Below are 72089 nucleotides of genomic sequence, written 5' to 3'. Positions count from 1 at the left end.
GTCCTCCGTTGAATCCCTGCGGGCCAAGGTCCTGCGGAGATTCTCCGAGAGTTCATCGGAGGGCGAGGCTCTGGTGGCAAACGGCGGCGAAGGGGGCGCAACGGGCAGAAGGTATGAACTGCTCTGGAACTCGGAGAATGCGAAGAAGAAAAGGAGGAGGAACCACCGCACCCTTAAATAAAGGAGAGGTTCGTGGGTCGGCAACCGCTGGGCCGCGACGCTTCGCCTTGTGGGCCGCCACGTGGCGCAAAGATACACGCGTGAGAAATAAGATGCCATAGGGAGGCCACACGGATCCGGAACGGCAGCGAGGATCCGGTGTGGCACATTAAATGCAAACGCAGAAGCCGAAGGGAAGTGACCCCTGGCACTGGCGCGTCAGAAACAGTGCGCATGTCTCTGACAGGCACTGTACCCAAGAAATTCTCGACTTCGCCGAGGAGACTTAATGACGAAGCTACCGGAAAAGACCGGTACGGTGAGATGAGTTCAGCAGAGACGCCGGAAGGTTTGAGTGGGTTTCCGGAAAGTTTAAACCGGTACGCAAAAGAATGAAACCTGGCATGGTCCGTCGGATATGATCCACCGGACTATACCAGCTTCGGGGACTAATGTTGGGGGGATGACCCCCGGTATGCCAAAGGCATACCGAACTTGCCTAGTTTAGGTTGGTAAGGTACCAGTTTAATGTTTATTCTGGAACAATGAAGTTAAGCTTAAGGCTAAGTAAACCTGTGCCGGTATCCCAGGATGGGTATACCGGAATTGGCTAAGAAGGTACCGGAATTACCGGTACAAGCTACACTGTAGCACGTCGGCAAGCTGGTCAAAAATTCTCTCAAGAGCTAGAGGACAAAGATGAGCGAAGCACTTCAGCTTTAATCGAAGCTCTGAGGCCAAAGCAGAAGATGACGTAAAAGGTACCGAAGGACGTCAGCGTCCCTGATTAAAGACGTACCGGCGTCACCGGTAGCCAAAGAGGCTTTGTAAAGTAGTTTGTCTAGTCAAAGATGCCATTAGGGTTTCCTAGGGTTTCTTCCCCTGTAAGCCACCCTCTCCCCTATATAAGGAGAGGGAGCACACCCCATCGCGGGCATGGACGAAAACCTGTAACCTTGCTCGATTATGGAATAGAGAGATTCAGAGGTCAGTTAGATCTCGTGTTCTTGTTCTTCTTCTACCTTTGGCCAAGGCCAAGTTCATCAAGAGAGCATCCGGAAATCCATCCGGAGGTCATCCCCATATAACCCAAACCCTCCCCCGAATCCTCTAGCGCACATTCGGCCCCAACTTAAGCCATCATATGGCATTTGTCCGTTCACCACGACGACGGGATGGGAAAGGTGCTGAAAATCCTGTTGTTTATAACTTGTCTAGATTAGAAAACATTTCTTATGATCCTATTCCTAGTAATGATAGTTTTCCAAATGAACAATTAGCTGCAATAAAAGTAACTTCGCAAGAGAGTCCTTGGTATGCTGACTATACCAACTTTATTGTTTCCAAGTATTTGCCTCCAACATTTACATTGCAACAAAGACGGAAATTCTTTTATGATTTGCAGCTTTATCTTTTAGAATGACCCACACTTATTTAAAGAAGGTGTGGATGGTATTATGAAAAGATGTGTTCCAGAATACGAACAACAAGAGATATTGAGGAAATGTCATGGGAGTGCTTATGGAGGACATCATGCTGGAGATAGAACTGCACAAAAGTTTCTACAATCAGGTTTTTATTGGCCTACTCTTTTTAAAGATGCAAGAAAGTTTATTTTATCTTATGATGAATGCCAAAGAGTTGGTAATATTTCTATACGTAATGTGAAAGGACGAGATGTCACCTAGAGGGGGGGTGAATAGGCGTTTAAAAACTCTTACGGATTTGTCTTGTAAGAATGCGGAATTAAACTAACGTTTATTTTACTAGCACAAATCCTAAATATGCTAGGCTCAACTAAGTGCAACAATAATAACTAGAGCTAAGAAAGATAGGCACAATATATATGAACAACAAGTGATAACAAGATATAATAGATACTTCAAGCACGATAGCTATCACAAGGAAAGAAAGCTCGAGTATAGAAATAACCGAGGCACGCGGAGACGAGGTTGTATTCCCGTGTTCCCTTCCTTTGCAAGAAGGTACATCACGTTTGGAGGAGTGGAGGTCCCATGAAGGATTTCGCAACACCACAAAGGCTCACCCTATTCTCTGAGAAAAACCCACGAAGGATAATGGCCCTTTCTTATGGTTAGATTTTCCTCCACTCCGGAGATGGCAAGCTCCAAAACCACTTCACAAGCTCCACGAAGGAGAAGCCCGGGCCTCTTCACAATCTTCCTTGAAGAGGTCACCGGAGCACCAACCGCCAATCCAACTAGGAGGTCTCCCTCCAAGAGTAACAAGCTCATGGTCTCTCACTCGAACTAATCGTGGTGGAGAGCTTAACACTATGCAATGATGCAAAGCAAGAACACTAGAGGTGTTCAAATCCTTCACACTCGAATCTCACCAAAGCAACAAATGTTAGGATGAGATTAGAGAGGATGAACAATGGAGGAAATCAACAAATGACTCCAAGATCTAGATCCCATGAGTTCCCCTCACTTAGAGGAGAAATGGATTGGATGAGGTTGTAGATCTAGATCTCCTCTTTCAAATCCCCCAAGAATATGCAAGAATCATAGGAGGGATTGGAGAGGAAGCAAGCTCAAGAAGGTCAAAAATGGTGGTCAAGAACGTGCCTAAGAACCCTAAGAATAATGGGAAAGAAGGCCCATTTTATAGCCCATCAAAATATGACCGTTTGGGTGGCAGAATCGAGCCACTCGGTACTGGACCCGATACCTACCGAGCTGACTACCGACCTACCCGGTAGCAGCACTCGGTGGACCGGGCTGTGTACCAAAACTGTGATAACTTTTGCATCCGGACTCCGATTTCGATGATCTTGGACTCGTTGAAATCATGACAACGAGCTCTACAAAATTATGCTTAGAAACATCATAATCCAACTATTGAGTAAGAAACATAATATAAAAGGTTTTGCCTATCTATAAAAGCATCATACCGGTAAAACCTCCAACCATGAAAACGCAATAGAAGATGCATACGAATTCCGTTTTCAATGAACTTGGGCTTGTTGTAAAGCTAGCAACAAGCTCAAGAACCTCACACAGAGAAACACCAAGAAGCACCAAGATTTATGGAATGCAAAGCATGCAAAGGGTTGAACTCCCTAAGACGATGTGATCAAGTTACCCAACCAAAAGCCCCTCTTGATAGTGCGGCTATGTATCCTATAATCCGGTCTCCCAAGAACCACCTTGAGAACGGTAAAAGGAAAACCTAGCAAGGCCATACCTTTGCCTTGCGCATCCCGCTTGATCTTGATGATAACTCTTCAAGCTCCACTCAAACCGGAATGCCTCACTTGATCATTGTTTCTTCGTGAAGACTCACAAATACTTCCCCATACACCATGATGGGAAAGCTCCATTGATGCACATCTTCACATGTCCATTATCACCAAATGGACGGCAAGCTTCAAGCATGTGATCCACTTAAGATGCTCATCTTGAACTTGTCCAACTCGACCTTGATGACGATCACCACTTGATGTCATCCTCTCATGGGCTATATGAGATCTCACTTTTGATGCATACCCATGGAAAGATACCTAACCCACATAGACAACACAAGGGCACATATATGATGGGTTAGTTCATAAAGCATAATTGACAAGGCTTACCATACCACATGACTTCACGTGGCACATTCTTCATGCTTCATGTGGTGACCAAACTTGAATCTATTCTTCACTCTTTGTATTGGTCAACCTTGTTTCTTCTCATGCTCTATCATACTATCTTGAGGTGTATAAAGAATTATTTATTTGTTTGCATGCTCTAAATCTTAGTCAATCATAGCTCAACTTATGAGACTATCATGAAACCGACTTAGAGCCATAACTTGAATTCTTCACTTGGAATCAAGCACTCAAGATCTTGATCATCCATTGCTTATCACATTAGCTAGAGCATGGCTAATATTGAGTTCCACATAGGAACTCCATCTTCATTCTTCTTCTTGATCATATCACATATATGTCTTCAAATCGATGATCTTGATGCCAATACTCAAGGTATATCTTTATCTTCATGGCATCCATACTTGAATCCAACACATGGACTACAAGTAGTACCTATGGAATATTCCTTCATATAAAATCAATGAAAACATTAGTCCATAGGTGTTGTCACTAATTACCAAAACCACACATAGGGGCAATATACCCTTACATAATGAAATGCCTATGAGTTATTCTCTTGTTATTGAACCATTTGACTGTTGGGGGTTTGACTTTATGGGTCCTTTTCCGCCTTCAAAGGGTTATACTCATATACTTGTTGTTGTTGATTATGTTAACAAATGGGTAGAAGCTATACCTACAAAGAGTGCTTCTCGTGAGACCTCATTAAAAATGCTTAAGATGTTATTTTCCTAGGTTTGGTGTGCCTAGATATCTTATGACTGATGGAGGTTCTCACTTTATTCATGGTGGTTTTAGAAAGACCCTTGCTAAATATGATGCTAATCATAGAATTGCTTCAGCCTATCATCCTCAAACTAGTGGGCAAGTAAAACTATCAAATAGAGATATTAAATCTATCTTGCAAAAGACTGTTAATAAATCTAGGAAGAATTGGGCTAAAAAGCTAAATGATGTTTTATGGGCCTATAGAACTGCTTATAAAAATCATATGGGTATGTCTCCTTACAAAATGGTTTATGGAAAAGCTTGTCACTTGCATTTAGAGTTAGAACACAAAGCTTATTGGGCAGTGAAAGAACTTAATAGAGATTTTAAACTGGCTGGCAAGAAAAGGTTGCTTAACTTAAGTTATCTAGATGAATGGAGGAATGAAGCCTATGAAAATGCTAGACTCTTTAAAGAAAAAGTTAAGAAGTGGCATGAGAGGAGAATTATTAAGAGGGAGTTTCATATTGGTGAGAAAGTTCTATTGTATAGGTCTCATCTCAGATTTTTTTGCAGGAAAACTACTCTCGAAATGGGAAGGACCTTTTATTATTTAAGAGGTGTATCGTTTCGGTGCAATAAAGATTGCTTCGTTGAAGGATAACACTACACAAGTGGTGAATGGGCAAAGACTCAAGCATTATATTGTTGTAGATTCTTATAATGAAGACACTGATAATATTCAAGTGGTGACTCCGGAAGAATTCATTAAGGAGCAAATCCCGGAATCTGCAAAGCCCATTTTTGAATAGGTAACAGTTTTAGTAAGAAAAAGTTTGCGTTAAGCTTTCCAGGATATGTTTTTGTTGTTTTTGCTAAATATGAAAAATTACGAGATGGAAATGGGTAGGAGAAGGTGCCGAGGGGCACCAGACCACCCCTAGGCGCGGGCCACACCCTATCCATGCATAGGCATGGTCTGGGTGCCTGGAGCCCCTTTCCGACCCGGTTTCGTCTTGTTCTCTTCCTTTTGTTACGAAACTTTTTGCTATATAATCCCCCGGATCCGCCGAGGTCTCGTGTTTTCGTTCTGGGTGGTTTCTGCTAGGATTCGTTCGTAGTTTTAGAGGAACCATGGTCTCCATCAACAATGACAAGGGCAAGGAGCTGCCGGAAGACGATATCCAAGATCGCGTAATTGGTATTGGCACCCCCTTGGCTTGTTCCAAGCTTGGGGGAGTGTCGCGGTATCACACTATCATATTTTACTTATTTACTTTTCAGTAGAGTCATATCATGAGTAGCAAAGTTATCATATAGGATAGTTTGCAGTGTGGAAGTATCTCTCCTTTAGTCGATTATCTGTGTATCCCTTGGTGTGAGTTGCCTTTATGGAATATTAATGAGAAGTTTTTATCATTTACTTTATGCATACCTTATTTTAGCTTGTGATTTCTGTCATATGATTAATCTTGTTGGTTAGTATTGGTATCACTTTGGAAGCATCAAGTAATTCTAGTTGGTTTTGGCAAACTTAGCATTAGTCAGTAGCAACAATACTTTGAGGCTTAAATAGAAAAGAGAGAAATACATGTAGATACATTGTTCCATTATCTTCCTTTCTTGTTGGCTCATAAGCTTAATATTCATAAGATTGAATTTTTTGTACTTTCAAGTAAGATTGCATGATTTTTTTCTATAACATGTATATTTGTTTGTTTTGCTCAACTTTTATGCTTGCTACCCAACCTTGCTAGCCAAGTACATGTACTGAGAAGGAATGCTTCTCGTGCATCCAAACCATGAACCAAAAACTCATGCCATTTGTATCCACAATATCTACCTATACGTGGTATTTCACCGCCACTCCAAAGTGCATTGCTTGTGTGCTACCTTTAAACCTTCAAACATTACTACCTGTTTTGTGTTTTGTTATTAGCTCATGAGGAAGTATTGAATGGTTTATTGTCTTTTCATGACTTCATTTCATAACTAGCATGAATAATGTGCTAAAAGAGCAAGGCGCTGGGTGCCCATCCCAAACAAAATATGAAATAAACAAATAAACAAACAATGCTCCGCACATTATGTACCGGAGAGATCCTAAATAATGGTGTGCAACGGAGAACTACATGGGACCCGCTCTTGAGGTCACTATATGTAATATCCCGGGTTTAGAGCTACAAAATGAGAAAACACCAAAGTGTGCATTGCTTTCATGCATAAAAAATCCGGGGAATTTTTGCGCTTCTAAAATAAAACTTACCACAGTAACTGAAGTTTCACTTGACTTGCTGGAATTGAAGTAGATCATCAAGTCAAGCGCTATAAACTTCACTGTGATCTTTGATAAAACCTTGTTTTGGGTAGAGATGATTTGATCTATGGGTTAGATCAAATGGAATTAGCTTTGCAGTAACCACACCTTAAGTAAGGGTCCACTGCAAGATCTTATAAAAGATCTCAACATGGCATTCCTTATAACAACACTTGACGAATTATTCAACTATAAATCAAAGAACACAATTAATGAAGAAACTATTCTTTACTTATCTTTTCCATGTCTTTTAATAAATAAATATTCTTACCATGATCCACATGGTATATTCCCAACTACAATATTGAACTCATGTCAAGGACATTCACACCTTAACTATTCCAATCTCATTTCTCCAAAATCGTTCCTACTAAACCTTTGAGAAAGGAGAGAATCATTTCTATATTTACCTCATCCATTGAGTATACCCTTAGGTTAATATTCAAACCATATCTAAGTGAGGTAAGCCATTGATACTAACTAATGTTATAAGAGATTCAGGTTAAGTGCTAAACCCTACTTCATCAAGTCAACACTTGTTGGTAAGTAAGAACCTATTCCTCTAGTAATTCATTAGGAGGCCAATGTTATGATCATTACACCTTGGTAATGATCATAAACCCTAGAGGAACCCTACCTATTCAAGAGATCTCAAGCTAAATATGTATACCCAAGTATATGACCAATACATGATCTTGGGGAGGAGAAATTCACTCATGAACCCTTATAAATCCAATACCTTGATCATTACAAATTGGGTAATGATCATAAACCCTAAGAATTTAGCTGAGTGTGATAAGAAGAATGATAAGGAGAGATTAGTGAGGAATTAGTTGATCATGACTAATGTATAACTATGTTTTGTAGATTTACATGATAAGATAAACCTATGTGATAAGTAGATACCATCCATCACATAAAATGATAGGTAGATCGCTAGTAATTAATCCTAGACCATTATCCATACCTTGAGTGGAGGAGTAATGACATTGTACATAAACCTTGCTTATCCCAATACTTGAGACAACCTTAGTATTGTCTTGATGCATGAATCATAACAAAGTGAGGAAGAATAACCCTAGCCAATAAAACATCACCAAAACCCTAAACCATTTCATATGGTATCCCCTCCACATAAATAATATGTCCTAACTTGTGAATCATGGATCACAAGTATAAACTCAAACGAGATATACTTAAGATTAAATGCCATTTAGGGGATTTGAGTTAAACCTATACCCAATTATATTTTACCTTCCAAGTACCTTGCTTTAGTTGACAAATGGAATATTGTGTTATAACTTGGACCATCATTTTAGTAAGTGAATTAACCATAATGAGCTTAGGATCTATTTTAAATAATTCAAGCTAGAAATTTGCTAAGCAAGATTAGTAAGTGTAGAGTTTATCCAATCATCTACTTAAATCCTTAAAAATCATGATTTAAACACCATCCTCATTACCATTTTTTCTAAATCTCTAGAAAATATAAGCACATGAAATCATGACCATAACATCACTTCTCGATTAAGAAACCAATTTAGTATTAGCTTATAAATTGTTATTTGTAAGTAAATACAAAATGAAACTAACACTATCACTTGGTAATTAAAGTACTTTTTGAAAAGTAATTTGAACACTTCAAAATTTAAATATCAAATTATACCTATGGGGAATATTTTTTTCTCATACCCAATAATGTTAATAAGTATATATAAGTATTCAAACAAAGTATCTTAAATAAACCCTAAGTATTTATAAATACTTGAGATATTTAAGTAGGATTTAACTATTCTAAAAACCTGCAAAACTGAGAACAATTCAAAATATGAATTCAAATGGAATTCAAAACAGAAAAAATACAAAAAAGAAAAGACAAAAGGAAAGAAAAAGGCTTACCTTGCCAGACCGAACTAGGCCACCGCAGCCCAGCAGTCCAGCCCACGAGCCAGCTCAGGAATCGGCCCAGCAAGTGTACCGTTTCAGAAATAAAATTGGAAGACGATCGTCTTCTTCCTCCTCCGTGAGATCGACACGGCGACGCCGACCAGCTCCACGTCCGCGTTGCCGATAAGGACCGTCCCCGGACGCCAAAAACCTTGCCAAAGCTGAGACGAATACCCTCTTGCATCTGTGGCCAACTGGAACATCTGGATTCCGTCCAAAAATCACGACCGACACCACCGTTGTATCCCGGCCATCGGTGACAGATTGATGCCGACTCAGAGGCTGCCTTGAGCTATAAAGACTCCCCGAGACCTGCCAGAGTAATGCTTGACCTCTAACCCAATCGTCTTCTAACCCTCTGTATCTCTCGCAACCATCTGTCAGTTGTTGTCGGAGTCGAGCACTCAGGGTCCGTGGTGTAGTCGAGGAGAAGCTCCTCATCTTCTTCATCATCTGGGAGGAGGCACGCTTCAAGGGGAGATCTGGATGCGTAGATTTCGACCATTCCATTTCTCCGATCAACGATGGAATCGGCAAAACCAGGGTCGTCTGCGTCAACCATCATCCTCGCCGACCATGTAGGAAGCATCAAGGTGAGCGTACGCATCTTTAGAGCCCGATTCCATGCTTAATAATCAACTGTGGCGTTATTCCGAGTACCTCGACGGAGTATGCCTCTGCAGTTGGGTTCGTCGGGATAGCTCCGCTGACCAAAACTGAGTGGCGCCTTCACTACTTTACTCAGCATGTTATGGGGGTTCGAACGCGCCCTTTTGCACAGCCTCTGGTGCCTCAAATCGTCACCGCCGTCACCACCTGCCGCCGGCGACAAGCCGCCAGCGAGGCTGATGTGGCCGGCGGGGTCCCCACAAGGACTTTGACTTAGTCTTCACCCACCTGGTAGCCAACGTGTCCCTATGTCCCACCTGCCTGCGTCTGTGGATAAAATTCGAACCGGTACATTTAGTAATTTGCAGTTATTTCAATATTCCTGAAAATAGCATAAACTTTGCATAAATAAATAAAATTCATTTTAGCTCAGAAAAATATAAATAAAATATCAAAATTCTCAAAAAATAAACCCTATTCAATAAAAATATGATATCAAAATGTTTGTCCAAAATAAAATTCAATTATTTTAACATTTATTAATTATTCCTTTTCATTTATCCTAGGTTCAAATAAAATTCAATAATTAGTTAAGTTTCAAAATTAAATAATATCTATTCAGTAACTAATTAAAATATTAAGATTAATTTTATTTATCATATTTTCATTAACTTAAATATTAATGGTATTTCATAAACCATAAATTGCAAATTACCATTTACTTTTTCCTTTAAATAATAACAAAGTAAGAAAATATTAAAAGCTAATATTAATTTTGGTATTTCAAAAGTTGTTTATTTCCTTAAACCTTTTTAGTTAGCAATTTATTATTATTTAACAACAACTATAAAACCCTAATTTTTAAATTAAACACTAAATAGTATTTACCTTAATTATTAATTTTATTTCAAAGTACTTAATCACATTAAATCTGTTACCAATTGTTATATTAAGAATATTATCACAATTTAGAGACTTAGTTCTAAAATAAATAGCAACTTAACTTCAATATGTTACGTGATCATCCTAAGTTAAATTCAATCCTAAAGCCCTAGGGGTTTATCCCATGTGATCATATAAACTTCACCTTTACCTATAGAACCTTAATAAGCAACAAATGAATGCATGCTCATGATTTACTAAAATAAAAACAAGACCAACTCACAGGAAAACTTACTTGAGGATAAGAAGCCACCTAGTTTAGTAACCCATTATTGATTATTTAGTGAAGCAAATGATAAGTCATAGTAAACCCTAATAATTAACTCATGGCACCACCCTAATAACCATTCTTTGATATGATACCATGATCAACCATAGTAATAAATCTGCCAATACTTGCTGCATATAGACTCATTCTACTTAAGAACCCAACTAGTCCCTATTAGTGAACTAAATGAATCCAATAGTAAACCCTAGAAGCCCTTAGCTCCTATTTGTAGTAATTCTTGTTCTATTTTAAACATGTTCTTCAAAAGTTATTCTTTTGAAGTAAATAACAAGCAAACCATACAATCCAATAGTTCTTACTTTAAATACTTCTTATATCTTATGTAACATGTTCTTCAAGAGTTACTCTTTTAAAATACATAATAAGTAATCATCAACCAACTATAAAACTTAAAACTAACAAATGTACTTTACATATTGTTCAATTTCAATTCCTTTTTGTGTATGCTTGTTATGATGCATTACATCACTTTTTTTGATATCAATATAACCAACCCCTAATAAGAACCTTGTTTGAGAACCATTCTAAAAGTGCAACACACCCTAAAGAAGTCTTTAAAACTCACCCAATCCTAAATCATCGGGGTTAGGTTACGCTCGGGGCGATTGCATCTCATACTATGCATTATAGCATTTTTGCCAGTTCTTTAAACATTGTCCTTACCAGACGATGATGGTATTTCAGAATTTGGAGTTATCACGTATTGAAGCTTTTGCCTGCATAATCCTGCAGTCAAGAAAGGCAAGTTCATCGCTTGCTCATGTCATCTGATTATTTTTATCAAACTATATGCAAAGTACTATACTTATCTCTCCTGTATTGAAAAGCAAAATATTATTTTACAGTTATGAATATGACTATGTGGTGGGAAATGGAACCATGGTATGTGTTGATTGGTGGAGGTTTCATTGCAAGGGTACTACTCATCTAGGACTAATCACCAATGCCGTCTAGTGATTCTAGCGCCGTACATATCGCGTTAACCATAAGATCTATAATGGCTCTGGGGAAGTTAGTTGTATCTTTTCCCTCTTGCATATCAACAGACTTGATAGAGCCTGGCTGGGTGTTGGGATAACACCGCAGTAGGTTGGGAACCCTTTTAAATCCCCATCTGTGTGGATGAGAATGCTCTACCGTCTATGATGGATTGTCCATAGTACATCGGGGGTAAAGCCGTATGATCGGGAGAAGTCTACCGGGGATGTATGGATGGACAAAAGGGTGGGTATGCAGGGTCGTGGAGAAGGCAGTGATTGGCTTGGTTCTTATACTGGGCCTCACACCAAGGAAGTGAAGGAGATATGCCCTAGAGGCAATAATAAAAGTAGTTATTATTTATATCTCTATGTTTATGATAAATGTTTATATGTCATGCTATAATTGTATTAACCGAAACATTAGTACATGTGTGATATGTAGACAACAAGAAGTCCCTAGTATGCCTCTTAAACTAGCTTGTTGATTAATGGATGATTAGTTTCATAATCATGAACATTGGATGTTATTAATAACAAGGTTATATCATTATATGAATGATGTAATGGACACACCCAATTAAGCGTAGCATAAGATCTCGTCATTAAGTTATTTGCTATAAGCTTTCAATACATAGTTACCTAGTCCTTATGACCATGAGATCATGTAAATCACTTATACCGGAAAGGTACTTTGATTACACCAAACACCACTTGCGTAAATGGGTGGTTATAAAGGTGGGATTAAGTATCCGGAAAGTATGAGTTGAGGCATATGGATCAACGAGTGGGATTTGTCCATCCCGATGACGGATAGATATACTCGGGCCCTCTCGGTGGAATGTCGTCTAATGTCTTGCAAGCATATGAATGAGTTCATAAGAGACCACATACCACGGTACGAGTAAAGAGTACTTGTCGGGAGACGAGGTTGAACAAGGTATAGAGTGATACCGAAGATCAAACCTCGGACAAGTAAAATATCGCGAGACAAAGGGAATTGGTAATGTTTGTGAATGGTTCATTCGATCACTAAAGTCATCGTTGAATATGTGGGAGCCATTATGGATCTCCAGATCCCGCTATTGGTTATTGGTCGGAGTGAGTACTCAACCATGTCCGCATAGTTCTCGAACCGTAGGGTGACACACTTAAAGTTGGATGTTGAAATGGTAGTTCTTGAATATGGAATGAAGTTGGAATATTTGTTCGGAGTCCCGGATGTGATCCCGGACATCACGAGGAGTTCGGAATGGTCCGGAGAATAAGATTCATATATAGGATGTCATTTTATGTGAATAAAATGTCGCGGAAGGTTCTATGGAAGGTTCTAGAAGGTTCTAGAAAAGTCCGGAAGAAACCACCAAGGAAGGTGGAATCCACAAGGGACTCCACCTCCATGGCCGGCCAGTCCTAGTGGGGGTGGAGTCCCAAGTGGACTCCACCATAGGGGGCCGGCCACCCCCCACATGGGAGGTGGGAATCCCACCTTTGGGTGGGAGTCCTAGTTGGGCTAGGTTTGCCCCCTCCTATGGAAGGTTTTGGTTTCGGGTCTTATTCGAAGACTTGGACACCAACACTTGGGATCCACCTATATAATGAGGGGCCAAGGGAGGGGCCGGCCACCCCTAAGACTATAGCTTGGCCGCCCCCTTGAGTGGCCGGCCACCCCCTCCCAAACCCTAGCTTTGCTCCTCCACTTCATATTGCCCGGTTTGCTTAGCGAAGCTCCGCCGGACTTCTACACCGCCACCGACACCACGCCGTCGTGCTTGTCGGATTCAAGAGGAGCTACTACTTCCGCTGCCCGCTGGAACGGGGAGGTGGACGTCGTCTTCATCAACAACCGAACGTGTGACCGAGTACGGAGGTGCTGCCCGTTCGTGGCGCCGGAACCGATCGTGATCAAGATCTTCTACGCGCTTTTGCAAGCGGCAAGTGAACGTCTACCGCAGCAACAAGAGCCTCATCTTGTAGGCTTTGGAATCTCTTCAAGGGTGAGACTCGATACCCCCTCGTTGCTACCGTCTTCTAGATTGCATCTTGGCTTGGATTGCGTGTTCGCGGTAGGAAAATTTTTGTTTTCTATGCAACGTTATCCTACGGTGGTATCGGAGCCGTGTCTATGCATAGATGGTTGCACGAGTAGAACACAATGGTTTGTGGGCGTTGATGCTCTTGTTATCTTTAGTTGAGTACTTTGCATCTTTATGGCATAGTGGGATGAAGCGGCTCGGACTAACTTTACATGACCGCGTTCATGAGACTTGTTCCTCGTTCGACATGCAACTTGTATTGCATAAGAGGCTTTGCGAGTGTCTGTCTCTCCTACTATAGTAAAGATTCAATTTACTCTTCTATTGACAACATTAGTATCAACGTTGTGGTTCATGTTCGTAGGTAGATTAGATCTATATCGAAAACCCTAAACCACGTAAAATATGCAAACCAAATTAGAGAGCGTCTAACTTGTTTTTGCAGGGTTTGGTGATGTGATATGGCCATAATGTGATGATGAATATGTATGAGATGATCATTATTGTATTGTGGCAACCGGCAGGAGCCTTATGGTTGTCTTTAAATTTCATGTTGAGTAGTATTTCAAAGTAGTTGTAATAGTTGCTACATGGAGGACAATCATGAAGACGGCGCCATTGACCTTGGTGCTTCGCCGACGATGATGGAGATCATGCCCGAAGATGATGGAGATCATGTCCGTGCTTTGGAGATGAAGATCAAAGGCGCAAAGACAAAAGGGCCATATCATATCACATATGAACTGCATGTGATGTTAATCCTTTTATGCATCTTATTTTGCTTAGATCGCGACGGTAGCATTATAAGATGATCCCTCACTAAAATCTCAAGATAATAAAGTGTTCATCCTTAGTAGCACCGTTGCCAAGACTTGTCGTTTCGAAGCATCTCGTGATGATCGGGTGTGATAGAATCAACAAGTGCATACAACGGGTGCAAGCCGGTTTGCACATGCGGATACTAAGGTGGCCTTGACGAGCCTAGCATGTACGGACATGGTCTCGGAACACGTGATACCGAAAGGTAGAGCATGAATCATATGATTGATATGATGAACACTTTGAGTGTTCGCCATTGAAATTACACCTTGTCTCGTGATGATCGGACTATGGTGTGGTGGATTTGGTTCGTGTGATCACTAAGACAATGCGAGGGATATTGTTTTGAGTGGGAGTTCACCTAGATTTTTAATTATATTGAATTAAAATTTGAACTCAATTTGTCATAAACTTAGTCTAAACTATTGCAAATATATGTTGTAGAGATGGCGTCCCCAATCAATTTTAACCAGTTCCTAGAGAAAGAAAAGCTTAAGAGCAACGGTAGCAACTTCACCGATCGGTTCCGTCATGTGAGGATCTTCCTCTGCGGCGGAAATCCGCAATATGTGCTTGATGCACCGCTAGGTGACCCTCCTGCGAAACCGAAACCGATGAAGTAAAAGCTGTTTACGAGACTCGGAAAACTCGGTACTCTCAAGTTCGGTGTGCCATCCTGTGCGATCTGGAATCCGATCTTCAAAAACGTTTTGAGCACCACGATCCTCATGAGTTGATGAAAGAGTTAAAGACTATTTTCGAGACTCATGCGGCCGTGGAATGCTATGAAGCATCGAAACATTTCTTCAGCTGTATGATGGAAGAAGGCAGCTCCATTAGTGAGCACATGCTCGCCATGACCGGGCATGCGAAGAAACTCAGTGACTTGGGAATAGTGATTCCTAACAGACTGGGGATTAATCGTGTCCTTCAATCACCGCCACCAAGTTACAAGAACTTTGTGATGAACTACAATATGCAGAACATGAACAAGGAGTTACCTGAACTCTTTGGCATGCTAAAAGCTGCTGAGATTGAGATCAAGAAAGAGCACCAAGTGTTGATGGTCAACAAGACCACTAGTTTCAAGAAACAGGGCAAGTCTAAGGAAAATTCAAGAAGGGTGGCAAGAAAGCTGCCACGCCTCCTATGAAACCTAAGAACGGCCCTAAGCCCGATGCTTGAGTGCTATTACCGCAAGGAGAAGGGACACTGAAGCGTAATTGCTCCAAGTATCCGGCTGATCCGAAGAGCGGCCTTGTCAAGAAGAAGAAAGAAGGTATATCCGATATACATGTTATAGATGTTTATCTCACTGGTTCTCGTTCTAGTACCGGGTATTTGATACTTGGTTCGGTTGCTCATATTTGTAACTCGAAACAGGAACTAAAGAATAAACGAAGACTACTTGAAAGATGAAGTGACAATGCGCGTTGGAAATGGATCCAAAGTCGATGTGATCGCTGTCGGCACACTTCCTCTACATCTACCTTCGGGATTAGTTTTAAGCCTAAATAATTGTTATTTTGTACCCGCGTTGAGCATGAACATTATATCTGGATCTTGTTTAATGCAAGACGGTTATTCATTCAAGTCTGAGAATAATGGTTGTTCTATTTTTATGAATAATATCTTTTATGGTCAAGCACCACAAAAGAATGGCTTATTTCGTTAGATCTCGATAGTAGTGATACGCATATACATAACATTAATGCTAAGCGAATTAAATTGAATGATAATTCTACTTATATGTGGCAATGTCGTCTTGGTCATATTGGAGTGAAGCGCATGAAGAAACTCCATACTGATGGATTACTTGAAGCACTTGACTTTGAGTCACTTGATAGATGCGAAGCATGTCTAATGGGAAAAATGACTAAGACTCCATTTTACGGTATGATGGAGCGAGCTACTCGACTTATTGGAAATCATACATACCGATGTGTGCGGACCAATGAGTGTAGCATCGCGCGGTGGTTATCGTTATGTTCTAACCTTCACGGATGATCCGAGTAGATATGGGTATATCTATTTCATGAAACATAAATCCGAAACTTTCGAGAAGTTTAAGGAATTTCAAAGTGAAGTAGAAAATCAACGTAACAAGAAGATAAAATTTCTACGATCTGATCGTGGAGGTGAATATCTGAGTTATGAGTTTGGCATGCATTTAAAGAAATGCGGAATACTTTCACAATTGACACCGCCGGGAACACCACAACGAAACGGTGTATCCGAACGTCGTAATCGAACTCTCTTAGATATGGTTCGTTCTATGATGTCTCTTACTGATTTGCCATTATCTTTTTGGAGTTATGCATTAGAGACAGCCGCATTCACTTTAAATAGAGCACCATCAAAATCCGTAGAAACGACACCGTATGAATTATGGTTTAATAAGAAACCTAAGCTGTCGTTCCTGAAAGTTTGGGGTTGCGAAGCCTATGTAAAGAAGTTACAACCGGACAAGCTAGAACCCAAAGCGGAGAAATGCGTCTTCATAGGATACCCTAAGGAAACTATAGGGTATACTTTCTATCACAAATCCGAAGGCAAAATATTTGTTGCAAAGAACGGAACCTTTCTTGAGAAAGAATTTCTCACTAAAGAAGTGAATGGAAGAAAAGTAGAACTCGATGAGATTAATGAATCTATACTCGTTGATCAGAGTAGCGCAGTACCAAAGTTGTACTGTACCGCCTACACCGGCAACAGAGGAAGCTAATGATAATGATCATGAAACTTCGAACGAGGAAACTATCGAACCTCGCAGATCGACAAGGGAACGTGCCACTCCTGATTGGTATGATCCTTGTCTAAATGTCATGATTGTGGATAACAATGATGAGGACCCTGCGACGTATGAAGAAGCAATGATGAGCCCAGATTCCAACAAATGGCAAGAAGCCATGAAATCCGAAATGGGATCCATGTATGATAACAAAGTATGGACTTTGGTAGACTTACCCGATAGCCGAAAGGTCTGTCGAGAATAAATGGATCTTCAAGAGAAAAACAGATGCTCGATGGTAATATTACTGTCTATAAAGCTCGACTTGTCGCAAAGGGTTTCCGACAAATTCAAGGAGTTGACTACGATGAGACTTTCTCACCTGTAGCGAAGCTAAAATCTGTGAGGATTTTGTTAGCAATAGCTGCATTTTTCGATTATGAGATTTGGCAGATGGATGTCAAAACGGCGTTCCTTAATGGAGACATTGAGGAAGAGTTGTATATGGTACAACCCAAAGGTTTTGTCGATCCTAAAAATGTCGACAAAGTATGCAAACTTCAGCGTTCAATCTATGGACCGAAGCAAGCATCAAGAAGTTGGAACCGACGCTTTGATAAGGTGATCAAAGACTTTGGGTTTATACAGTGTCATGGAGAGGCCTGTATTTACAAGAAAGTGAGTGGGAGCTCTGTAGCATTCCTGATATTATATGTAGATGACATATTATTAATTGGGAATGATATAGAACTATTAAGCAGTGTAAAAGGTTATTTGAATAATAGTTTTTCAATGAAAGACCTTGGTGAAGCATCGTATATATTAGGCATCAAGATTTATAGAGATAGATCAAGACGCCTAATAGGGCTATCGCAGAGTACATATCTGGACAAGATTCTAAAGAAATTTAGAATGGACGAAAGTAAGAAAGGATTCTTACCTATGTTACCGAGCAAGGTCTTGAGTAAGACTCAAGGACCGGCTACGGCGGATGAAAGAGAAAGGATGAGTAATATCCCCTATGCCTCGGCGAGTAGGATCTATCATGTATGCCATGCTATGTACTAGACCGGATATAGCACATGCTGTTAGTTTGACTAGCGAGATATCAAAGTGATCCGGGAATGGAACATCTGGACAGCGGTCAAGAATATCCTGAAGTACTTGAAAAGAACTAAGGATATGTTTCTTTGTTATGGAGGTGACCAAGAGCTCGTTGTAAATGGTTACACCGATGCAAGTTGGAACACCGATCCCGATGACTCTAAGTCACAATCCGGGTACGTGTTTATATTGAATGGTGCTCTGCAGTAGCTGGGCAAGCTCGAAGCGAGTGCACGGTGGCGAAGTCTTCAACGGAATCGAGTACATAGCGGCTTCAGAGGCTTCATCAGAAGCGGTATGGATGAAGAGGTTCATTGTAGAGCTCGGTGTGGTTCCTAGTGCATTGGACCCATTAATCATTTACTGTGATAACATGGGTGCCATCGCCAATGCACAAGAGCCAAGGTCACACAAGAGGCTGAAGCATATCAAGCTGCGTTACCACTCGATTCGCGAGTACATCGAAGATGGAGAAGTAAAGATTTGCAAAGTACACACTCGATCCGAATGTAGCAGATCCGTTGACTAAAGCTCTCCCTAGGGCAAAGCATGACCAACACCGAATGCCATGGGTGTTAGGTATATTACAATGTAATCTAGATTATTGACTCTAGTGCAAGTGGGAGATCGAAGGAGATATGCCCTAGAGGCAATAATAAAAGTAGTTATTATTTATATCTCTATGTTTATGATAAATGTTTATATGTCATGCTATAATTGTATTAACCGAAACATTAGTACATGTGTGATATGTAGACAACAAGAAGTCCCTAGTATGCCTCTTAAACTAGCTTGTTGATTAATGGATGATTAGTTTCATAATCATGAACATTGGATGTTATTAATAACAAGGTTATATCATTATATGAATGATGTAATGGACACACCCAATTAAGCGTAGCATAAGATCTCGTCATTAAGTTATTTGCTATAAGCTTTCAATACATAGTTACCTAGTCCTTATGACCATGAGATCATGTAAATCACTTATACCGGAAAGGTACTTTGATTACACCAAACACCACTTGCGTAAATGGGTGGTTATAAAGGTGGGATTAAGTATCCGGAAAGTATGAGTTGAGGCATATGGATCAACGAGTGGGATTTGTCCATCCCGATGACTGGATAGATATACTCTGGGCCCTCTCGGTGGAATGTCGTCTAATGTCTTGCAAGCATATGAATGAGTTCATAAGAGACCACATACCACGGTACGAGTAAAGAGTACTTGTCGTGAGACGAGGTTGAACAAGGTATAGAGTGATACCGAAGATCAAACCTCGGACAAGTAAAATATCGCGAGACAAAGGGAATTGGTAATGTTTGTGAATGGTTCATTCGATCACTAAAGTCATCGTTGAATATGTGGGAGCCATTATGGATCTCCGGATCCCGCTATTGGTTATTGGTCGGAGTGAGTACTCAACCATGTCCGCATAGTTCTCGAACCGTAGGGTGACACACTTAAAGTTGGATGTTGAAATGGTAGTTCTTGAATATGGAATGAAGTTGGAATATTTGTTCGGAGTCCCGGATGTGATCCCGGACATCACGAGGAGTTCGGAATGGTCCGGAGAATAAGATTCATATATAGGATGTCATTTTATGTGAATAAAATGTCGCGGAAGGTTCTATGGAAGGTTCTAGAAGGTTCTAGAAAAGTCCGGAAGAAACCACCAAGGAAGGTGGAATCCACAAGGGACTCCACCTCCATGGCCGGCCAGTCCTAGTGGGGGTGGAGTCCCAAGTGGACTCCACCATAGGGGGCCGGCCACCCCCCACATGGGAGGTGGGAATCCCACCTTTGGGTGGGAGTCCTAGTTGGGCTAGGTTTGCCCCCTCCTATGGAAGGTTTTGGTTTCGGGTCTTATTCGAAGACTTGGACACCAACACTTGGGATCCACCTATATAATGAGGGGCCAAGGGAGGGGCCGGCCACCCCTAAGACTATAGCTTGGCCGCCCCTTGAGTGGCCGGCCACCCCCTCCCAAACCCTAGCTTTGCTCCTCCACTTCATATTGCCCGGTTTGCTTAGCGAAGCTCCGCCGGACTTCTACACCGCCACCGACACCACGCCGTCGTGCTCGTCGGATTCAAGAGGAGCTACTACTTCCGCTGCCCGCCGGAACGGGGAGGTGGACGTCGTCTTCATCAACAACCGAACGTGTGACCGAGTACGGAGGTGCTGCCCGTTCGTGGCGCCGGAACCGATCGTGATCAAGATCTTCTACGCGCTTTTGCAAGCGGCAAGTGAACGTCTACCGCAGCAACAAGAGCCTCATCTTGTAGGCTTTGGAATCTCTTCAAGGGTGAGACTCGATACCCCCTCGTTGCTACCGTCTTCTAGATTGCATCTTGGCTTGGATTGCGTGTTCGCGGTAGGAAAATTTTTGTTTTCTATGCAACGTTATCCTACAGGAAGTGTGGACGTGAATAGGCCGTCCGGTTGGCAACAAGGATAAGTTCTCTTATGGGAAAAGTAACATGCCTTTGTAGAGTGTATCGAATTGTGGCTGTCACTCCCTGTTCCGGGAAGGGAACTACAAACGAGGCAGGAAAGGAACTCCATGAAGTTCTGGTCAACCTGCGAAGACCGACGGGCATCGTTTTCAGAATAAAATAAACTTTTGAAGAAATGTTTATGAAAACTTGCATTCGCCTATGACTTTCGGGTCTGTGGATGTAGCTAGTGCATGATACACCTATTTCTATAATGAACTTGCTGAGTATGCTCGTACTCATTCCCTCCCATTTGAAACCCTTCTTAGATCAAAGTCACCGAAGGAGAAACTACCGTGGAACTCGAAGACAAAATAGTCAACTGCTTGAAGATGGAGAACTCAATCAATGAAGTCAATGGAGTCAACTTCTGCATCAGTTAGAGTGGAAACTTAGACTAGTATTAGAAGGGTACCATTTCCCTAATCCTAGCACCTAAGTAGCTAGAGTTCTATAGCAAGCCAAGTATCTCTAGAGCTAGAGTTAGCAACAAGATAGACTACGAGCTGTTCTTTTGGAGCTTTATTTGAAGTTTGACCTCACTGTAAATTAGGAGGCTATGTTGATCTTACGTAAGCAGTTCGTGTATCCTTCTGTAGACATACCTTGGACTCACATATGTTTCTGTTGTACCACTCTGAGGGATGTAATATGAGTGGAACGGTGTTTCACTTGTGTTATGTCAACGACTTGCGTACTACACCATGCAGTGGTATGCTGGGTCACCGCACTATATGAAAAGATGATAGATTGTTCAATGCCATTCGTTGACATAGACATGCATACCTCTCAAAATATACATTTTCAACACTCCTATTGCATTTAAAACAAAAGGCTCTAGCACATGAGTAATTTTGCTCCCTCTGCGCAGGATTTTCTTTTACTTTTATGTTGAGTTAGTAAACCTATTTCCCTTTACCTCAAGAAAGAATTTGAGTTGTTGTGATCCAACCATTTATGTGTGTTGATCCATTCAATTCTCTCTTTTATTCTTTCTTGTTTAGCACAATGCATTTATCAGAATGAATATAACTCTGAAAGCTATCTACGATTGAAAAGAGATTGTAATGATTGAGCATGTGGTTTCTGCAATAAGCTCTAATATAAAGACTATGTTCGAAAGATAAGTACAATTTGTTAATTGTTCTCTGACCAAGAACGAAAGTTTGCCATCACCAATTATGATTTCTTCTATGCACTTATATTTAGTGACTCCTTACTCATTGCAAGTTGAATTATATAAGAAGAAGTTGATGTCTATAATGACTTGTGTATTGATAAGTATGATGCTTCTTGTCCGTATTTTGTTTATCGACACTTCACTCCATAAACCCGTGGTTTGGTTTACTAAGTTCAGTTTTGCTTGGGGACAAACGAAGTCTAAGCTTGGGGGGAGTTGATACGTCCAATTTGCACCACTCTTCTATATCATAATTTACTATTATTCATTGATATATTACATATTTAGAGATGATATTTATGTTATTCCACCTATTTTTGCATGTTTGATGATTATTGGAGAATTAACTGCCGGAGCCAAGATTCTGCTGGAAAAAGAACCGTCAAGACACCATATTTATGAAGAGCAACAATTCCTAGAAAATATACGGAAAATCCTATTTCGCCAGATGACGGAGGAAGTCAGAAGGGGAGGCTGAGAGGGCTAGGGGAACCAGGCCACCCCTAGGCGCGGGCCACACCCTGGCCGCGCGTAGGCATGGTCTGGGCGCCCTGGCCCACTTCTGACATCGGCCCCTTGCGTATTTCATCCCCCCGAGAACCCTAACATCGGGGTAGCGACCAAAGAAATATTCCACCGCCGCTACGGGGCGGAAAACCACAGAGAGAGAAAAGCTCTCCGGCAGGCAGAAATCTGCCGGGGAAATTCCTTCCCAGAGAGGGGAGATCGTCGCCATCATCACCGTCATCGATATGGAATTCATCGGGATCATCATCATCATCTCCACCACCAGCACCATCATCACCGCCGTCTCCACTCCGTGGTGCTGCAGCAATTTGGGTTTGATACTTGTCTAGTTCATATGGGAAACATTCTCCGTGTTGATTACCTCTTGTAGTTGATGCTATTGGGTGGAGCCATTGAATTAAGGATTATGTCCAGATTGTTGTTCATCATTATATCACCTCTGACCATGATCCATATGATGTATCGTGAGTAGTTCGTTTAGTTCTTGAGGACATGGGAGAAATCATGTTGTTAGTACTGGAACTATGTTGACTAATATGCAATGATTTGATATTTAAGTTGTGGTGTTATTCTTCTAGTGGTGCCATGTGAACGTCGACTACATGATACTTCACCTTTATGGGTCTAGGAGAATGCATCTTGTATTTGGCTACTAATTGTGGGGTTGTTGGAGCGACAGAAACCCAATCCCCCGTTAGGAAACAAGTGCACGAAGGAGTGTTGGACCTCAAAGTTTAAGGTTGTGGTTAGATTTATCTTAATTATTTTCTTGTAGTTGCGGATGCTTGCAAGAAGTATAATCACAAGTATAATCCAAGTATGGGGTAGTGCATTAGCATAGATTCACCCACACAACACTTATCAAATCATTAAAGATTATTCAGCTATGTGAAGCGAAAGCACTTGAAGAAATTCCCGTGTATCCTCACGTACGTTTGGTTATCATAAGTTAAAGAACTGGCTTGTCCTTTGCTCTAAAAAGGATTGAGTCACTCTTTGCAATTATTATTACTGCGGACTGGGTGTTTCTACACCCGAGTGCATATGCACCCTTTATTTAAAATGCATATTAAATATATTTAAAAATGTTAGAAAAATACAAATAAAAATTCCTGGTGTATACCTTGACATGCTTCGTGCCTTGTGCAAAAAAGACAAATCTTAGGTGTTAAAATAGTCTATTTTTTGAGACATTATTTGTCTTTTTTACACAGGGTACAAAAATTGTTGGTTTTATGTGAAACTTTACGTGCAGACATAGACCATGTCCCTCTACATGCTAATTTTTGTAACTAATTTTTTTACATTTTGGAAATATGTTTTATACATATCGGGTGCATATGCACCCGGGATCATATTTGGTTTTCCGTATTACTGCATTTTATTTACTTGTATTTTATTTATCTGTAATACCAAATACCCCTGCAAACTTGTTTGTTAGTCTTTACAGTGAATCCTTGATCAAAAGTGTTCGTCAATACCTTCTGCTCCTTGTTGGGTTCGACACTCTTATTTATCAAAAGTACTACGATACACTCCCTATACTTGTGGATCATCAAACCCATTGAACACACTAGTAGGAATTACGTATAGGCTCTGGCTTACCAACGGTGCACCAAGAATGGTGCACACTAGTGGTAGTTGACGCCGGTGCACGTCCTGGAAGTCTCGCTGGCCATAGCCGTTTACCACCGGTGCACATTCCTCCCCGTCCGCTGATGGAAAAGGCTGGAACGCTCCGGGTAGGCCAAAGAAATACCCCCAGCACACCGGCAGATAGATGCGCCAACGGTAACACGTTACAAATGGCGCACTGAATGAAGGTGCGCCAACAGTATTTCCTAGGCCTGGCCCGGGATAATACAATCGTTCGGCCCATGTTAACGCCGGCGCATGGGCATTCTGGTGCGCCAGCGGTAACCTAGGGATATTTTACAGCCACCGGCCACTTCCCCTCTCCCACTTCTCACTCCTCCCCAATTCAAACCCGAGCCTTCTCACTTCCCAGCTCATTTCCCCCCTCTCGTAACCCCAATTTAGCCGGTTTAACCAATAATATTTGATATATTTTAGCAATTCTAACCCTACTACATGCACCACACACCCTCTTTGTAGATCTAGATCTAGATCTATCCCGCATGGACCCCTCGAATATCTAGATCTAGACTTCTTGGTGATCTTCGACCTCGTCTACATATTGATCAACCTAATAGGTGATTAACGAACAATTTGAGGAGGAAATTGGCTATATGTATGAAACTTTGAAGTTGTCTAATCCGATTGCACTTATATGTGATGAAGTGTAATAAAAAGAGTTGCCAGTGTTTTTCCGAAATGTTGATTAGTTAAGTTTATGTTTCGGTAAATTTTCTAGCGCTCCTTGTAGGTTCTATTTTGTAGCAAGGTCATACCGAAATTTTCCGTGAAAACCGATCGATGGTTCTAATCTAATCTTCATTTGGCGTGCAGACGACAATGGTCATCAAGATGAGGAAAAGCTACGTGACGAGATATATGAAACACGCGATGAACGAGATGTATCAAAATAATCGCACTGAGATATTGTGTCCCTGTTGAAGATGCAAACTAGGAAAATTTCTCGACCCTATCTCAGGCAAATTACGAGCGCACCTGCTCATGAGTGGTTTCATGGACAGCCACACTCACTGGATGAGCGATGAAGGTGATAATGCAGAGGTCAATGGGGCTGCGACATCAGCTGAAAATGGGGAAGGAGGGCATCATAACGTTTACAACGACGAAGTGCTTGGTGCACACAATCATGTAGATCATTATGATCGATGGTGAACAAAATGTAGAAGACGCAGACACGAAAGAGGTGCCGCTAATTTCAGTCATGTGGGGCCCTCATTCCTAGTAGTGACACGTCAAGTAGAATGCACACCATAGTAATTTGTGGTCTACCACTACAATACCATGCACACTCTTGATTACCACCCACCACGACACAATTATATGCCAATATGGATTCCACCACTGGGCGGATGGCTCTGTTGAAAGTGCATGGTGCCCTCATGTATGTTTTGGCAATTAATGACAATTCATATAGACTAATTTTTGCATCAAATTATATTTGTAAAGGCAATGGTTGAACCATATGTTGGCTTCAAGTTTGCAATAAAAACAAAATTAAGAATATATATCAAGTGACAAATATGTCTTGAAAAAGAAGATCTCATGTGTATCTTCAAGACATCAACAAGGTGAAAAAGTAGAAATATGGCACAAGTTCAAAATGAGCCACCTTGAAGAGATCACATGCTTGAAGCTTGACATCCATATGTGAAGATGCGCTGAAAATGAAGCTCTCCCATAGTGGATTATGGGGGACAATCCACAAGACTTCATCAAGGAAGCACAATCAACAAAGGTGTTCCATCTTGTTGCGGGCAAGACCATAATCTTTCTTGGTTGCTATTTGGTTCTTATCCATGTGATGTTTTAGAGCTTGCGCTTATTCTCGTGACAAGCTCTATTCATCAGAAATGGATTTTGCACGAAAAACTTGTTGCATTTTCGAGGTTGGAGATTTTACTGATATGCCTTTTATAGATAGGTAAAATACCTTTCGTCATTTTTTATTATCCTCCCTTGATGTATTATGATGGTTCCCTTCTTGATCTTGTAGATCTTGTTTCTATCTTCGAAATGAGCTCAAGATCATCAAAATTGAAGTATGTATGCTCAAGTTATGTTTGTTCTCATTTTGTTGTTTTTGCCACTTTCGAGGGGGCTGGATTTTCCAGGTATTTGGAAGGCTGGATTTTTCGGGGCCGGATTATTGCAAATAATCCATCCCTCTAAAAACGTCTAAGGAATTTGGCAAGGCCCCAATGCGCGAGCCTCTGTATAGCCCCAAGTTTTTTGCCGGATATTTAAACTTGGGGACCGGATAATCTGGCCTGGGAAGTTCCCAATGGCCAAATTTTGTGGGGGATTATAAATAGCCCCCTTCTTCACCAAAATCTGGTTACTTCACTAACTATCTCTAGTCTCCATTGTTGACTTTGAGAAGTTTCCATTTCTCTCCATCCGTCCCATGATTCCTGCCCCCATTTGAGGGATAAGAGAGAGCAGATCTAGATCTACATTCCTACAAATCCAAATCCTCTCTTTGTGAGGGAATCCTTTAGATCTAGATCTTGGAAACATTTTTTGTTCTCCTTTTTGTTCCTCCTTTCTTATTCCCACATAGATTTGTACCTTTGTTGAATTTGAGAGTGAATGATTTGATCATCTTTGTGGTATTCTTGCCATTGCATTTGGTGCATCGGTTTGAGTTCTCCACGGTGATTCGTGGAAGTGAAAGTGAGAAGGTTGTTACTCTTGGATTCTTGGAACCCTAGAATACTTTGAGGCCTTTGTGTCAATTTCTTGGGAGCATCCAATTAAGTTGTGGATGTGTGCACCAAGCTTTGTGCAAGGCCCGATTTTCGCCTCGAAGAAAATCACTTAGTCGAACCATGATCTAGGCATTTGTGGCAAGGGTAACCGGAGAATAAGGTGAGGCCTTTGTGGCATTCAGTGTGTGGTGTGCTACCGCATCTTGGGGTGATGCCTTTGTAGCGTTGGTGTGTGTGTCGTGCAACCACACCTTAAGGTGAGGCCTCTTGTAGCGTCCGGGAGCACTAAGCCACCGCACCTCTCCAACGGAGATCAACACTCGCATGAGTGTGAGCTTCTGGATAAATCATCGTCTCCGCGTGCCTCAATTATCTCTATACCCGAGATATTTACTTATGCATTTTACTTTGTGATAGTCTTCGTGCTTGAAGTTATATATTTTTTGTTATCACATAGTTTCTTGTCTTGCTTAGCCTAGGGCTGGGATACTGTAGCGGGAATTTTATTTCTTAGTTTTATTTTTCTCTTTTTTGGTTGTGTGCATCCGTAATATTATTAGGACATTGCGTTGTTGCAGAGGCTGGGTGTAATTGGTATCTTCTGATATTAATATATTCCCTTAATCAAAAAATAAGTTGTTGATGCACATAGGTGAACCATAGTATATATGTTCTGGGCTTGAGAAAGTAAAAGCTAATTTTATTCCGTATTTTAAAGCCCATCTTGTAAAAAAATTAAATCGCCTATTCAACCCCCTCTAGGTGGTGTCTGTGTCCTTTCATCTGTTTCTGCTTTGCTACCCGCTACGTGACCCCTATTCATTGTGCAAACAACTTTTGGAGGCATTTTATTTTGGTTCGTCCTACAAATTTGTCACAATATGTCTACGGCTCTTTTGGTGGGGTTAGAGTTGTGATGACTTGTTAAATCTCGGGAACATCACCACTACCTTGCCACTCATGGATAGATACCCTTGCCTAGTCCTACCAGCCAGCTGGAAGCAGAGCACTTGGGTCCCCCAACCATCCATCGCCAAAGCTGTATGAGAGGTGAATCACTTGAACGGCCATCGGAGGACAAGGAGGCACTAGTTCCCCGCAAGATGGGAAAGAGGAACCTTCGAGAGAGAGGTTGGGAAACTTTGTGAGAATTTAGTAGCTTCCATTAGTGACTAATATTATCTTCTTATAACAGAGAAATAAGCAAATGGACATGTTTGCGGATGAATGGGAGTTCCCATGGATATTTAAATTTGTTGCCAATATTTTTCCTCACAATGCTACGAGGGACAAATGGGGCTCACAGTCCGAGATGCCCTAAGAATTCTAATCTTTAAATAATAAACATACAAACAAACAAATTAAAGATCAAACCCACCAAAGTATTTAGTGAAATTCTTTTAAGGGCCTCTTTTGGTTGAAAGAAAAAGTGGAGGAAAACATCCTAGTAGGAAATTTTCCCACAGTGAAACTACTCATGGTTCAGAAAATGCAACAAAGGAAAAAAAAACTCCTCTAACCCCAATTTTAAAGAAGAAAAGGAAGAAATTTACAATCTATTTAAACTTGTTTTTAAAATTACCATGCGAGAAGAAATGAGATTGAAGCCCTCTGTGGCATAATAATGTTTTCATTATGCTTTCTTATGTGGGTTGACTTTCAGTAGATCATGTTTACTTGGATTTATATGTGTTTACTATCACCGTGAACCAAATACACCTTTTTGTATAATTTATCGATCCTCTTATTTAGCATGCCTTACGATCGTATCTTAATTTTTTTTTTTGCGAAACACAGTACAAACGCAGATGTTCACACATACGTATATAAACTCACCCCATAAACACATGCACGCACATCCTACTCCTAGTTCAAGAAACTGATCTCATGGGTCTTAAGATCGACGAAGGCACCGTAAACGCTTCGCTGTCGACGGAAACGTCACCTCCCACAGAAAAATATTCCATTTTCTAATAAGACACTAAATTATCAAATCTAAAATTTAAACTCTGATGAATTTGCGGTGTTAATGCCCTTCTAACCATCCAACCAAAGGACCAAAGGTTGGTTGTTTGTAACGCCACAATTTTCTCTCGTACTGCTATGTTCTCATAATCATTCAAACTGTTTGCGGACTCTTTAGCATTTTCAGTCAACGTTTGTAACGCCACAATTTTCGACTCTGCGCCTCTGGCTAGGATACTGCATCAATGCGCCTCTGGCTAGGATACTGCAACAAGCGAACATCAAATCAACGTCAAATTGCCTTCCACCGCCCCCCGCTCCCCTCACTAGTCACCTCCACCGCGTTTCTTCCCCTTCTCTGCCTCTTTCCCTTCTTCAAAGTCCATAGAGAACTCGCGTCGACCTGTCCAGCGAAGTTCCGCCCCAACAATGGCTTCTTCCACCTCCCGCATTCAAGTCCAGACACGCATCGTCCTCCAAGCGGCCTTCGACGGCGACCTCCGCATCCTCAAGAGTAACTGCACCTCTCTCCCCCTCTTTGCTTTGCTGTAATTTCTCTACTAGCAAATAAAAAAAATGTGTTTGTGCGGCATTTTCTCTTTGCTAGAAATGGCCGAACTAATGGACTTGGGGATAGCCGAGGACGAGGAAGGGGCTAACGCGCTGCATCTCGCTGCACACAGTGGGTGCCTGGACTGCTGCAAGTTCCTGGTAGAGGAAGCTTGGATTGATGTCAATTCAACGACGACGAAAGGTGCGTTCAGTGCATCTCTTGTGCTATGCATGGTGAATGGCAGCTTGGCAAAGAGTTTGTTTGAAATGTGTTCTCTATTTCTCTTGCAGGTACGACACCGTTGGTTTGCGCTATGTTTGAGGGGAATGTCCAGGTTATGAAGTACCTTCTCGATCGTGGCGGTAACCCGAGAAGGAAGACTCCCGAAGGCTTAACGGTGCTGCACGCTGCAGCCGCGAGAGGTGATTTCTCCTCTTTCAGTGCTAGTTCAGTACCCACTCTGGCAGTCTTTGGAATTGAAGGGCAAAATCTCTATTTATCTGTTGTGCCACTAGGGCTGTGCAAACCATTAAAGCTATTGCTATCCGAAGGACATCCTGCGGATATTATGCTCGAGGATCATGGCGGGACGCCATTGCATGCGGCTGCTTCGGGGGGGCAGGATGAGGCTATGAAGATTCTGCTGGAGCATGGCGCTGATGTAAGTTGTTAAACACTTAAACTCGCTGTGAATCAGTGAATGCCAATGTGATAACTTCTGTTTGGCTAGTTGGCTTGACGATTAAGTGGTTTTTCCTAGGAGCAATTATTATTCTGCAGTCCGACTTGTATTTGTTGTTCTTCAAATGTCGTTTATTTTATTCCTTTCAGCCCAACAGACTTATGGATCAGAACATATCTGCACTCATGCTGGCATGCTGTCACAAGTCCCTCAAATGCATGAAGCTGCTGATTGAGGTCTAGTAACTTATTCGCCAAACTTGATGTTTGTCCAAAGCCTTGTGATAGGTCATGTTGTCATGATTATTTCTGCAGATCTTATCATTAAAGCTTCCTTACTTTCCATCATGTATTTCAAAAATAATAGGCTGGTGCTGATGTCAACGGTTCTTACTGCGGACCAACTACTTTAACGCACGCAGTGAAAAATGGCTTGACTGATATTGTCAAGTTCTTGCTGGAGGCTGGAGCTGACCCCAATGATCCTGGCGAGGTTACTGCCACTCTCCTGTTTGTTCAGTTCTATGATTCTGGGTTGTAACCTTGCCTCTTGCATATCCAATGGTTGGGTGGTTGTCTAAGACTGGTAGTCAACGACTGTTGATGGTTTCTCTTGTCCATGTTTGTCCGCTCTGACAGTAAAAACTTTCAGAAGGTTATAGCTTAGGACTTTTTTCGAAAAGGGAAAGCCCCAGCCTCTTTAATCAATTGATGCATACAGCCCTTTATTGCATTATTATTGGAACAATATTACAAATTATTACAATTCATGGGTGATCTGTAGAACTCGATCTTGCTGGTTACCATTTAGTTTGTTCTGTTCATTTAACAATACCTGATGATGATCGGGAAAAAAAATCCTGATACCGATCACCAAGAAAATAGAGAAAATAACATGATACTGCCATTGAAACATATTCAGGAGTATCTTATTTTCTCAATATTTCCTGGTCAGAAGAAATTCCCGTGTTGATCTCTTTTTAATTCATTCTGGATTATATTACATTTCCAAGTTTGTTTTTATATTATAGGATGGGGAAATTCCAATCCAGTTAGCAGCAAGGCGTGGTGATCGTGATCTGGTTGAAGTTTTGTTTTCCAAGACAAATCCAGTTCCATCCCTGCCATATTGGAGTGTTGATGGAATAGTTAGAATGATGGAATCTCCACTTATAAAGCATCAGGTATATATGACTTCACAAATAACTAACAATTTTAGCATCAGATATATAGGTGGTTTCTTATTACTTTCAAGTATAACTTGTAGCTTTTTTTTAGAACACAGTTATTCATGACATAAGTTCTCAGTGATTGTCTGTGGATATACAAAGTTTACCAAAAGTATGCATACTTATGAGCTTTTTTTCTTTTCATGATGCCCCTCTTATCACTATGTCCTTGGTCCTTCAATTGTTTCCACTTCAATGTCCTCCTTGTACTCTCTACATGACTGTTTGGATGATAAATCAAATAATAGTGAAAGAATCATACTTTCATTGTGACACCATTAAATTCAGTGGTAAGGGCTGTAGGTATTATAGTGAGAATGTGAGAGATGTTATGTTGATAGAACTACTTCCTCAAATTGGACATTTTGATAGCGAGGATTCAAGAGGAAATTTGTTACATATGCTGGTTGCACCCCGGCAAGGAGATAGTCATATAAGTTTGTCAATTACAACACGTGTGCCGTGAGGACTTGACATTCACTGCGGATGTGCTACTCTTTTCAGGATGCAGTTCCCGTGGGAGCAAGAATAACTTATTTGAAGTCACGAGGGAAGGACGCATTCGCAAAGGAGGACTACCATGCCGCTCTATACTTCTTTGGACGGGTATGTTCTGAAAGTTCACAAAGAAAAGGTGGCGACTTTAGCTATTTTTGCAGCCGCACTTTTTTTTCATAACTAGCAAAGTCGCCCGAGTAAATACGCGAGCAACAACTTAATCATCTGTTTTGTTTTCGAGAATTCTAAAACTTAGTAAGAATACATATAACTTTATTTCACTATTCTATACTGGTAAGAATAAGTTATGTTTAGAAGTCTTGTTATATAATTGTTAATGCTACCAATATTGTTTACTCCTGAAGAAGAAATCAAACCAATCTAAGATAATCTAATAAATTTTAGCAATTCAGCACAAATTACTTTTATAAGAAATATTGGAGTTCACATTAACAATATTATATCTTTTGTTTCTCAGAATTAAAACTAGGCTTTAAAGATTTAATATCTTTCGAAAAAGGCTGCTTTATTACTCAAAAGTTTTGATGTAATACATCCGGCCTTTGCATAACTAGATGCACACAGCCGTTCAAGTTTACAACTCAAGGTCTTAAAGAAATGTAACGAGAAACAAAGGGCTATCATGGTATAGGAGCCGCAATCCTCAAACTATGCAGCCACCCATGTTGGATAATAAACTCCTTGGCCGAATTCTTCAATCGTGTAGACACCTCCATAAATAGGTCGCGGTCCTCCACGCGCTGAAGCGATGACCATGAACGAAGCGTAGCCATAGACCGGTAAATTACCTGCATAAGAGAACAATTTTTGTCATTAAAAACCTTGTCATTTCTACATAGCCATAGCGACCAAATAACGGCGATCGCTTCCACCTTGATAAGATTTTTAAACCTGACATCTACCCCATTTCCAATTGCCAAAAATATTTGCAATGCCTCGAGGTGGATGTAAGCTAGATCCTATCTGAATGATTGACCATATAGCTTTAGCGAACCGGCATTGGAAGAAGAGATGTTTTATTGTTTCGCCGTCTTGACAGAAAACACATTTCTTACAACCATGCCAATTGCGTTTTGCAAGGTTATCTTTGGTGATAATAACACCATGACGTAGGTACCAAGCAAATACCTTCGTTTTCAGCAGCATCCTCAACTTCCAAATGGTTTTATTATTATAAACCGGTTGTATAGGTTCTATTAACACCTCATACAAGGATTTTACCGAGAATATACCATTCTTGTTGAGTTCCTAACGAAATATATCTTTCCCTTGAACCAGTTGGATTGAAGCTAATTTCTGTAGCAATTCGTTCCAAGAGGTTAATCGGGGACTGACTACATCACGTCTAAACGTCATAGATGGTGGGGAAGTTTCCATCACACCCTGAAGGGTAACATCCTTATGGCGAACAATCATGTACAAGGCTGGATATTGTTCCCGGAGTGTGGTTGTACCTAACCACTTATCCTCCCAGAACCGTATCTCCAACCCATCCCTAATGGAAAAGGACCCGGGGAAGAAGTGCTTCTTAGTTGCCATGATGCCAGTTCAAAAGTTTGTATCTCCGGGTTTCCAAGAAACCTGCGAATTCGATTTAGAGCCTAGATACTTCCTCCTCAACAAGTTTTGCCATACACCATCCTCAGTTAAGAATCTGGCCAACCATTTACCTAATAAGGCCTTATTCTTCAACTCTAGATCGTGGATACCACGTCCACCTTGATCTTTAGGACGGCATACGACATTCCATTTTGTCAAACGATATTTTTTCTTCTCACTATCTTCTTGCCAAAAGAATCTTGATCGGAGATAATCCAATCTATGAAGAATTCCTTTGGGCAGCTGGAAGAACGATATCATATACAGTACCATGTTTGTGAGTACTGAATTTATGAGTACTAATCTTCCACCCAGAGATAGTAATTTTCCTTTCCAACTACTAAGTCTTTTCTGCAATCTTTCCTCGACAATTTTCCATTCAGCTAAAGTTAGTCTCCGATGGTGAATCGGAATACTCAGATTGAAAAGGAGCCTAAACCACATCCGAACAGTTCGGCATATTGATTTGCTTCGTCTTGGGCGTCACCGAAACAAAACAATTCACTCTTATGAAAATTAATCTTTAGATCAGACATTAGCTTGAAAGCTGATAATATTAATTTCTTGCCTTTTCTAGGTCGTGTTCCATAAAAAGAATTGTGTCATCGGCATACTGCAGAATAGACAGTCCCCCGTTAACTAAATGGGTACCACTCCTTCAATCTGGCCATCTTCCTTAGCGCGCTCAATTAAAATGGCCAACATATCCACCATAATGTTAAATAACATTTGAGCTAGAGGATCGCCTTGCCTCAACCCTTTCTTCGTTTGAAAGTATTTGCCAACATCATCATTGATTTTGATGGCAACACTAAAGTTGTGAATTAAAGAGGGCCATTGTGAGAAAAGCCTTTCATCCGAAGTGTTTGATGAAGAAAGGACCATTTGACCTTATCATAGACTTTTTCAAAGTCGATCTTGAGGATGAACCCATTCAACTTTTTGCGATGCATCTCATGTCATGTACTGTCTCATGCAATGTCACAACACCATGTAGGATGTATCGACCTTGCATGAAAACAATTTGAATCGGACGCATGACATGATCAGCCACCGAATTTAGTCTAATAGTAGCAACTTTTGTAAAGATTTTAAAACAAACATTAAGGGCAGATTGGTCGAAATTGCTGAATACGATCAACATCGTTAACCTTTGGGAGTAAAATGATTTCCCGGAACAAATCTAGCTGTCCGCCTGGAAGCTCTTCAAACAACTCTAGTAGATCATTTTTAATGGTATCCCAGAATGTTTGAAAGAACTCAGCTGGAAAACCATCAGGTCCTTGTGCTTTGTTAGGTTTCATTTGGAGGACTGCTTTCCTTATCTCATCCTTCGGATATGGGGCGGTAAGGACAACATTCTCCTAGGAGGACACTTGTGGAATATCATCAATTCTGGACTCGTCCAGTGATATATATCTGACTCCTCAGGTGCCCCAAATAAACCATTATAATAAGAGGTGATGTAAGACTTTAACTGCTCATGTCCCTCGATCGTAGACCCATCCCGAAGGAGGGAGTGAATGCGTTTCTTTCTATGTCTGCCATTAGCAACCCTATGAAAGTATCTTGTATTCGAATCTCCTTCCAACAAGAACTGAGCTTTTTGATCGTTGGTACCATTTGAGTTCCTCCTCGCGTAATAAACCAGCTAACTTCGCATTATATTGATTCTTTAAATCAATTTCTGGCATCGTAAGCTGTCTTATTTCCGCGATTGCCTCTAACTCGTCAATTGGCGTTGATAGGTTGAGTTTCTCCTGTTTGAGTTGTCCAGTTATATGTCGTGCCCACCCACCCAGGTATTTTCGCACAGCCCGTAGCTTGTGATTCCACCTTTCGATAGGGGTGCGACAAACTGCTGATCCCATACATTCTTAACCATATCAAAGAAGTCCTCCCTTTGTAGCCATCCAAGTTCAAATTTGAAAGGATATTTAGGTGGCGGAGATGGGATCCCGGTTGTTAAAAGTATGGGTGCATGATCCGACAAAGATTCAATCCGAGATAGAGCCCGTACCGAGACAAGAGGGAATTTCTGTTCCCAGTCTAAATCCATTAGTACCCTATCCAGCTTCTCGTATGTCAGATCCGGAAGACTATTAGGCCAAGTGAATTGCCTCCCAGTCATTGAAATTTCCTTTAGATCATCGACAGCATTGAATAAGAAAAACCAATTATTATCAAACCTGCCTTTACTCTTCTCATGTGGATATCTAAGCAAGTTAAAATCCCCACCCACTACAAGAAATCTGCCATAAGTTGACAAAATAAAGGTGTCACTGAAACGTCAATAATGGCTACTTGTGACGTTACAGTGACGCTTTTCAAAACGTCGAAAGCTGGGAGTCAGCAGTGACTGCTTAAGACGTTCCACTTGAAAACGTCGTAGAGCTTTGTGACGTTTTAAAATGTCACTGACGGCATGACGTTCCCAAAACGTCATGGGCACCTGCCCCCGAGTCCAGCGTGGCAATCCGACGTGGCAAAATTGTGACGAATTAGAAACGTCGTTATCTGAATTCAGCCCGGTCCATTCAGCTCCTTATGTGGGCTGAGCCCATTAGTTCTGATTATTTTTTTCGGCTTTGTTGGGCCTTGGCCCGTAACTAGCCGAATTACCTTGGCCTTTTTATCTTATTTTTTTTGGCCAATTACATATAGAGACCCCACGTGTCAGGTTCCATTTTCCCATTGGTCCCACTTGTCAGCATTTATTTCACACGATCTGATAATATTTATACGCCAAAAGATGAATACATGAAGTCTATTCCAGTATTTTTCCAAAAAACACATACATGAATGACGAAGCTGCAACTGAATCCAAAGGATAATGAAAACAAACCGGTAAGACTATTACAGCACGCAACATCCATCGAGTCAAATCATAAGAACCAAAGCATGCCATTCTAGACGTCCGGACTCGGCTGTCATAACCTAACCTCCATGTCACCTTCTTAATGCTGCATCATCAGGAACTCTCCCCTCCACCAACCGCACAACAACCTGTTCCATGTGAGCACATCACCGTCCAACATTGCATCCCAGCACCTGGCTAACACAACCTGTCCAAGAACAAGCATCTGTCATAGGCTCATCCATCCATCCTGCACAAAAACAAACATCCAAAGGCATGACTGTCAAACAGGTAATTTTTAAGTTATTCTCTATCCTTGTTCAAACAAAACATACAGAAACATACAAATAATTTTTTAAGTTATCCTGCACAAAAGCTAACCACCGCTCAGTAGGCACTGATGTACGAAACGCCATAGGTGAATGTTCATCTTCCCCAAAACTTAATGGTTTAGTACAAAATGTACTTTTTTTTGAACAAGTTGAGTATGTACTAGAACCATTAATCACAGCTAATGAAATATGAAGACGATGTGTAGTTGTTTGGATACAGAAGATTAGCAGTCAGTTTTCGGGAAACAAATTTTAGGCTGATCTTTAGAAAGAAAGAAACAGTTTTGAGGATTAGTCTGTTAAGATTCAGTACATGGAAAAACATACTATTTGGATACCAAAAGTTCGAAATCGGTTTATACGATTCCTCAATTACATATCTATTCTGCAGCCTCTTGCAAGGTTTGCTTTTTCACGGAGGCCGCGCGCTAGTTGTCAGTCGTGCAAGACGGCGAAAGCCAGAACCGCAAGGTGGTGTGGGCGGCGAGCAGCAGCCACGTTCGTGCCGACTCGAGGAGACTATCCATTGCAAGCTTTCCAAAGGCCGAATAAATCAACGGCAACACCGAACGATTTTGGACATGGACGTGGCTGGCAAGGCGACGGTCAGGGGCCAAAGAAAGAAAGGGCACGGCTACTAACCAGCCACAATAATCATCCAAGAGAGATTCGGGCACGGCAGGCAAATCACACAAGGGCTGCAACATAAGTACAAGCATAACCAGACACTCAAATTTAACAGTTTAAGGAAACTCTTCATGAAAATCTCTGCTACATCCAACATAACAAACAGAAAGTATCTGAGACACCAACACTTAGATATAGCACAGAAACTGTTCTGAACTTGTGATGCTCCAAAATTAGGCTAACCCCTTCACAGTACCAGAAAGTTAAAGCTTCATATCAAACCTTTCACTTCTTGGTTTTGTGCCTACTGAGCGGTGGTAATTTTTAAGGAAGAACACACAGTAGTGCAGCAGGCAACTTTTAAGTTATTCTCTATCCTTGTTCAAACAAAACATACAGTAGCATCAGGAAACATCCATAATTTAACATTTTATTTTAGAATTAAGTCGGATACCTCTCAGAGAGAGAACTAAGGTACAATAGTTTCCTTTCTACACATATCAGTATGACTTAGCACTTACATCATGAAGTAAGATCATATAAGATCGACCAGATCCCAATACAAAGATATTCAGATATTAGCTTCCATATCACATAGGGATTTGACTCAAAAATAATGCATGCCACCATGACCCATCAACCAAGTAACAAAGAGGAGAATGGTATAGACAGAAGACTTACCTAATCCGGTAAAGACAGCGCTGCTTCAGTTGCAGCACAGTGAGCTTGACACTGAGAATCCTGTGCCATGGTTTCAGTTGTAGCACACAGTCCATCAGGTATGCAAGAAAAACCAAGCGAGGTAGGTGTTACTAGGCTTCAAGGATGCTGACGCAGGTAAAACCAAGTACAGTAAGGGCCAATTAAATATTAGCATGAAATAATTACAGCATGATGTACAATATGTACACACAAGAGGCTTGAGCCAAACAAAACTTGGGAGAACAAGTACTCTAGAAAAAGAGATAGTTGCAGAAGAATACCAACTATTATTATAGGAAAATGAATCAGATTAGAACTTACTGATGATATATATGATGACCATCACAGCCACTAAAGGAAATAGCTTTCCCAGATACCAGATAATGGCATGTGATATTCCCATACATACTACCCAGTCCTGTAACAAAAAGGATAAGGAACTTTACCTGTAGATATATTCCATCGTGTATAGAAACAATGGAATGTTTTGTAGATCTATGCTAGTCACATTGCAAATGTTTTGCATACATATGTAGAAACATTGCATTCACCGCACCCAAAACAAGCACAAGACTACAATTAAGCCACTGCTCGTTACCACATAGACTTTGACAGATCTACGTCACTGCTATATGTAACATAATCGCAAGGCAAACAAATATATTTGTTGTGTGGATAGAATAAATTAACTTGCAGGTTACCACATAGACTTTGATCACTGTGGATAAGATGAACGGAGATTTCGTCAGCGTCGGTCAGAGAGATAGAGAGAGAATAATTGATGTGAAGCAAAATTTGCACACAGCCATGTACTTCTCCTAAGTTCAGCGCTGTGTGTCGTCAGTTCAGTTCAACTGAACCAACCAATTGTACCAGAGCACAAGTCCCAGTAGCACTAGAGCAGGTTACAAAAACATACAAATCGTTCCATTTTGGACACTTCGCAAACACCAATCCTTAAAATGGTTCACGGCAACGGTATGGTCCACTACACAATAGTTCGGCCTAGAGGCAAACCATTTTATTCCTTCCTCGAACTACAAGCAACTACAACTATCTATCCCCTGATACTGATAGCAGCCTTACTTTTCCGATTACACCACTGGTTGAGATGAACAAGCTAACGATTTCACTAAAGTCGCATCTACTAAAAACTTCGATTACGGCCATGAACCACACGCGCTCTCCACTTCCCACACCGAATTCGTACCCCCAAAATCGCTCCAGGGAAACATCCAGACGAACACTACACAAACGCTCACTCCAAAACCACGGACATATAGAAGAAAAAGAAGCTGAAATCCGCAAGATACACTATCGGAGAGGGCTTGAGCAAGCAGGATTAGAAGCGGGAACAAGAAAACAAATCACGGGAGCTGAGCTGAGACGCGGCACGCACCTGAGCGGATCGGGGTCTGGAGGGGGAGGACTTGAGGGGAGAAGGGCGAGGAGAGCGGAGCGTATAAGTAGCGGTCAGGGCCTCGTATCCTCACCTTCCATGGCCACCCATCCGCCCCGCCCCGGCCAACGTCGCGGGAGTCGCCGCGGGAAGGTGGGAGGGTGGAGAACCTCCAGATCTCTGAGGGCCGGGAGTGGATGGCGCCGCCGCGGGTCACCTGCGAGTAAATTACATATAGGTACCACTTTTGGGGCAACGGTTGCGAGTAGGTACCAACTCTGGTAATTTTTTCAAGTAAGTGCAACTTCTGGGGCAGGTCGTAACAGATTGAGCAACTCTGAAGTTAATAGTGAATTAACCACGTGGGTCCACTTGTCATAGCAACTGTCCGTCGGCCAGCCGTTAGGGCCAGCCGTTAAGTCCGTGGAGAAGCTATGCTCCGCCGCCATGGCTTGGTCGCGTCTTGTTATTTTCTTTGATTTGACGATTCCCGTGATTAATTCTCGTGTCCTTTTTAGGCACAGTAGAACTGTAGAAGATGCCAAGATGGGATCAGAGTCCGATCGACTTGGTTGCCATGTTGTTTGGTATATTTTTTTTGGTTGGAACTGACCTAACGGTTGCATCTATTGACTATTTTCCGCGAAAAAAATTTGTGACATGTCTTTAAACAAGGTTTAACCGGTAGCAGGAAAAGGAAGAGAAAAAAATAGTAAGATGAACCGGTAGAATCCCATAGAGGTGCAATTGATATTTTTACAAAGCTGGGCTAAGCCCACGTCGTTGGCTCTATGTATTTGGTATCATAGATGTTTATATTTTTCTTTCTATATAGTTAGTGAAACTTTGACTTTAACCAAAAAAAAACTATAAGCATTCAATTTTTTCAATTTTTGGAAGAAGGAAGCAGCTTTTACAAAGCTGTATATAGGCTAGTAAGTGCAATCACACACACACACACAGGTTATACATGGTCATTAGTGTATACTGCTAGTACTCTTGTAGTTCACAGCAACAACAAAAAAGAACTAGTATTGTATTTACTATTTACCCCTGTTGATCGTATAGCTGTCAAGATTGCGGTGTGAGGTTGGGGTTGTTTTCTCCGCCGCCGCGCGAAGCAAGGAAATGAAGCGGCGCTGGGCTGATGGAGTCGACACGTACCTCGCGCGGGGCTCGCTGACCGGTGAACCAACTGCGGGGCGCGCGGTGGACTCTCCGTACGTACGTGCGTCACATGCACGCGGGCACTGTAGCTGACCGGTCAACAAAACTCTCCTGTCACAGATGGAGCCGAATCGTGCCCTAACGCCACGCAGACGGACGTTTGCTATGACATGTGGGACCGCCCGCTTAATCCTCGTTTAACTTCAGAGTTGCTCAATCTGTTACGACCTGCCCCAGAAGTTGCACCTACTTGAAAAAATTACCAGAGTTGGTACCTACTCGCAACCGTTGCCCCAAAAGTGGTATGTATATGTAATTTACTCGTCACCTGCAGATGGAGTGATGGACGACTCCTCGAAGACGATGTCGACGAATTACGCGCGGGCGGATGACTCGGGACCGCCCATCACTGCAGCGCACGAACGTGCGGCCTAGACGGAGGATTTGGCGTTGTCGGCCGCAGATCGATAGGTGGCGGGGGAGCACAACGGTGGAGAGAGGGAGCGGAAGATGTGGGAGGTGCATGGTGAAGGTGGGTGGCAGATCGATGGGCTCGGAGCGGCTCCGGTGGTTGGGGTGTTTCGAGGGGAAGGAGGGAGGGAGGTGGTGGCGGCGCCAGGGAGGCTAGGATTTGGATTTAGGGTTTGGAGGTGGTGACCGATTCGCGCGAATAACAGGGAGGAGCGACGGATCGCGCGCTAGTTTCCCAATTTTTTCCGATCGCGCGCTGGTTTCCGAATTTTTCCCTCCGCGTCTCACTTTTTCCTTACACTCTTTCGTAATTCGTACCTATGGCTGCAGCTGGGACCTATGTCAGGTTGGCCCCACTGTACAGTCTCTTGCTAGGTGGTTTTAGTAGTAGTTATAAACTAATTTCAGGTAGTCCTATATTATCTGCTAAAATTTCATGATAGAAAAACGCCTACTAAAAATATGAGTTCAGCCCTACTACAAATAGCGATGTGGTAGACACGTGGACATGACACGTACGCAAGACGGCTGAGGTGGCATCTAGTCATTCGACAAATATCATAAAAAACAAATATGACGATCTTAATTGGTTGTTATCGTCGTGGAAAAACGTCGTAGGCCACTTAATTTTGTTAATGACGTTTTGACCTAAATTGCCAATGACGTTTTTGCCCAATAACGTCACGATTTTCTAGGGTTTTGCCCCCCCCGAGTGGCCAACGCCGGTCAAAGCTAGGAACGTCATAAAGCTATGACATTTTGATTTCCAGTCATAAAAAAAACGTCATATTATGGCAGATTTCTTGTAGTGACCTATGATGACAGGATGCAGATTATCCTTTGCTAGATTAACCATTTGACAAAGGAAAGCAGGATTGACCCATAGACCGATACTAAACTCCAAATGAAATTATCAGACTTATTCCGAATGTGAAGCTTTATGTGAAAATTACCTCCAGAATTATCTAAAATTTCTATATTCAAAGTTGAAACGTCTACAAGGAGGCCTCCGGATCGACCTCTAAGCGGGCGCGATACCCAAACAAAGTCTTCTCCACTAGAAAGGCGATTTGGAAAACATGTTGAGTAGTGACGCTTACCCGTCTCAGAGATAGCAATAAAATCTAAAGAATGATCCCGAATGGAGTCCGAAATGTGTAAGTGTTTAGCCAAGTCACTAAGACCTCTGCTATTCTTAAACATGCCATTCATTTGGAAACATTATTAGATTTAGAAAACTTAGCCTTTTTATTAGGCCAGGCGCGTTCGGTTGCTTTGAGTTCATAGCATGAACTAAGCATCGCATCATCCAGTCTGTGACGCCCCGAGGTTCCGGTACCGTGAGGATTCCAGAGATCCCGCAGAAATCCGCACGATATCGATTCAGAGACGCCCTCCGACACGACGTGCGCGAAGAATCACACACGTGATGCCAGAGGAATTAACACGAGCGGTAACATTACAACAGGATTACAATAGAGCCCACAAGAAACGAGATATATTACAAGAATGACTCCAACGAGTCAAGATACAAATATACAATACAAAGATCCAAGTCATACAGAAGATCAAAAACGTCCGAGTACGGACAAGATACAAATTGGACTAAGAGTCCTGAAGATAACCAGTGGCGTCCATAACCCTGCCCAGGCCAAGCCGGAAGGGTAACCTTGCTAACGCCATCTTCAACGAACATATCTTCATACCTGCCCGGTTATATCCCGTAGAAGCAACAATAAGTACGGGTTCGTACTTAACAAGACTTCAAGACGTATAAGCATTCGTCAACCAGTCGTCCTTTGTACTTGAGGCACGCAGGGGACTTAGAGGACGCAAGAGGAACGTCATAGGCAATATGGTGGGGTTAAGCGGCAGCGCGCAAGCACTAAAAAACCTATAGAGACACTCTACAAACTTTCGTCTAATCAGAAAAGGTGAGAGAGCGTACAACTAACAGTTCTATACTCTGCAAACATAACACAGCCGATACTTTCCCCCTTCGCAAAGAAGTACTTACAAAGGCACCCACACGGTTGTCAAGTTTTAACCATTTATTATTGAAGTTGTGCTAACTTACTACACAAGTTATTATGATTGAAACAACAGGTCTAAGTTGTCTATGGTCGAGTCATACAGCTCCAAGTCGTCCATAACCGCGGACACGACTTATCGATAAGATTGTAACCCTGCAGGGGTGCCCAAATGTGCCCACACGCACGATCAACCCACTTACGACAGATGGATATCACGACACGCACTCTCCTTCACCACAACAATGTCCAGGAAGCCACCTAACTAAGTTAACCCGTATCGAAGTCCGGCCGTGCTCCGAAGCGGACTTAGCTGTTTGCGTCTACGGCTAAGAGGATCAGAGCCCACTAGAGGATGACCTCTTAACAATACGTACCGCATCCTACGAGCGTGCAAGAGGCAACGGGGTTACAAGGCACTCACGGCTTCCCCAAAAGTAACATCATATCATCTGACCATAAAGAAACATGCTTGCACGCCCGGGAGAAACAAACAAACATTCAAACTAGTTGTGGCCACTGGACAAAGCTGTAGATTCCGGCAGTGGTCGAGGGGAGACCCGGTAAGCATACCCACGTGTGGTTAGAGCGCTCAGTCTCGGAACACATAACAAGAACTCGGGTCCTAAGTTATTTCGGAAACACAAGTGAGCCGTCATAAAACGATCAGCTGACCCACCGATGCCTCCGCTAAACAAATGTCAACAACTAAAGTAACCATGATTCTTCCCAACATATAACCAGATAAGATAACAATAACGAAACGAGATATAAACAACACCAGCATGCACTACGACTCGCAAGGCAGACTCGATAACCAAACAATAGCCGTGGGAGGTGATGGTGGCAATATGGGCTGCTTAAGGTAACAAGTGGAAAGGACACGTGACAAGAACGCAACTTAAGGGTAGCATGAGGGAGAAGGCAAAATAAAATAGGTGAGCGACTCCTGCAGGGACAGGAGTATAGGGGAAATGCTTGCCTGTTATAGCTTGCTGAGGAACATCCGGAGAACTCGTCGTATCTCACCGCACCACTTTGTGATCCTATCCGGGAAGAAGCAAATCGCTACAACAACCAACGGATGCACATCTTACTACTACGGAAGAAGAACCGGCATGATCAAGATGATATGCATGGCATGGCAAAGATGGTGCAATGCATCTTCTCCAATTTAATCGGAGTCGGAACCCCGGACAAACAAATTAAGGTTAGAGTTGCATTTCTACCGGCAAATTTAAGTGTTGATTAGCATGTCATAGACGTGGCAAGGGTGATCTACTTCAAGTTTAAATGGAACCGGGACAACATTATACAATATCCCACATATTCCATATGTTACATATTAGGTGGTAATGCAAACTAGCACGAAATTGTATGATGCATTATGCAACAACAAGCATGGATGGCATAATCATGTTCCTCATATTTTTCTGATCAATTTTCATATTGAACACTTTGCATTTCGAATTACGGTTTAAAAGATATGATTTATGCAAGATTTAACACATATATGCAATTTTTAGAAAAACAGGAATAGACAAAAGCCGCAGACGCTGACACGCGGGCCAGGGACGCTGACGCGGCAGCTGACTAGGCAGAGGAGCCCGGGTTGACCTCCAGGAAACTGCAGGGGGCTTTTCAGAAAAGGCGGGGACCGCGGGTTAAGATAAGAAAAGCTGCAGGGGGCTTAGCACAAAAGAGACGAGATTCAGATGCGGGGAGGTTTCCTCACCGCGGTGGGATCTAACCGCAGAGGCTGACGAAGGGGCCCACGGCCACGTGGCAGACACGCTGGCGAAGCTTGGAGGCGCTGCACGGAAGGTGTTCGACGATTGTCTGGCGGTGACCACCTGCATCTCGGCGTGGATGCGCGCGGTGATACCGTGGACTCCAGGTAGCGCGCGCGTGGGCGTCGAGCTCGCCTCGTCGGTGCGGATCAAGAGGACAAGGCGCCGTCGTCGGGGGCCACCGGAGAGCACGCCGGCGTCGAGGTCTGCGACGGAAACAGACGGCATCAACGTGTGAGGAGGAAAACGGAAGAGAGGGAGGGGGAAAGGATGTCCAGGGAAGCTCCGGTGTACCAGGGTGCTCGAGGGAGGGTCGGTGTGGCCGGAGGTGCAGTGGAACCACCGGAATTGATGGCGGACGGTGGCGGCCGGAGGATGGGGAACGACAAATTTGCGCTTGATTGGAGGGCTCCCAGAGCGATTCCTCGCACCAGGGCGTAGAGCTCGACGACGCGGATCTCCAGGGTCCAACGGCTTGGCGAGGGGTGGACCAGAACGGCGGGGCGCCGGCGAAGAAGTGGCGGTGCTTTGTGGGGTTTCTCCCGTTTTGCTTACAGAGGAAGAAGAGGAAAAGAGGCGGCGGCGCGAGGGAGGATGGAGGAGGGACTAGGGTTTGTGGGGCTATAAAGGAGAGGGGGAGAGCAGGTTGCGCCGCGGTGGTTGGCGAGGAGGACCACTGCCTCCTCACGCACATGGCGTGACCGCACCAGGAGAAGACGACAACACGAGGAGGAGCCTCTCCTCGAAGCGGTACGGTGCCAAGGTGGGCTAGGTCGGGCCGACTCGGCCACAGGGGAAAAAGGCCAGGCGGTGGGCTGATGCGGTGGGGGGGAAAGAAAAAGAGAGGTGGGCTAGAGAGAGAGAGGGCCCAGAGGAGAGGGAAGGATTTTCTTTTTATTTAGCAAATCCTTTTCTCTTTTGTTTAGTTTAGGAAACCTGTTTTAGCAAAATGTTTTGAACCAGCACCACCAGAAGTTTGAGTTTTGAATATAGGGTAGAGATAGAGACAAAATAAGAGCCAAAGGTTTAATAGCAAAAATAAAAAGTAATTTTGTGTTAGGGTTTGTTAAATGACAAGAGAGGGGAGGTTTATTAATAAAACCATATGAGAGGTAAAAATGAAATTAATTAGGGTTTATAAAATAATTTTATTTTGTTTAAAATATGGATGATATGATGCATGATGAATGATGATGCATAAAAAGAAAAGAACAAGCAAATCTAATAGGGGTACTACCCTGGGCCGTTACAATCGACACCACTAACAAGGAACCTCGCCCCAAGGTTCCACGTCCAGGTACGGGGGAGAGGGGTGAACTACCGGATCTTCTGGCGGCGTGTCGATCTCCTCGACACCACTAACAAGAGTTGTTGCTCCATGTTGAACGGCGACACCACCAACAAGAAGTCATTATCCCGTTGCCGATGATGCTTCCGGTGGAATCTTCAAAGATCAGGCCTAATAGGATAAGGCAAAGATCGTCCAACCCACGTGGAAGCCTAAGACTCGGAGAAACTTAGATAAGAGAGAAGACTCAAAATTCGCGAAGGTAAGAAGAGAAAGAATATAGGTAAGGAGAAAAATAGAGCTAATCAGATCTATCCAACGAATTTTAGAAAATAGTTTTAACACTAGACACAACAACGTCCGTTGGCAAGGTTATCCTACAGGCTGGACTAGTGGGGTACCGTCAACCTGAGGCTCTGATACCAACTTGTGACGCCCCGAGGTTCCGGTACCGTGAGGATTCCAGAGATCCCGCCGAAATCTGCACGATATCGATTCAGAGACGCCCTCCGACACGACGTGCGCGAAGAACCACACACGTGATGCCAGAGGAATTAACACGAGCGGTAACATTACAACAGGATTACAATAGAGCCCACAAGAAACAGATATATTACAAGAATGACTCCAACGAGTCAAGATACAAATATACAATACAAAGATCCAAGTCATACAGAAGATCAAAAACGTCCGAGTACGGACAAGATACAAATTGGATTAAGAGTCCTGAAGATAACCAGTGGCGTCCATAACCCTGCCCAGGCCAAGCCGGAAGGGTAACCTTTCTAACGCCGTCTTCATCGAACATATCTTCATACCTGCCCGGTTATATCCCGTAGAAGCAGCAATAAGTACGGGTTCGTACTTAACAAGACTTCAAGACGTATAAGCATTCGTCAACCAGTCGTCCTTTGTACTTGAAGCACGCAGGGGACTTAGAGGACGCAAGAGGAACGTCATAGGCAATATGGTGGGGTTAAGCGGCAGCGCGCAAGCACTAAAAAACCTATATAGACACTCTACAACTTTCGTCTAATCAGAAAAGGTGAGAGAGCGTACAACTAACAGTTCTATACTCTGCAAACATAACACAGCCGATACTTTCCCCCTTCGCAAAGAAGTACTTACAAAGGCACCCACACGGTTGTCAAGTTTTAACCATTTATTATTGAAGTTGTGCTAACTTACTACACAACTTATTATGATTGAAACAACAGGTGTAAGTTGTCTATGGTCGAGTCATACAGCTCCAAGTCGTCCATAACCGCGGACACGGCTTATCGATAAGATTGTAACCCTGCAGGGGGGCCCAAATGTGCCCACACGCACGATCAACCCACTTACGACAGGTGCATATCACGACACGCACTCTCCTTCACCACAACAATGTCCAGGAAGCCACCTAACTAAGTTAACCCGTATCAAACTCCGGCCGTGCTCCGAAGCGGACTTAGCTGTTTGCGTCTACGGCTAAGAGGATCAGAGCCCACTAGAGGATGACCTCTTAACAATACGTACCGCATCCTACGAGCGTGCAAGAGGCAACGGGGTTACAAGGCACTCACGGCTTCCCCAAAAGTAACATCATATCATCTGACCATAAAGAAACATGCTTGCACGCCCGGGAGAAACAAACAAACATTCAAACTAGTTGTGGCCACTGGACAAAGCTGTAGATTCCGGCAGTGGTCGAGGGGAGACCCGGTAAGCATACCCACATGTGGTTAGAGCGCTCAGTCTCGGAACAGATAACAAGAACTCGGGTCCTAAGTTATTTAGGAAACACAAGTGAGCCATCATAAAACGATCAGCTGACCCACCGATGCCTCCGCTAAACAAATGTCAACAACTAAAGTAACCATGATTCTTCCCAACATATAACCCGATAAGATAACAATAACGAAACGAGATATAAACAACACTAGCATGCACTATGACTCGCAAGGCAGACTCGATAACCAAACAATAGCCGTGGGAGGTGATGGTGGCAATATGGGTTGCTTAAGGTAACAAGTGGAAAGGACACGTGACAAGAACGCAACTTAAGGATAGCATGAGGGAGAAGGCAAAATAAAATAGGTGAGCGGCTCCTGCAGGGACAGGAGTATAAGGGAAATGCTTGCATGTTATAGCTTGCTGAGGAACATCCGGAGAACTCGTCGTATCTCACCGCACCACTTTGTGATCCTATCCGGGAAGAAGCAAATCGCTACAACAACCAACGGATGCACATCTTACTACTACGGAAGAAGAACCGGCATGATCAAGATGATATGCATGGCATGGCAAAGATGGTGCAATGCATCTTCTCCAATTTAATCGGAGTCGGAACCCCGGACAAACAAATTAAGGTTAGAGTTGCATTTCTACCGGCAAATTTAAGTGTTGATTAGCATGTCATAGACGTGGCAAGGGTGATGTACTTCAAGTTTAAATGGAACCGGGACAACATTATACAATATCCCACATATTCCATATGTTACATATTAGGTGGTAATGCAAACTAGCACGAAATTGTATGATGCATTATGCAACAGCAAGCATGGATGGCATAATCATGTTCCTCATATTTTTCTGATCAATTTTCATATTGAACACTTTTTTCGAATTACGGTTTAAAAGATATGATTTATGCAAGATTTAACACATATATGCAATTTTTAGAAAAACAGGAATAGACAAAACGGTTTTATACCGAGCAGAAGCTAGCCGCAGACGCTGACACGCGGGCCAGGGACGCTGACGCGGCAGCTGACTAGGCAGAGGAGCCCGGGTTAACCTCCAGGAAACTGCAGGGGGTTTTTCAGAAAAGGCGGGGACTGCGGGTTAAGATAAGAAAAGCTGCAGGGGGCTTAGCACAAAAGAGACGAGATTTAGATCTGGGGGAGGTTTCCTCACCGCGGTGGGATCTAACCGCAGAGGCTGACGAAGGGGCCCACGGCCACGTGGCAGACACGCTGGCGAAGCTTGGAGGCGCTTCACAGAAGGTGTTCGACGATTGTCTGGCGGTGACCACCTGCATCTCGGCGTGGATGCGCGCGGTGATACCGTGGACTCCAGGTAGCGCGCGCCTGGGCGTCGAGCTCGCCTCGTCGGTGCGGATCAAGAGGACAAGGCGCCGTCGTCGGGGGCCACCGGAGAGCACGCCGGCGCCGAGGTCTGCGGCGGAAACGGACGACATCAACGTGTGAGGAGGAAAACGGAAGAGAGGGAGGGGGAAAGGATGTCCAGGGAAGCTCCGGTGTACCAGGGTGCTCGAGGGAGGGTCGGTGTGGCCGGAGGTGCAGTGGAACCACCGGAATTGATGGCGGACGGTGGCGGCCGGAGGATGGGGAACGGCGAATTTGCGCTTGATTGGAGGGCTCCCAGAGCGATTCCTCGCACCAGGGCGTAGAGCTCGACGACGCGGATCTCCAGGGTCCAACGGCTTGGCGAGGGGTGGACCAGAACGGCGGGGCGCCGGCGAAGAAGTGGCGGTGCTGTGGGGTTTCTCCCGTTTTGCTTACAGAGGAAGAAGAGGAAAAGAGGCGGCGGCGCGAGGGAGGATGGAGGAGGGACTAGGGTTTGTGGGGCTATAAAGGAGAGGGGGAGAGCAGGTTGCGCCGCGGTGGTTGGCGAGGAGGACCACTGCCTCCTCACGCACATGGCGTGACCGCACCAGGAGAAGACGACAACACGAGGAGGAGCCTCTCCTCGAAGCGGTACGGTGCCATGGTGGGCTGGGTCGGGCCGACTCGGCCACAGGGGAAAAAGGCCAGGCGCTGGGCTGATGCGGTGGGGGGGAAAGAAAAAGAGAGGTGGGCTAGAGAGAGAGAGGGCCCAGGGGAGAGGGAAGGATTTTCTTTTTTATTTAGCAAATCCTTTTCTCTTTTGTTTAGTGTAGGAAACCTGTTTTAGCAAAATGTTTTGAACCAGCACCACCAGAAGTTTGAGTTTTAAATATAGGATAGAGATAGAGACAAAATAAGAGCCAAAGGTTTAATAGCAAAAATAAAAAGTAATTTGTGTTAGGGTTTGTTAAATGACAAGAGAGGGGAGGTTTATTAATAAAACCATATGAGAGGTAAAAATGAAATTAATTAGGGTTTATAAAATTATTTTATTTTGTTTAAAACATGGATGATATGATGCATGATGAATGATAATGCATAAAAAGAAAAGAACAAGCAAATCTAATAGGGGTACTACCCTAGGCCGTTACACAGTCCAACCTCCGATACCTCTCCTACAATATGTGAGAGAAGTTGGCCATCCAAAATTGCGTACGCTTCATCATCATCATCAATTGTATGAAAGGTATCCGATTTGCTCTTAGACACAGGAGTACATTTTAATCTATCGAACTCCATGTGTTTTAGCGCATTAGTCGAAACAGAAACTAAATCAAAAGAATTACTCAAAGACACACCAACATTATTCAGATTAGCCGAAATCTATGGTGTGGATAAAGCTAAAAAAGATTTACCACTGGAAATATTACCTGAGGTGTCGAGATTAGACGCTGCCTTGCGCCTCATCGCCTTGGCCAACGAGTCTTCATCCGTAACCTCGGAGCCGTCGGCCCCCACCCCATGACGTGTGCTCCTACGCGAAGGGGTGGACGGCAAAGCTCGGCGCGAAGATGCCGCCTTGGGGGGAGGAATTGGCGATGCAGCCCCTCCCCCCCCCGCCCCCCCTCCGTGGCAGCAGCGTCAGGCTTCGAGGGCGCCTCCCTCGACGAAGCGACGGCGCCCGGGGACCCCAAGTCACGCCCGAGAGCAGCAGCAGCCCGTGGAGTCGAGGACGGTCCCACTGACGACGGCTGCTCCACCGATGTCAACGCAGCGGTGGCCTTGGGTACCAGGCAGTGTCCATCAGCAGCAGCAGCGGAGGGGCTTCCCTCCGTCGTCGTCGCAACATCGCCGCCCGTCAGCAGCGTAGCCTCTGACAGCAGCACACGCTGCTGCATGGCCCCGGCGGGTGGGCCTTGCTGCACCTGAGTCGCGGCTGCAGCAAGCGAGTAGTCCCCGCCCAGATGGCCAACACCCTCACCGAGCACCGGCGCTGCTTGCTGCCTCGCCTCGATCTCCGAGCCGACGCCCGGTCGAGGAGAGGGGCACGCGGCCACGTGAGTGGTGCCACCAGCAGCTGCTCCGGTGGCCTGCTTCCCCACGGAGTCCCCGCCGAGTGCAGCTTGCCTGCTGACCATCGCTTGTGCAGCCTTTGCTGCGGCCGGCTCGGCAGCTGACGCCGAGTCCGCCGAAGATCGACAAGGGGAGGTCCTGGCGAGCGTGTGAACCCTCCCCCTCGCCGGAAAGACGACCCTCTCCAGCCCTTGAGTGGATGGTGACGAACGCGTAGCCTCCAAAGCAGTGGCGGACCCAGGAAAGAATTGGAGGGTGTGCAAACCTTCAAAAAAAAGTTCGCACTACCCCATGTGCTATGAAGATTTGCCAAATCAATAGCATATATAGCTAATGTGATACACAACATTGTAGATCAACACATAGGTTTCAGTTTTACATGATTCCAATACAAATAGCTCAAAACATTAACCAAGTCTTACATTATGAAATGAAATATAGAAAATTACATCACTTGGATTTGGTAAATCTACGTTCTTTCATTCCCATGAAGGTTTCAACTATGTCATCTTCACTTACTTTCAAGAACACATCTCGCTCAATAAATGTCACTAAGCAATAGTTCAAGAGGTCATCACCCATACTATTTCTCAACTTGTTTTTCACTAGACTCATTGAAGAAAATGCTCTTTCAACATTCGCCGTCGCCACCGGTAAGAGCAATATCAACTTGAGAAGTAAGTAGACTAGATCATAAACAACATGCTTGTTTGTTTCAACAAGCTTAATAGAGAGCTCACCAAGATGATTTACACATTTAAACCTATCATCCCTTCTCATATCATTGATAAAGGTATCAAGTTGGAATTCAAGCCTTATCAAAGACAAGCTTGGAAATTCATTGGGGTAGAAGCTTGCAAGTTTCATTACCTTTTGTGCACCATAAGAAGCAAATGAATTGAGGGGATTCAAAGCCGACATGCAAATAAGCAACTCCATGTTAACCTCATCAAACCGATTATCAAGCTCTTGAATAATTTGATCAACGACACCAAGATACACTTCTCTTCTATACCGATCATCATTTGTTTGTATTTCATAATACCGATGTGATCTACCATGAGCCACGTAATTATCCTCCGGTGAAGGAACTCCAATGCCATGTTTGTTGCAAAACAATGTCACCTTTGCAAGAAATCCTTCCCATCCATTAGACCTCATACGTTGCATTTGATCCTTTGCCAATCTAACAAGATCCATTGCATTAAGAATATCTTGATCCTTCTTTTGCAGAGATATAGACAAGTCATTTGTGTATCCAAGAATAACAAGCATCAAGTGAAGATTGAAAACAAAGTCAAATGATTCAAAGGCGGCAGCAATTCCACGTATTCTTGACCACTCACTCTTTTGAGAAGGATCCTTTCCAATCCTTACTAGCACTTCAAGGATTGTGGAGTACATATCAACAATGTGTAGGATGGTTTTAAAGTGAGAACCCCACCGAGTATCACCGGGTCTAGATAAACCCATTTCTTGATTCAATCCACTTCCACTTTCAATTTCACCCATTTCAAGTGCCGACTTACGCCATATATTTTTCTGGTTTCGAAGTCATGTGAATATGGTTGGCATGGGCCTTTTGCGATATATCCTCTCCGAACAACATCCTGATCATTGACAGCATATGCAGAAATAGGAACCCTTTCCCCTGGATCATACGGCATGAAGTGAGCATCATATGATGTTGCACTTGGTCGTTCTGGTGATGGTGGATCTGGTATTGCATCTTCTGTTTCATTCTCACTCTCGGAATCAGATTGGACAGGAGGTGCGGAATGCCTTGGGTCTTCGGTTTGCTCATCAGCTACAAGTACAACCAAGGGCAATGAACTAGATGCAATCTTCGCTTCACGATTCCGGAAAAGAGATGCAATTTGGCTATCACTCTTTCTCTTCATAATCAATCTACAGTTACAACAAACATAGGAAAAAATAGACATTTACAAGGGATCAAATATAGAGGGAAAAATTCGTGGGCACAAATTCATGGTCAGGTTGCTCCTACAGTCCTACTCCCATTACTGACTACTCCAGCTCAAATTCGTGGGCATAAATTAGAAATAGGTTGATAATTAGGGATTCATACCTGCAGACTCGATCTGGCTGAGTGGCGAGCTGCGCGAGAAACGAAGGGCGAGCGCCGAGCGGCGGTAAGTGGAGGCTGGCGAGGAGAGGGAGGCAGGCTGGGCGGCTGGCAGGGGCCGGCGTCCGGCGAGGCGGCGACGGCCAGGCGGCGGCGACTGCGGGCGTCCAGTGCGGCGGCAAGGTCGTGAGATGGAGCTGGAACCTGGGGATCGAATGATTGGAGCTTGTCTCGTGCTAGGCTGGTAGCTTAATTGGCATATTGGGCTGTTTTGGACTCTTGGGCCTCATTTTCAGTCTGAAAAAGAGTAGGTAAAAAAAAATCTTCAGAATTCCAGGGTGTGCAATGGCACACCCTGCACACCCGCTGCGTCCGCCAATGCTCCAAAGCCGCCGATAGTTCCTCGGACGTGGCTTTTGGACTCAACGGAGGACGCCTCTCCAGAGAGGGACTCACAGACCGAAGCTTCTCAACAATTTCCACGGCTGCGGGAGTATGCGGATTATTATTGAAAGGAGTTACCGCGAAGACAACAGCAGCCACCTGTGCCCCACCAGATGACGCACCACCAGAACCACTAGGCTGCGTCGGCGGTGTAGCTGAGTCCACTGCACCAATCCGCCCATCCGAAGTGTCCATAGCATCATCATCGTCGGCACCTGCTGCGCCCCCTTCATCATTACCATCATTCTTCTTCTCCCAAAGAAAAGGGACAAAGTCGGGATCGGGGACAAAATCCGTTGGCTCTCTACGGAGGCGAAACTCAAAGGATTTCAACTCCACCACAACATCTGAAATGGCATAAGATCCAGGCTCCGATACAGTCCTGTCCAGCACTGAGGAGTTAAACATCGCCACAAGAACACGGACAACACCTCGACGACGAAGGCTAAGGAGGTCGACGTCCTAGGTTTTGCCCAAGAGAGACCCAACAGCCCATAACCCCAAAAAGTGCCTGAGAGTGTGGGGTACCCCTTCCACATGGAGCCATACTTGTTCCAATTCAACCTTGCGCGGAACTTCAGAGGACTGCCAGGCGGAGATAACAATAGACGAGCCAGAGTCCAGCACTCTCACTCTACCATCCATTCTGTTCAGATCATCGAAAGAGGGAACGCTTTTAAGGAACTCCTTCTCTCCATCTGATGGTAAATATTTATGTTCTCTTTTCTAAAGGATGTATATCGATCAAGTTGATAATTTGACTGGTCCTATACTCTACACGTGTAAGTGGAAAAATATTTGTTTTGAGATTGTATGTATTCAGTTCTGTCTATACACATGACCAAACTATGCATGTTCGTGTCTACATCTGACTATGTGTCGCACTTTCATCTGACGACATGTCTCACTTTCACTTTGTGTCCACATAATGGAGACATGACAGACTAACTTACATTTCATCTCGGATGACTCATCTTAATCTACACAATTAGAAATCTAAATTACACTTAGATTAATCACAATTAGTCTTCCGTTGATTGTTACAAAATATAGGAGTCACTTCAAACCTAAATTGTAGTTTAACTAATCTTATTGTAGTATTAACAATCCCTAATTGTGTGATGATGTAGTTCCATTATTTCACATATATCTAGGTAAATATTTTTTTATTATATATGTATCATGCATATTTCGTATTGACTATTTTTTGTGTCATTAATATCTTACATTATAGACTAACTCAGACTGTTGTTCTATGACGCACCTGTCTTAAAGTACGCATTAGAATTTACATTTTGCATTAAAGTTTACATTAATAGTCTTATTTCCTTTGATTGGTGACAAATAAAATTATGTTTAAATATTATATGTTGTAGAACATATGGATTTCTCTTAGTGAAACTGATAGTTTAATTGTTCTTGTATCAATACTGTATATTTAATGTGTGGCATATATAATCATAAATTTCACTAATAACTTCGACAAATAACAAATTTCCAATCTTCATGAAACAGACATGTTATCCATATTTGTGAATAGCCAATTGTTTGTACTTTATTAGCTTTGTTTGTTCATTTCATGTCATATTTTCACTTCTAGTATTGCTTTCACAAAAGCTAACTAATTTGATTTCTACCATTTCGGTCTTCAGTAGGACTTTCATTGGTCCATACGTACATTGTGACTTTTCGTAGACGTGGATAGTTTGTATATTTAGAAGCCGGGGTCGCAATATCCTTTATAAAAAAGGATGTATTATTTTGGCATGTTAAAAATAGAGGTCATGTAATCAGTGGTCAAATGAACTATTTTTTAGTTTTTTTTTCTAGACTTCGTTTACTTTTGCGCAATGATGGTCATCTATGATTCTTTATTCTCCAGAGTTCTAGCTTGGCACCTTTATTATATTAGGAGGATTTATTGTTGTGGTGTTCTTACAACACCAGTTTGCTTAATAACCAACCGGGTATTTGATTCTGGGGTTCTCTTATATAACCACCCGAGTATTGTTCTTCTTTTGGCGTACAGTTTTCAATTAGGTTGTCCTCGATTGACCAGCATGTATGTATTCATGGCATGTTAAGTTCGGATTTGTAGCCTGGTGCCCATTTCTCTTGCCCTCAACATTATGTTGAGTGTATGTCCTTTTTAGTTGTGTCAATTGGGCCTATATGGGCCTTGCTTACTCTTGCAGGCTTCGAAGACATCTAATGGTTAATTTAATCACAGCTGTTAAACCTTAGTTAATTATGAGGCTCCACAAAATCTTCGACCAGATGTTTTGCTTTTTTTTTTGGGAATTCTAGTAAATCTCTTAATTTTCTTCCATATCTTGCTTTTAGTATATAAATAGATAGATTGGTCATAAGATTAGCAGATTTTTTTTAACATCCAAATGTAGAAGCATGGCTGTATCCACCATAATATTGACTGGAAGGTCAGCATTGAACATTCAACCCAAATTTTGCAGAACTTGGGAGTATTGAATTGTGCATTTCCTATACCAGAAGAATGCTAATGAAAGGATCTGCGAAACTTAGTTCACGCTTGATTGTTGTAAGCACAGGTGACAGAGATAAACCCCTTTGATGCCACCATGTTTTCCAACCGGTGCCTATGCTGGCTGCGGATGAGAGAAGGGGAGAGAGCTTTGTCAGACGCTCAACGTTGCAGACGGCTTATGCCTGGTTGGTGCAAGGCATGGTATCTTGAGGGTACAGCTCTCAGCTTCATGGAGGTGTGTCTGCAATATCAAATCGTTTCTTCAGTCAAAAACCTGATTCAGTCTCTCCGCCTGTATCACTGTCCCGTTGTATTTTCTCGATGTACAGGATTACCAAGGAGCAGCTGATGCATTTATGGAAGCACTGCGACTAGACCCTGAGAGCGATGAGATCAAGCGAGCTTTAGGGTAATGGTGCTTTTGCTGGTTTCATCTATTATCCTATTGAATTAATTCATTGTCCGAGCGACAAACATCAAACTCCCAAGGTATTTCTGTCGAGCTTTTGAGATATTTGATGTTATTCTCACACATTTGATTCTTGTGAGTTGCAGGGAGGCCATGGAGTCTAAGAGGAGCTCTATTCGCTCTGAGGATATGGTGAATTCTCTTATGACGCCGAGAAAGCCTAGGATGTCTGAGCACGCTGATAGAGAGAGTGGTTGGCGGCATTGGTGGATTTGACATCGACTATTCATTTTCTTCGGTTGAAAAGATCGCAACGTTGATATTTGTGTGCCCTTTTTCTGTTGAAGGTATTTGAACTTTGGGTGAACTCGACAAAATGTATGTACGACCTTCTTGAAGGCTTTATCTTGAAGTCCCATGTAGCTTTGTATGTACAGAAGGAGAAAGGCAAACTATCTAATACAAGACTCTAGGCCAACTACACTTCAGGACTGAAAATCCTCATGTTGCTTTCCGCTACCCGTCAAATTTATTTCCACACCAGAAGAGGATGGGGGTGCCTATAAAATCATTTGTTTTTCAAACTGTAAAGGTTACACTGTTGGAGGAAACGGCCAAGGATTTTACTACCCAACATGGGTGGCTGCATAATCGAAGAATCCTATCTCCAAACGTCTAGGATTTTGTTTTCGTTCCAGATCAAATACTTTTTGTAATTTTCTTTTATCATTGTGTGCGAACTTGAACGGTTGTGTGCATCCCAGTTATGCAGAGGTCGGGTGTATTGCTTAAACTTGAGTAATAAAGCGCCCTTTATCGAAAAAAGGTTACTAGAATGATAACCTCCGTAAAGAAGGGCAAATTTACTAGGGGTGTGTTTGGTTGGTGCACAAGATCACTTATTCCTTACCCACAAGTTAGTCAATATTGGCTAAAAAAATAAACTAGGGTTGATAGTGAAGCATTGGCAAGCCAAAAGGTTGATAACTGTCCTAACATGAACCAGACTTTTGACCATGATTAAAATATTGGTAAGGTATGCTTTGGTAGCAATCCAAACATACCTTAGGTGCTTCAGGCTTCAGATGAGTTCCTGAATAGCAGAGGATTGTGGTGAATGTCAGATGTACTGACCTTGGATAGTACACACGAATTTGTTTAGATGATTGGCATCCTGTTAATAGTGGTCCGTCTTAGTAGAAAATATAAATCCCTAGAATATTTTATTTGAAATCTTGATCCCGGCCTCTCCATGAAGTGATACGTACAACTACTTAATTTACTGAAATATTCAGAACATTCAATGTATTACAACTATGAATCAGCTAAGGTTAAGACATGCATCAACCAACGAAAATAAAACGCAACAAGAAGCTATTCATTTTGAATTTCCAGTAGCCTAAACATAAAAGTTATGTGCAGTCCAGCCGATTGCACCCAGTAATCATAGGTTCACGCTGAACCGATGGGAGAAGGTAGGATCATATTTGTATCCAAGGAGAAGCTCGGAAAATAACCTGCAAATAAAATTGTACTATAAAGCTGAGACACCAATACATATTCCAGCTTTATGTTTCTAATTCACCCATTTAACTAATTGTCAAATATATTGGTAATAGTCGTTTGTGGAGATATATTATAAGTGAAGTAAACCATATGCCAAATAATATGTGCGAAGGGACCTAAGAGAAACAAGTGTTCTACGGTCTCCATGGAATCACAAAAGCAACACTTTTTACACCCATTCTAGTTCCGTTTTGTCATGTTATCATTGGTTAATGACACTTTGTTATCTAGAAACCACATGGAAAAGAATATCTTAAGTGGAATTTCTATCTTCCATCAATATTTACGTAAGAACTTAGTATGATCATTCATTAAGTTCAAGTACATAGATTTGATCTAAATATTCTTGGGTTTGTAAGTTTCAATTTTTTTTTCTAGATTATCCAAAAGCAGAACCGTCATTATCCGCCATCCGCCGACATAATTTTAACCAGTCGTTCCACTTGTTGTGAGCTAAGGTCCTCCTAAAACCAATATTCAAAGGTGTTTGAGAAGCACATTTGCCACTAGCGTTTTTTTTTTCTTTGTGCAATGTTATATAATGACAAATAGTGTTGCGCTAGAGGTGTATCCCCTAACGCTAGAGGTGTATCCCCTAACCAAACTCATCCAAAAAAAATGAACCGTTGATCCATCCCTCACTTAAAAAAGCCTCTACTTTAAGAAATCATCCTTAAGTCTCATAAGGCCCTTCCACAAAGAGGAATCCGTCAGTTTTACTTGAACTTGTGCTAGAGTTTTATTATTAAGGTACTAGGACAAAGCCCGTGCTTCGCTACAGAGCAAATATCCACGAACAGAGAGTTGATGAGCCATCTGGTCTTAAATATTTGTTAGGCAGGCCACTTAATGAATTGACATGGCTTAAATTTACCTTGGCAAAACATGCTTACATGAAAGAAATAGGAGAACAACTGGACTAAATTTGTAACTAATCTTATCTTGCAAAGTTGCAAAATTACACAGAGACATGCTTGACAGTTGACATCATATCTTGCGGATACCAGACCTTTTATTAGCTCTTGGTTTCAGCATCCCAAAGAAGTGGTCAATCAGCAGGGAAGGCAGCAATATGGCGGTCTTCGTTTGGCATGCAAATGTACCAGACTAAGAAATAAGGTCATTTTCTGCATTGTGGCGCTATCTAGTAACTGCAGAGACAAAGCAGAATTGTCATCCTCAACTTTCTAATGTAGCAGTTGCATGAATGCTAAACTATTGATTTGAAACAAAGACATGAAAGAATGGTTGAGCACTCATGATACCAAATATTTTCACCAAGTCCGCACCTGCTTTAGTTAAATGTCCGCAAGTTGAAGAGCATAAGTGCTGCTCCAGTTCATAGGCAATGTTTGACGCATATGTTGGCTTTAAGGTTTCAATAAGAAGAAATTGATGAATAATATGTCTTGACGAAGAACATTAAGTGATATCTCATGTGTATCTTCAAGACATCAACATGATGAAGAATGAAGAAATGAAGTGGAATTTCAAGATAAGCACCTATAAGAGATCATAGGATTGAAGCTTGACATTCTTATGGTGATCATGGATATGTGAAGACATGCTCAAAGAAGAGTCTCTCCCATAGGAGTATGGGGGAGCAATTTGCAAGTCCACAACAAGCTAACCTTTCGAGCCTTCCCCTATGGATCCCTATAGTGTAATCAAGAAAGGTGTTTCATATTGACGTGGAAAAGATCGTCATCATCAACCTCAAGTGGAATATGCGCAAGGAAAAGGTAGTATCTTTATAGGGTTTGTTTCTTACCGGTCTCGTGGTGTTGGTTGTGAGCCGTACTATCAAGATGGGCTCTCAAGTGAGTAACTTCATTGTATCGTTCGGAGAGAGCTCAAACCTTTGTATAAGAGGCATCATATTTCTTGGTTCTTGTTTGGTTTTTATCCACGAGAGGATTTAGTTCTTGTATTAATCTCCATGCCAAGCTCTAGTTTATCGAAAATTGTTTTCATATGCATTCTCTATTGTGTTTTCGATATTGGTGGTTTTACAGGTTTGTCTCTTATAGATAGGTCAAACCTTTCATCATTTTTCTATCCTCCCTTGTATTACTATGATGGTTCTCTGCATGATCTTGTAGAGATCGTTTCTAGCTTCAAAACGATCCCAAGATCATCAAAATCAGAGTCCGTATACAAAAGTTCTTGAAGTTTTCGTGAAGCGGTTTTTTGGCCGGAAGTTCCGGTGGCAGGTACTTTCGCCCTACTTCCGGTGAACTTCCGAAAATGTTGTTTTTGCACGCAAAAAGTATGCGAGCTTCCCGGGGGCGCCCTACTTCACCCGGAAGTTGGCCGGTACTACCGGGGGGCGGTAGTACCTCCCAAATGACCGGAAGTTCCGGTTTTGACGAGTTTTGTGCATAACGGGCAGATTTTTCATGATATATTTAAAGGAGTCTTCCTCCCCAAAGTTTCTAATCCTTTAGAGCTCGTTTTTGCCCCCATTGTTGAACTTCTTTGAGCTTTATATCTTCCTCTCCCTCCCATGAATCTTGCATCTATTTGAGAGAAAGATAGATGAGATCTAGATCTACATCTTCACCAATAAAATCCCTCTCTTTGTGAGGGAAGCCCACTAGATCTAGATCTTGGAGAAATTTGGTGTTCTGCTTCTTTGTTCTTCCTCTCTTATTTCCCCAATAGCTTTTGTAGCTTTGTTGGAATTTGCGAGAGAAGGATTTGAGCATCTTTGTGGTGTTCTTTCCATAGCATTTGGTGCATCGGTGATACATGGTGGTGAAAGTTTGTGAGATATTACCTTTAGGAGCTTGTTCCTCTTGGGTTTTTGGACCCTAAACGGCTTACTGGTCTTTGTGGTGTTCTTATGGACTCCAATTAAGTTGTGGAGATTTTTCAAGGGCAAGGCCTTTGTGGCGATTTGTTGAGAGCCTCCAATTAAGTTGTGGAGATAGCCCAAGCTTTGTGCGGGTTCGGTGACCACTCTCAAGGTCTGATAGTGGGTCAAGGACATCCCTTTTGGTGGGAATTCTCGAGGAGAATACAGTTAAGCCTTCGTGGCGTTTGGAGTGTTTTGTCCTTCACACCACTCCAACGGAGAGTAGCACTCGCAAGAGTGTGAACTTTGGGATACATCGTCGTCTCCACGTCACCTCGGTTATTCCTATACCTGAGCTTTTTTACTTGTGCACTTTACTTTGTGATAGCCTTTGTGCTTGAAGTTTTATATCTTGCTATCACATAGTTGCTTGTATTACTTAGCATAAGTTGTTGGTGCATGATATGTCCAAAACGTATCTACTTTCCCGAACACTTTTGCTATTGTTTTGCCTCTAATTTGTGTATTTTTTGATACAACTAACACGGACTAACGTTGTTTTCAGCAGAATTGCTCTGGTGTCTCATTTTTGTGCAGAAATCCAACTTTCAGGAAAATCCTCGGAATTTATGTCGAAGGGCTTATTTTTCCAGAAGAATCACGGAGCCAGAAGGGCAGACCTGGGGGAGGCCCAGGCCCCCCAGACAACAGGCCGGCGCGGCCTGGAGGGGGGGCGCGCCGCCCTAGCGTGTGGCCCCCTCGGCTGGCTTCTGACGCCCTCCTCTGGACTACTTAAGGGTTTCGATCTAAAAACGCGAGACGGAAAGTCGAAGTAGCCAGAAACCATCCAGTACGCCGCCACCATCGTGAAACTCCGTCTCGGGACCAGAAACTCCGTTCAGGCACCTCGCCGGGACGAGGAATTGGAGGAGATCATCGCCATCATCACCACCGACGCCTCTCCATCGACCAGCCATGTTTCCCCCATCCATGTGTGAGTAATTCCCACGCTGTAGGCTGAAGGGGATGGTAGGGATTGGATGAGATTGGTCATGTAATAGTCATAAGATTGTTAGGGCATAGTGCCTAGTATCCGTTGTTGGTGCTTTTATGATATTGTTGCAACTTGTTATGCTTAATGCTTGTCACTAGGGCCTGAGTGCCATGATCTCAGATCTGAACATGTTATTGATTCATGAAGATATTCGTTGTTTATGATCTTACCTGCAAGTTGTATACACATGTTGCTGTCCGGAACCCGAGGCCCCAAAGTGGCAGAAATTGGGACAACCGGAGGGGAAGGCGGTGATGTGAGGATCACATGTGTTCACGGAGTGTTAATGCTTTGCTCCGGTACTCTATTAAAAGGAGTACCTTAATATCCAGTAGATTCCCTAGAGGCTCGGCTGCCACCGGCTGGTAGGACAAAAGATGTTGTGCAAGTTTCTCATTGCGAGCACGTACTACTAAATATGGAACACATGCCTATTGATTGATTAGTACTTGGATACCGTTTTATTATTATCTGCAAATGCCCTGCTTTGATCGTTACATGAGTTTCTCTCATCCATGCAACGCCCGTTCATCCATCTCTGTGCCTACAGTATTTTAATCCTGCTGTTTACTATAATCACTACTGCTGTCTTTGTTACTCTGCTCGTTGTTATTTCACTACTGCTACTGCTATAAAACTGTTACTACTGATAAACTCTTGCGAGCAAGTCTGTTTCCAGGTGCAGCTGAATTGACAACTCCGCTGTTAAGGCTTTCAAGTATTCTTTGTTTCCCCTTGTGTCTAATCAATAAATTGGGTTTTACTTTCCGCGAAGACTGTTGCGATCCCCTATACTTGTGGGTCATCAAGACTATTTTCTGGCGCCGTTGCCGGGGAGCATAGCTTTATTTGGAAGTTCACTTGGATTGATATTGTTTGCTGAAAATTCTCCATCATGGGTGAACCTCGCGATACTAAAGTCGCCATATTACCATCCACTACAAGAAAAGGTACAACTCTGAGTACCTCTGCTGCTCTTGATTCGCCATCTGTGATAGATAAACTTGTTTCACCACCACAAGCTTCACATGCTGGTACTTCTGCTGAATCTGAAAATTCCTCTGATAATTTTGATGATGCTTCTGCTGTGCTTGATGATGATGGTTCGTTAGGATCTTTTCTAGATGCTACAATTGCTAGGTCTAAACAAATTGAAAATACTGAAACTCCTAATGAAAATGCTGCTACACATGTTAATTCACCTGAGTCTGTTGAATACTCTAGTGATGATCTTGATGAAGATTATGTGGAACTTGATGATGATTTTATTGATAAATGCGATGCTACTACTGATGCAAGAAAAATTAAAAAGTTGCTTGCACAACATTCTGTTAGATATAAACTGTCTCCTGATCTTAAATTTGCCACATCTCCTATAAACATTAAGGATAAGGATTAGTATTTTTCTCTTGATCTATCTCATATAGCTATTGTTGAGAAAACACCCTTTTGTGGTACTGAAAAAGAAAGTGCTGTTGAACACATGATTGAGCTGTCTACTCTGAGTAGCTTGTTTTCTGATGATGTTAAGAAGCGTACTTATTTCGTTGCTAAAATATTTCCTTTCTCATTAAAGGATGATGCTAAAACTTGGTATAATAGTTTGCCACCTGATTCTATTAATAGTCCAAAAGAATTGCTTGATGTTTTCTTTCGGAAATACTTTCCTGCTAGTGCACAACATATTGCTTTGCAGAGAATTTATAATTTTGATCAGGAAGATGGAGAGAAATTGCCTGAGGCTTGGGCGAGATTTTGCTCTCTTATTAGAGCTCGACCTGAACATGATTTGGAAAAGCATGATTTACTTGATATATTTTATAGTGGACTAACCATTGAGTCTAGGGCATACCTGGATAGTTGTGCTGGTTGTGTTTTCAGGAAAAGAACTCCAGACGAAGCTGAAGAATTATTGGCTAAAATAGGCCGGAATCATGATGATTGGTCTACACCTGAACCAACTCCGACACCGTTATTGAACAAGAGGGGTATGATTAAATTAAATGATGAAGATATGAGGGAAGCCAAGAAGTCTCTTAAGGAGAAAGGTATTAAATCCAAAGATGTGAAGAATTTACCTCCCATAGAAGATTTATGTAAGATAACTCCCCCTTCATCCATGATTGAGGTACACTCTCTTGAACGCTTTACTAGGGAAGATATTCCGTATTCGAAACCTCCGGCTCAATGCTTAGATGAGTTTGATAATTATATTGTTAATCAAGAAAATTTTAATATGAGAGTAGAGAATCATTTAATGGAAAACTCTCGAGCTATTAGTGAATTGCATGGTATTGTAGAGAGAACCTCCAATGATGTTAAGATGCTTGTTAAACATTTTCATATGGTTCAAACTCAAATTGATCAACTCACTAAAGTGCAAAATGACTTGTTAAAAAATAATTCTAAAGAAAAACATGCTTATGAAGTAACAACTAGAGGTGGTGTTTCTACTCAGGATCCTCTATATCCCGAGGGGCATCCCAAAAGAGTTGAACAAGATTCTCAACGAACTGAAACTAGTGCTCCATCTAAGAAAAAGAAGAAGAAACATAAAAATGTTGTAGAATCCTCTGAACCTGTTAATGATCCTAATAGTATTTCTATTTCTGATGCTGAAACTGAAAGTGGTAATGAACATGATAAAGATAATGATAAGAATGATGCTCCGATAAAGAAGAGGTTGAAAATGAACTCGAAAAGCATGTTAAGAATAAAAAGTATACTAAAGAAGATTTTATTGCTGAGAAACATGGTAATGAAAGGGAACCTTGGGTTCAAAAGCAAATGCCTTTTCCTGCTAAGAAACTAAAATCAAAGGAAGAAGAACACTATAATAAATTTTGTGATTGGATGAAACCATTATTCTTGCAAATCCCTTTGACTGATGCTATTAAACTGCCGCCTTATTCAAAGTATATGAAAGATATTGTCACTAACAAAAGGAAAATTCCTAATGAGGAGATTTCCACTATGCTTGCTAATTACTCTTTCAATGGCAAGGTTCCCAAGAAGCTTGGCGACCCAGGTATACCGACTATTCCTTGTTCTATTAAGAATAATTATGTTAGAAGCTTGCTCTATGTGATTTGGGAGCGGGTGTTAGTGTTATGCCTTTTTCTCTTTATAAGAGACTTTATTTAGATAAGTTGATACCAACTGATATATCTTTGCAAATGGCTGATAAATCTACTGCTATTCCTGTTGGTGTATGTGAGGATGTTCCTGTTCAAGTTACTCAAAACTGCTTGATATTAACTGATTTTGTTGTGTTGGAAATGCCTGAAGATGATAATATGTCTATTATTATTGGGAGACCTTTTCTTAACACCGCAGGGGCTGTTATTGATTGCAATAAAGGAAAAGTCACTTTCAATGTCGATGATAAGGAGCATACCGTTTATTTTCCCAAGAGGACTGCTAAAATATGTGGAGTTAATACAATTTCCAATTCAAGAACCGTCAAAGTGGGAGTTATTGATTGTCCTATATATGCTCTCAAAGAAGGATATCAAACTATTGTGATTGGATCCGTATCAATACAATATAAGGTAACATGATTGATTTGAGGTTTATTTCTTCTTATGACATGTAAAATTATTTGGTGGCAAGACTTGATCAACCTTGTTAACAAGTATATTTTATATGCATAGAAGAACTAAACAACATTTCTTTCTTCCTCCACTTGTTTTACTTGTTGTAGCACTTTTGTTTTGTAAAGTTCTTTAATTAATCAGAGATTTCAAAATCTTTTTCTGCCCAGTAATAATAAATTTAATACCCAGAAATGTGCATTTTTCAAAGTTTTCAAAAATTCACAAAAATTATACCGTTGGTCTTATTTTTCGAAGAAGCACACAGGAGCACACAGGGATGACCAATGGGGCACCCAGGTGGCACCCCACATCTTGGCGCGGCCGGCAAGGAGCGCGCCACCCTGTTGTGTGGGGCCCTCCTTGCCCCACCACTTCATCTCTTCCTCCCACTCTCTTCTCTCTCCTGAAAAAACTCGCACCGACTTTCTCTCACTCGCGTTTACTGCTCAAGAGCTCAAGATTTCTCGATCTCTTTGCTCAGCCCGAGTTATGTACGAAATTTGGCACATTTGTTCTTCGGTATGTGACTCCTCCGATTATCCAAATAGAATTTTGTTTGGTTGAGTATATCTTGAATATTTTGCTGTTGTAGGTAACATGTTTAGTGATCTTGCATGCTTGTTCTAAGTGGTAAAAATTAGTTTTGATGCATGTTTAGTACTCTAGCAAGTTCCTATAGTAGTTTCCCTCAATTATATGTCACCAAATCAAATTTTATAATGTTTGTTGAAAAATTTCAGAAAAGGAAGATGAACAACCATAACTTTGGAGAAGTGTTTGAAAGAGAGACGACAAGAACAGGGAGGCCCTCAAGGTCATATACTTGGATTAGGCGGTCTTATAATGAGTATGTCATCGCACCGAGCTTCGAAGCCGAAGAGGACAATGGAGTCCCTAACACTTCACCTTTTCCATGTTATGACTTTCTGAGCCATGCAGGGTTGCTGGATGATTTCTTGGTCCTCGTTGGTAATGTGGGTTTAACCGCCTACATGGAGGATGAGAGGGATCAATACTACATGCTTACTAAAACCTTTGTTGAGAGCTTTCAGTTCAACAACAAACACTTCCAACCATCGGTTTCATTCAGGATTTATGATGATCCTATTACTATGAAGTTGAAGGATTTTTGTCTTGCATTGGATATTGCCCACAGTAGGTACAGCGAAGAGGATTGAGAGCAATCCCAAGGAATTGCTGGAGCTCTATCGAGGAATCACCAATGATGATTGTCGCACCATTCGAGCGTGGCAAGATAAGAAACATTCAACTCCCTGCTATTAAGTATTTTGCTTATTACCTTGCTACTAGCATTCGGGTAGGGAGAACACTAGCAATATTTCTAGTTACCATCTTGCTTTCTTAATTGCTGCACTCACTGGAGAGACACCTTATCATCTTGGTGCTCTTGTTGCTCGCCGCTTGTCTAACAAAGGGCCTATTTATGGAGGAATTATTGCATCGCGCATTTTAGCACATCTAGAGCTTCCTCTTGACCCTACTGATGTGAAGATAACTCCTATAAGGCTTGATATTGCTGCTATGAAGAGTCATCAATTTGTTACAGCTGACTCTAGTTTAGATAATATTGTCTATAGAATGTTGTTTGCTGACGGGGAAGAGAGGGAAGTTCCATTGCCGCAACTGGATTTGTTCAGTATTCACAGGGAACCATGGTCGCGCTCTAAGGAGGAGGTGGATGAGCAACTGAAGATACAAGGTTTCCACCAGCAGCATGACTCCGAGGACGCCGAGCCCTCCTACGACTACACCGTCACGTATCCGGGTGCTTCTTCCAGCACATACCCGGATCCATCTTCGTCATACTACGGAGGTGCCACTTCATGGGCACCATGGGATTGATCTCCACTTAGGCCAAAAGCCTAAGCTTGGGGGGAGGTATACCGGCATCACTCATTCTTTGCATATTATGGTTGCTGGATACTTGTATATACTTGTTTAGCTTCTTAAGGTGGTTTTCTAATAAGAGGGAGATGATATTTGGGGAAGTGCTGCCTGAAAACAGATTCTCGGCTGTTACTAAAAAATTTCGTGCGCACAGCCAGAGCGTTAATTTGAGTTGCAAATTTTGTGCATGTTCCCCAGGTTGTTATCTAACTTTCATTAGTTGAGCACTTTTCGAACTGAGCAACGGAAGATTTTTGTAAAAATCGATTTACATATCTGTTGTCGGGTTTTGGCAGATTACTGCCATCCTGCTTTTCTGTGTTTCTTCTAGTTTTCATTCTCTTGTTTTTGCTTTGTTTCTTTCCTAAAACACAAAAAGACCAAAAATATTTTTGTTGTTTTCTCTTCACCATTTGTTTATTTTGGTTTCTTGTTCCTATTTTGGTTTATTTGCTATCGTTTGTTTGCTATAAGAAAATCCAAAAAGATTTTGCTTTGTTTGCTTGTTTCCTTTTGTTCTTGTTTCCAATTCGAAAACACCAAAAATATTTGTTGTTCTTCTTTGGTTTTGTAAAGTTCATTATGGAGTTCAATGGTCTTCGGTGGTTGGAGCTTGGTTTTCATTCCATATTATTCAAGCTACACAAGTGAAAAGGCAATAATGATGATATATGACAATCCTACTGTGGTGAGAGGCTGGTATGAACTCTATTTGTTTTCATTTTTGTACATATACTCATCCATGTGAGCATGCTTAGTTGGTTCATGTGAGGTATATGTCATTTAAGAAAGTCTAGTAGTTCATGATCTCTCATGTTTAGCTCCAATTTATTAATATGAGTAGCATGTCGTAAATATTTGCTTGCATTGTTTTATTCATAGTTAGATATGACATTGTGGTATCCTCCTCTGAATAATTCACTTGAATTGACTTGGCACATGCTCACGCATGCATATGACTGAACAAGAGTCAATTAAGCCTCGATGATTTACTTCACCTCGAGTTCTTGTATCACTTTTATGCCTCCGTTAATTTATTTTGCCGCAAGCATGATTATGACGATTCTTGCTCTCTTGATTGTCGCTTCCCAGTCTATTGCTAGCCTTCACTTGTACTGAGCGGGAACGCTGCTCGTGCTTCCAAACCCCTGAAAACTAAGTTATTCCAAAGTTTCCACCATAAATACCTATGCATGGCATTTCAAACCATTCCAAGTAAATTCTCATGTGCTACCTTTAAAACCTTCAAAATGCTTCTCAATTTGTGTTTATGTTTTATAGCTCATGAGGAAGTATGTGGTGTTTATCTTTCAATCTTGTCATTTACTCCGGACGGACTTTCACAATGGACTAGTGGCACATCCGCTTATCCAATAATTTTGCAAAAAGAGCTGGCAACGGGGTTCCCAACCCCAATTAATTAACTTTCATAAATTTAAAAATAGATACTCCTCCATGGTATGTGATTGTTGGTCGGCACCCAAGGATTCGGTTAGCCATGGCTTGAGAAAGCAAAGGTGGGGAGGAGTGTCATCTAAATAAAACTAAAATAAAAAGGCACTCCTTCATGGTATGTGATTGTTGGTCGGCACCCGAGGATTCGGTTAGCCATGGTTTGTGAAAGCAAGGTTGGAAGGAGTGCCACCCAAAAATAAAATTTCATGGGAGCCTGTAAGGGTATTTTACCCTTATCCATTATTTTGGTATCTATGACACCGTGCTAGAGTATTTGGACTAATACATGTCTACAAGATGACGTTCAGGTATTAGCCAAAGAGGTATGATGGTGTAGCAATGGAACAAGAAGGCAACGGGAGACCCCCCAATTCGACGAAAAATCAGCAAGTTTTTCAGAGCCTGGCCGGTCCCAGATCCGGTCGGACCGGCCCTGGCACCGGACAGCCCGGTCACCAACCGGACCTAGCACCGGTGCCATCCGGGCATGTTCCAGTAAAGAAGGGCAAGCCCTCCGGTCAGCGTCCGGTCGTCAGCCCGGTTTTGGACCGGCTGCTCCGGTCCATGGCCCGGTCGGACCGGGCACCAGACCGAGCGGCCCGGTCTGCAACCGGCCTCTGCGCCTGTGCCATCCGGGCGCCATCCAGTAACCTCAGACGCCTGCCCGGTCAAGACCCGGTCCCAGCTCCGGTTGAAAACCGGCCGGCCCGGTCTGTGGCCCGGTCTGACCGGGCTGTGGACCGGCCTGTCCGGCGCCAAATCCGGTCGACCGGATTCCTCGAGGAATCTGCTGATGTGGCAAGTGACCAACGGCCATATTTCGAAGAACACTATAAATAGGCCTTCTCCTACCTCTGAACAGTTAGGCACTACACTACAAGCTGTTCTTGAGCTCTCTCTCTCTTACTCCATTGCTAGAAACACCAAAAGCCTCAGATCTACCTCCTCCTCCACTCAAACTCAAATCCCTCCGGGGAATCATTAGAGGAGGACCCGATCTACCGTTCTACCAAGCCAAATCTCATTCCCCCTTGTATTCATTGAGAAGCTTGCTTCCTAGGGTTCCTTGGAAACCCTAGGTAGGCAAGAGGAGTCCGGAAGCATCCGGGCTGTGGATTTGCTCCGGGCAAGATTGTGAAGGTTTGGAGGCTACCTCAAAGTCTACCACAAGTGAGTGAGCTATTCCTTCGTGTGATAGGCTCCGGAGAATAGGGTGAGCCTTTGTGGCGCGGGGAATCCTTCGTGGGACCTCCACTCCTCCAAACGTGACGTACCTTGTTGCAAAGCAAGGGAACACGGGAATACATCCTCGTCTCCGCGTGCTATCGGTTATTTCTAACCGAACTCCTTACTTGTGATTTAATCGCTCGTGAGAGCCTTCGTGCTCGAGTTAGTTGTATCCTCATATAGGTTGCTTCACCTAGTTTGCATTAGGCTCACCTTTATATTCCGCAAAGCCTAATATTGCAAAGAAAGAATTAAAATCTGTAGAAACCTATTCACCCCCCTCTAGGTTTACCATCTCTGTACTTTCAATTGGTATCGAGCACTGGACTCTTATTAAGGGCTTCACCGCCTTAAGAGTGAGATGGATAAACTCTTCGAGGGTCTAGATGACGACTCTAACCTTTCGGTTAAAGAGATGAAATCTAGATTCTTGGCATATGATGCCGAGAAGAAGAAAAAGGAGGATGAGCTACAAAACCAAATGACAGAAATGTCTTCCATGCTTAAGAAATTAACTAGTGGACCTCCTCCTAGTACGGCCTCGGCCTCTCTAGGGAATTTCCATGAAGTTAACCATGACTATCCCAAAAACACTTCACCCATGCCTCATATAAACCATAGTGGGACCGTTCCCCATTTTGATGGAACTCACTTTCCACATTGGAAATCTGCTATGGAATCTCATATTCGCAGCTACAGTGTGGAGCTATGGGAGCTCATTGTTCATGGACATCGGGAGCCACAAGATCCTACTCGGTTGACCTCCACCGAGTTCTACTACCGTCAACTCAATGCCTCCGCACGTGACAAGATTAGAAGTGGCATCAACCGCAAGCTCCTTGATCAAGTCGATGACATTGTCTCCGCTAAAGAGTTGTGGGATCGGATCGTAGTACTCCAAGAGGGAACCAATTTGATCCAATCAACTCTTTATGAGACCGCAAAGCAAGAGGCCCACCAGTTCATGATTCGAGATGGAGAATCCGTATCTGATGCCTATGCTAGGCTTGGTGCTCTTAGAGTAAGAGTCAAGGGACTTGGTGCTGAGAAGTACAATGAGGGCTTCGAGATGAATGAAGCCTTCATAAAATCCAAGGTCATTGCTATGATTGCCGTCAAACAAGAAGACACCAACCTTGCTCTCAACTTGCAAATCATGACCAAGAGTGCCGATCTCAACTCCGATGATCTAGTCTCCTATGTGGCCGCCAATGAAAGCATGGCCAAAGCCGGAAAGAGGCTCAAGGCAATGAACCGTGTTGATGAAGCCTCACACAACCATGAAGCGTCACACAACCTTGCTCTCAAGGCTAGAGCTGACCATGGAGGAGAAGAAGAATATGAAATTGAAGAAGATGAGGAGATGACTTCAACTAGTGACATCGTCACTGACTTTGCCTTCTTTGCCAAGAAGTACAAGGGAAAGTTGCCTATGCTCCTCAATGACAAGAAGAAGAAGAGAACTTGCTACAATTGTGACGAAGAGAGCCACTTTGCAAATGAGTGCCCTTATGAGAAAAGGGTTGACAAGCCAAAGTTCATCAAAGGGGTCAAGCCAAGATTGAAGCCAAACCCAATCAACGATCGATACAAGAGGAACAAGGGAAGAGCCTTTGTTGGGGCCGAGTACTTGTCCGATGAAGAAGAGGAAGATGAGGAGAAGGAGGCCGGAGTGGCCGGCTTGGCTTTCTCTAAGCCCGGGTCACTCTTCACATATGACTACTCCAAGGATTACTCCACGGAGAATGATGTTGGTTCTTCCTTCATGGCAAGAACAACTCAAGATGATGACTCCGATGACTCTACCTCATCTACAATCGTTGGCTCTTGTCTTATGGCAAGATAAACCAAGGTAATGGAACCCCCACCTTCTTTATCTAGTGTCCT

The 72089-nt window shown here is 42.6% G+C and overlaps 2 protein-coding genes and 1 long non-coding RNA gene across 3 annotated transcripts; 1 reads left to right on the top strand and 2 right to left on the bottom strand.

Annotated features, from left to right (window-relative positions):
* The first annotated feature begins 29219 nt into the window (after positions 1-29219).
* Positions 29220-56954, top strand: LOC124695558 (ankyrin-1-like). Its single transcript, XM_047228389.1, has 12 exons — positions 29220-29304; positions 29398-29544; positions 29634-29765; positions 29859-30004; positions 30175-30261; positions 30392-30517; positions 31056-31208; positions 31758-31859; positions 56255-56425; positions 56520-56599; positions 56746-56852; positions 56947-56954. The coding sequence occupies exons 1-12, from the start codon at positions 29220-29222 to the stop codon at positions 56952-56954; spliced, it is 1344 nt and encodes a 447-aa protein (XP_047084345.1).
* On the bottom strand, positions 36370-39394 carry LOC124698261. Its single transcript, XR_007000913.1, has 4 exons — positions 39289-39394; positions 38211-38307; positions 37869-38015; positions 36370-36478 (listed from the first exon to the last, which is right to left on the bottom strand). It is a non-coding gene; the product is annotated as an uncharacterized LOC124698261 (long non-coding RNA).
* LOC124698260 lies at positions 51506-53349 on the bottom strand. The gene is made up of 2 exons (XM_047230765.1): positions 53247-53349; positions 51506-53065 (listed from the first exon to the last, which is right to left on the bottom strand). Exon 2 carries the CDS (start codon positions 52667-52669, stop codon positions 51608-51610), a length of 1062 nt encoding a protein of 353 aa, XP_047086721.1. The 5' UTR covers positions 52670-53065; positions 53247-53349; the 3' UTR covers positions 51506-51607.
* Positions 56955-72089: the final 15135 nt, after the last annotated feature.

The sequence above is a fragment of the Lolium rigidum genome, chromosome 3, assembly GCF_022539505.1.
Source record: "Lolium rigidum isolate FL_2022 chromosome 3, APGP_CSIRO_Lrig_0.1, whole genome shotgun sequence".
Classification (NCBI taxonomy): domain Eukaryota; kingdom Viridiplantae; phylum Streptophyta; class Magnoliopsida; order Poales; family Poaceae; genus Lolium; species Lolium rigidum.
Note: the sequence above shows the minus strand (reverse complement) of the source record. Positions and strands in the feature narration are given on the sequence as shown.

What these genes read in the sequence shown, in the direction of transcription:
- LOC124695558 (XM_047228389.1), top strand. Translation starts at nt 29,220, where the DNA reads ATGGCTTCTTCCACCTCCCGCATTCAAGTCCAGACACGCATCGTCCTC. An exon ending in CGACCTCCGCATCCTCAAGA is followed by an intron (nt 29,305 to 29,397) that starts GTAACTGCACCT and finishes TCTCTTTGCTAG; the next exon opens with AAATGGCCGAACTAATGGAC. An exon ending in GCATGAAGCTGCTGATTGAG is followed by an intron (nt 30,262 to 30,391) that starts GTCTAGTAACTT and finishes CAAAAATAATAG; the next exon opens with GCTGGTGCTGATGTCAACGG.
- LOC124698260 (XM_047230765.1), bottom strand. Translation starts at nt 52,669, where the DNA reads ATGGGTGAAATTGAAAGTGGAAGTGGATTGAATCAAGAAATGGGTTTA.